This window comes from Homo sapiens, chromosome 16, assembly GCF_000001405.40.
Source record: "Homo sapiens chromosome 16, GRCh38.p14 Primary Assembly".
In the NCBI taxonomy this organism is placed as follows: domain Eukaryota; kingdom Metazoa; phylum Chordata; class Mammalia; order Primates; family Hominidae; genus Homo; species Homo sapiens.
In genome coordinates this window covers 51,594,404-51,665,959 of record NC_000016.10, presented here as the reverse complement: position 1 = coordinate 51,665,959, position 71,556 = coordinate 51,594,404, and the positions used below count along the sequence as shown (strand labels likewise).

At 41.3% G+C, this 71,556-nt stretch overlaps 1 protein-coding gene and 1 long non-coding RNA gene across 2 annotated transcripts, besides 8 other annotated features; one reads left to right on the top strand and one right to left on the bottom strand.

Annotated features, from left to right (window-relative positions):
- Window positions 14,036–14,640: an enhancer, noted in NCBI's record as "H3K4me1 hESC enhancer chr16:51685231-51685835 (GRCh37/hg19 assembly coordinates)". NCBI's record gives its function as "activates a minimal SCP1, AML or CMV promoter by ChIP-STARR-seq in naive H9 embryonic stem cells {active_cell/tissue: H9 hESC(naive)}" and the evidence as "EXISTENCE:reporter gene assay evidence [ECO:0000049][PMID:30033119]".
- HNRNPA1L3 (heterogeneous nuclear ribonucleoprotein A1 like 3) lies at window positions 18,881–20,203 on the bottom strand. The gene has a single exon (NM_001396241.1). The coding sequence runs from the start codon at window positions 20,140–20,142 to the stop codon at window positions 19,180–19,182; it is 963 nt and encodes a 320-aa protein (NP_001383170.1). The 5' UTR covers window positions 20,143–20,203; the 3' UTR covers window positions 18,881–19,179.
- Window positions 27,832–28,690: an enhancer, noted in NCBI's record as "VISTA enhancer hs71". NCBI's record gives its function as "enhancer in: forebrain[4/6]" and the evidence as "EXISTENCE:transgenic organism evidence [ECO:0001131][PMID:17130149]".
- Window positions 27,832–29,326: a biological region, named in NCBI's record as "VISTA enhancer hs71".
- Window positions 28,147–28,736: an enhancer, noted in NCBI's record as "OCT4-NANOG-H3K27ac hESC enhancer chr16:51671135-51671724 (GRCh37/hg19 assembly coordinates)". NCBI's record gives its function as "activates a minimal SCP1, AML or CMV promoter by ChIP-STARR-seq in primed H9 embryonic stem cells {active_cell/tissue: H9 hESC(primed)}" and the evidence as "EXISTENCE:reporter gene assay evidence [ECO:0000049][PMID:30033119]".
- Window positions 28,728–29,022: a silencer, noted in NCBI's record as "tiled region #637; HepG2 Repressive non-DNase unmatched - State 21:Repr, and K562 Repressive non-DNase unmatched - State 24:Quies". NCBI's record gives its function as "represses a minimal TATA promoter and a strong SV40 promoter by Sharpr-MPRA in HepG2 and K562 cells {active_cell/tissue: HepG2 | K562}" and the evidence as "EXISTENCE:reporter gene assay evidence [ECO:0000049][PMID:27701403]".
- Window positions 28,737–29,326: an enhancer, noted in NCBI's record as "OCT4-NANOG-H3K27ac-H3K4me1 hESC enhancer chr16:51670545-51671134 (GRCh37/hg19 assembly coordinates)". NCBI's record gives its function as "activates a minimal SCP1, AML or CMV promoter by ChIP-STARR-seq in primed H9 embryonic stem cells {active_cell/tissue: H9 hESC(primed)}" and the evidence as "EXISTENCE:reporter gene assay evidence [ECO:0000049][PMID:30033119]".
- Window positions 31,847–46,169, top strand: LOC107984892 (uncharacterized). Its single transcript, XR_001752181.1, has 3 exons — window positions 31,847–32,002; window positions 43,270–43,389; window positions 46,046–46,169. It is a non-coding gene; the product is annotated as an uncharacterized LOC107984892 (long non-coding RNA).
- Window positions 41,155–42,061: an enhancer, noted in NCBI's record as "VISTA enhancer hs72". NCBI's record gives its function as "enhancer in: limb[6/6]" and the evidence as "EXISTENCE:transgenic organism evidence [ECO:0001131][PMID:17130149]".
- Window positions 43,733–44,932: an enhancer, noted in NCBI's record as "P300/CBP strongly-dependent group 1 enhancer chr16:51654939-51656138 (GRCh37/hg19 assembly coordinates)". NCBI's record gives its function as "activates an origin of replication core promoter dependent on BRD2, BRD4, P300/CBP, MED14 and CDK7 cofactors, with strong dependence on P300/CBP, by STARR-seq in HCT116 cells {active_cell/tissue: HCT116}" and the evidence as "EXISTENCE:reporter gene assay evidence [ECO:0000049][PMID:35650434]".
- Window positions 46,170–71,556: the final 25,387 nt, after the last annotated feature.

Here is a 71,556-nt window from a genome sequence, read left to right as displayed (position 1 = left end):
GTGATATCTGATTGCATGCATGTACTTTTGAAAAACCATAATTGTCTTGTGCAAGCCACTGAATAGATTTAGGAATCTTCAATAACAAAATTACATTAATAGCATATGCTATTAAATATGATTGATGGCAAAATTGGACCCCTCTTGGTTCTCTACCACACAAAAGCACACACTGCTTTTGAAGACGGCGCCTCTAGTGTCAACAAGAGAGCCAGGAAAAATAGACTGGTGCCACCAAGGCCTGCCTTCCCCAAAGAGAGGGCAATATCTTAGTGAGAATAAAAGATGCCTCTGGCATTTCAGCCCTGTGCTAAATGGGTTGATGAACATTTACTTGACAGGCTTTGTGTAGCAACCCCGCTCCAGTGAGGCCGGGGGAACATACGATAGAAGGCCACTTACAGCTGGACAGCAGTGTTTGGGAAGGTCCCCTACAGGTGGCCACCGCCAGTGAGAGCCACAATCTCTAGAAGTAATCAGCACACACCAGCAGCAAGACAGTACTTTGGTGTACAACTACGGATGGTGAGTAGACCATGTGCATGCCCTAGATCCTCCATGGCTTGTATCTTCAAGTGTCTTTATCAAATTAGCAACTCTGATCACAGAGCCCGTCATGAACAACAGGAGAAAAAATAAAGAGAAATATTGGATTCCAAAATAAATAATGTGAACCAGAGCCAAAATGATAAATTATAATTGAGAAGAGTGGATGAATGGAATCACATGTTTGCAGCTGCCTTTTCCCCGATTTAAACCTTATCACAGTCCTTGGAGGGTGAGATAAGGAAATTGAGGCTCAGGGACAGCAAGTAACCTTGGTCTTTCAGACTCCAAATCTCACACTCTTTGAACAATAGCAGACTCTGCTTCTTAGAAGGTAAAAGCATGAATGCACGTCAAGAGAGCTATTGTACTAGTCTGTTCTCATGCTGCTAATAAAGACATACCCGAGACTGGGTAAATTATAAAGGAAAGAGGTTTAATGGACTCACAGTTCCACATGGCTCAGGAGGCAGCACAATCTTGGCAGAAGGCAAGGAGGAGCAATGTCACATCTTACATGGTGGCAGGCCAGAGAGCATGTACAGGGTAACTCCCCTTTATAAAACCATCAGATCTGTGAGACTTATTCACTATCACAAGAACAGCATGGGAAAGACCTTCCCCCATGATTCAATTATCGCACACCAGGTCCCTCCCATGACATGTGAGAATTATGGGAGCTACAGTTTAATATGAGATTTGGGTGGGGACACAGCCAAATCACATCACCTATTGTGCTTCAGATTTAATACGCTGTGTGGGACACAGTTCCGGGGACACTGAACTGACATAATACACTGTGTGTGCTCCAGTTTGTGGGTCTAAAGAAAGGACTTCTTGTTGGGAAGGGCAATGGTTGCAAAACCATGTTGGGATAACACCTTCACAGAGATATGCTGATGGCCATCTAAGATCAAGGTTTGGTGCTCATGGAGCATTGCTTGGTGTCTAGTGGAAGAAAGTGTATAGACATGAAATCATTCCAAAGACAGAACTGAACTTTCTAATTCTGATAAGAGCTTGTCCAGTTACTCTTACTCATCTCCCTTCTTGGCTCTGGTTGGAAAGAAAGAGAGCAAATGAAATTCTTGAGCCCTAGATCCACCTACAGGGTGGTCATTCTTACTTTAAGTCTGATAGCAATCACTACCATTCATAGGATATAATAGTCTTCAACATGTGCCAAGGACTGTACTAGATGTTTTACATACCTAATCTTACTGACTTCTTAAGGAAGTAAGAATTACAATTATTCTCTTCGATAGCTGAGAAACTGAAGTTCCAGAAGTTAAGCAAACTGTACCAGGTCTCTCCAGCTACTATCAGAAGCAGCATTTGAATCCAGGACCAGCTGATTTTGAAGACCTTGCCCTTAAGCACAAGGATGCACTGTCTCACAAGAAAGATGGCTGAAAATCCCAGAGGACTAACCCTTTTCTGTAGCTTGGCATGTGGATGGACTTTGCCTGGGGGACCTAGTTTGTTAGCCTGAAACTAGCCTCATAAATGTTTATTGATACAAGCTCATTACTTTTCATCGTATTGGTCCTGGGCTGACTAGAGAGAAACAGTTCTCACCGTGAGAACAAGGTGAAAGCCAGAGAATGCCTTAGAAGTGAGCATTCAGTTTTCCAGATCCCCCTCTCCTTACATCTTGGGTGGAAAGGACTGAAATCATCTTCTTCCTGCCTCCACCTACATGGTATTAAAGGTCCTGGCTTAACGGTCGTCTCCCAGAGAGTCATGTGTCAACGCTCTATCACACACAGATGCTGCCAGTATCAGCTAGGGTGGAGGCTAGATTTCTTGGTCAATTAAGCCTCCAAATATTAGACAGTAAAACCACATCACTGATAGGTGGTAAAGAGGAGAATGAAAAAACCTAACTTGCGATATATTTTAAAGGAAGACAGTGTGATTCACTCTAGAAAGAATTCTAATGGACAATAAACATACAAATAATTTCATTGCACTAGTAATCAATCAATGTACATTTTTAAAAGAATATCCTCTTTTTCTACCAATAGAAATAGCAAAGATTTAAAAGAAATACATCTTACACAGTAATAAAAAGGAACAAATTACTAACACACACAGCAACATAGATGAATCTCAAATGCATTATGCTAACTGAAAGAAGCCAGGCTCAAAACTGTGTGATTTTTATTTATGTGACATTCTGGAAGCAGCAGAACTACAGAGCTAGGGGTGGGGAGAGGAGGTGGCTACAGAGGAGATGGGGAATATGGGACTACTCTATATTTTGATTATGGTGGTGATTCCCCAACTATATATATTTGTGAAAACTTGGAGAACTTGACACCAAAAACAACAAACAAAAACAATCGTTTTCTTTTTTCTGTAGGTAAATTATACTTCACTATTAAAATGGAAAAATTAGTACAATCTCAATTTCATAAAAAAGAAAACATTGTAGCAAGTCATATGCCATATTTTTAATAGTTCTTATATCTAGTGATGGGTTATGGATGCTATTGACTTTCTCTACCCACCTCCCTAAACTGTATAAAATTCTTTATAGTAATCATATATTGTTTTGTTTACAGATGCTGAAAAAAAAGTATTTTCATGTTTTTTAAAAAGGAAGAAAGAAGGATAATTCCCTGTGCTAATGAGTAGATAACAAGAAACGCACCCTTATAGACCACCGGGAAAAGTTCGCCTTTATAATGTAGTGATATGCCTCAAAGGCACTGCAGTGTGTATGCTTTTTAGGTGTCCACAGCAGGAAAAGTAAAAGTGTTTGCACATGGGTATTCATTAAGTTGCTTATGATAGAAAAAACTTTGAAGAATCCTAAATATCTAATAATAGAAGACTGGTTAAATGCATTATGATATATCTATTCAGTAGTATACTTTGTAAACATTAATTATTAATATATGTAGATGACTTGATATGGAAAGATGTTGAATGACAACAAAGCATATATATATTACATAAATGTGCATACAAAAATTCCAGTTAGATATTTTCAAATGTTAACAGTTATCATATCCAGGTAATGACATTTTTTCAGGGCATTATTTTCTAAATTTTTCTGTCAATTTTATACAAGTGCATGACCATAATATCACATTATTGGTGATATTACGTATACGCATATATGATATATGCATGTTTTCTTCTTTATCCTTATTAAAACTTTTTTGTCTCCAATTCCGTATTGTCTGATAAGACTACTGTTTCATCAGCTGTGTTTTAGTTAGTATTTGCCTGACGTTCATTCAGTTACTTTCAATCTTTAACATTTCTATGCTGTTTTATTTTAAGTTGTGTTTTTTAATCCAATTTGATGGTTGCTGCCTTTAAGTAGATGACTTTAATCTATTATGATTAACAATACATTTAGCCAGACATGGTAGCTCATGCCTGTAATCCCTGCACTTGGGAGGCCGAGGAGGGAGGATCACCTGAGGTCAGGAGTTCGAGACCAGCCTAGCCGACATGGCAAAACCCTATCTCTACTATAAGTACAAAAATTAGCCATGTGGTGGTGCGTACCTGTAGTACCAGCTACTCGGGGGCTGAGGCAGGAGAATCGCTTGAACCCAGGAGGCAGAGGCTGCAGTGAACTGAGACAGTGCCACTGCACTCCAGCCTGGGCTTTTTAAAATGTCCTCAGCTCCTTTGGGATTTAGCAATTGCTTCTTACTTTCTCAGTGGCTCCCCTTCTATGTTTAACATCCATATGTTGCTCTAATATCTTCTAACAAAACCAGAGGTTATTCTGTGGCTTTATTTTCCTTTCATTGAAACCAAGGAACTTCATTAACTATCAGTGTGTTTCCCTCACAAGCTTCCTCTTCAGTGTTGTCTAGAATTTTAATTGCAGTTTAAAAAGTTTAATTACAGGTTTAAAAGAATAGAATATTAGAGTACAGGTAATATTTAATGACACTGATCAACATTTCTTAACCAATTTTTGAGATTACTTGTTTTTCTTTTTTTCTGTTATTTTCATTCCTTCCCTCTGGACTTATGCTCCCCTTGGTGAATGAAGTATGTCCTTTAGTAGTTCTTTCCATAAGGGCGTTGTTAAAACTATATGCCTTGAAATATTTAATTTTGTTCTCAGTCTTATTTTTTTTTAATTTGTATATTTTTGAGACAGGGTCTCGCTCTGTTGCCCAGGCTGGAGTGCAGTGGTGCGATCACGGCTCACTGCAGCCTCGACCTCCTAGGCTCAAGGGAACCTCCTGCCTCAGCTTCCTTGTAGCTCGGATTACAGGCCACTGCATTCGGCCTGTTCTCACTCTTTAAACATAATATAGCTAGACATAAGATCTGTGTACTCCATTATTTCTCTCAACATTTGAAGGTATCACTCTATGGTTTGCTCAGGACAAGTCTGGTTTTTACTAGTTCACTCAGCACTTTAGGGAGACTACCCTCTGAAAACTAAGAACTTTCATCAAATTAAGAAATTCTTAGTCATCATCATTTCAAATATTACACCTTCACTATAGGCACTCTATTTTTTTCTTTTGAAACTCTTTGTCTAAGTCTTCCGAAGCTTCTCAATATATCATGTTATTGAACTGATATTTTATATCTTTCATTTCTTTATTGCTTGTCATGTACTTGGTGGATTTCTTAATTCTCTGTCATGTTTTTAAATGACTGTTCCCAGGCAAAAAGTATCCTGTGAAATGTGATTTATTTTCAGAATTTCTAGCTGTTTCCTTCACATATCTTCCTTTCCTATTTTATTTCTGCCTATTTTATTTCACAATTATATTTTATTCCTTATGTAGATAGCATACTTTTTAAAAATCTCGTGAGTGACTCTAAGTATACTTATTTTAAAGGCATTTTCAGGCATGTCTGCTTTTGAAAATTTCACCTTGAATACATTCCTCTTCCAAATATTGATTTTGCTGGTTACTAATTTTCCCCTATGTGTTTGAGAGTTTAGCCTGCAGACTCATTTTGAGTGGCAATTTCTTATTTTAATTTTTTTCTTTACTTAAGTCTATGAGCCTCTCTCGCTGTCCAAATATTTTGTGTTTAGCTCTATCCAGGGCCCCAGCACCCTTAGGCCTTCAGCTCAGGTCTAACACTGGTAGCTTAGAGCAGTGCTTCTCCAATAATCTGTGTTAATACAGCAATTTTTTACCCTGTCCTTGAAGGACTGATGTTTCTGTAAAATTTGATAAAAAAAAATTACCAAGAAAAATGACTATCTGTTTTGTATACCTTGGCCATATATATTACTATGAAAGCTATAAATGGCAAATAGTCCACAGGTATGTCAGTTGGGACACCACACCACACTTTGAGTTGGGGCTCCTGGACAAAGGATATTGAGGATTTTATGGATTCAGTCATGGGTTCAGCTGGTCTTGGCCTGGGAGACTGCAGGTGTTTCTGTCTACCTTTCCAGGTAATCAGCTTTTGGAAACTACAGCCCCAGGAGCAGACATTAATTTTCCTTCTCACCCTTCTTTTATGAGAATGAGCATCCTACCCTAGTCCCTAATTTCAAAAAAATGAAACTGGTTTGGTTCTCAACTTTACATGAGAAACCTCAGGGAAATCAAAATCACATGACACATACTAGCCAATGAGATGGGAGGAGAAATCTGGTCACGGTTTCCTCTCGCTTAAAAAGAAGCATAAGAAGAAGACTTAGCCTTATTCTCTACATAAGAATGGTGACGTAAGGAGATGTGAGGTGTAGCAGCAGCTATTTTGTGACCATGAGGGAGTCAACCCGAAGACAAAGCCAACATACCAAGGAGGGCAGTGCTGAAAAACAAAGAGAATTCAGGCCCTTGATGCTGATCAGTCACTGAATTAGCCAATCCAGAAGTCACCCTCCTTCATTACTTCTCTTATCAGGTATAAAGAATTTGCTTATTATTCTAACCGATGCATCTATTATTGCTACGTGTTTAGACTATAAGCATGTAGTGTGAACCTGTATTACCTTCTTAACTTCAAATCACTCTCATTACTGTCATAATTTTTAGGATAATTCATGGTAATATTTTCAAGCACAGGAAGTAACTCAGAATTAGCTTTAAAATATTTGCAGATACTTTTGGAAAATTGCTTTATGAGTTGATAAGAATATTTTCTGGTTAGTATATTTAGTTTGATTGGTAAATGGGAATTCCTGAGGTGTCCAACATTTTAGTCAACATTTACTCAGTGTCTGTTAAATCTCATACCTTGTAATGGAAGTCATGAAGGTCATTGCAGAAAGATAGGATCTTTCCCGTTAAGGAATCTAACTAGGAAACAAGCCTTACAACAATAGTAGGCCATTTAGAGGGATCTGTCTAAATGAGGAAGATGTACAGTAAATTATGTAGGGGGTCAGAAAAAAACAACAGATTTGTGTAAACATTCTCAGTGGATGCTTATTTACATTGACAGTTCAGTTACTAACTTCTTTCTCTACTGATCAAGCATAAACCCAGCCCATGCCCATTCTTCAATAAATGTTGAACAAGGTAGAACAGCCTGTTGGAGATTTTCTAACTATAATTAGATGAACTGGAGAATTATTTCCAACTAGTTTCAAAATCTCTAGTTCTCATGTCTTTGAATGTCAGTGAGGCAGTTATCAAATTTGAAGAAATATTCCTCAGGGTAGTATGTTCATTAAATGTGTAACTTTGTCAGAGTGCCAACGCATTAAAGATTTTTTTTTACAGCCAAGTGGTGAGAAAAGTACCTTTAGAATAGTTGCTCGCTAACAACATATAAAGTGAAAATTGCGCATGTTCTTAAGTCTTTACACGTTTCTCCGACGGATCATTGGCTCCGTCGAAGGCTGAAGATTTGTGTGTAGCATGCCTGCAGGCTACATGTGTTAAAAGTTAACAGGAAAATGTGTACCAGAAATTGATGGAAGATTCTCTTAGATCAGTTCTTCAGTGTGCCTGCTTACTGAGCCAGATTGTTAGTGGCTTCTTTACAGCTGAAAATGCAGCAGCAACTGAGTGTTTGCATGAAGAGCTGACCCATGCGATGGTTAGTTGTCAAAATCAATACCTGTATTTCCATTTTATCCATGCTAATTGCAGTGTAGTTTGATTCTTTTTTAATTTTTTAGGAAATTTCTGTTTTATTCTTTTCAAGCTAGAATAGAATAGAAAAAATAAATACATGGGAAGCTACACATAAGATAAATGTCCACTAATATAGAAGCAGAATTGTACTTTAAGTCAAATATCTTTATAACAAAGATATTTCCAAGCCCTAGTAAATAGCTGCTTGATTTTGAGTAGTCTTTACTGCATCAGAAAACAGAAAACAAGCAAAGCATTCTCCCGAAGATCTGTGGGATGGAAGCCAAGCTGTCGGCTACTTGTCTGATCAATTACCTCTGTTTGCTCAGCAAAGCCAACGTGTACTTTCGGCTCTGTCAACAGGGATGCCAAGACTGGAAGCAACTGGGCAAGAGAACAAATAAGGAAAATAAAGTTTGAACACCCACACAGGCCAAGATACAAAGAAAAGGATTTTTTAAAGAATTGGTAAACTGGCAGGAATGGCAATTGGTACAACCATGTCAAAGGGTGATTAATTTGAACATATCTTCTAAAATGAAAATTGGGCTTACCTTATAGTCCAGGAATTCACTTCTCAATATCTATCCTAGAAAAAATGCATGTGCACAAAAAGCACATGTAAGATGTTCATTGTAACATAGCTTGTATGAGATAAAAAATAAATAGCAAGTTAAGTGTCCATTAACAGGTTAAATAAGCCATGATACGTAAGTGGTTGTTAAATATAATGAAGTGAATCTGAATTTGTCACCATGGGGTCTTCTTTAAGACACAAGGCTGGGTGGGGAAAAAACACATTTTTGAGTAATATATACAGCTGAACACTCTACATTAAATCAATTGATCATAAAACAATACTCCTTTTTTTCCAAAAGTACTTTATTTTCCAGAAGTTCTCTATATGCAAATCATAGAAGAAGATTTGGATGTTTACATCTCAAATTGGTAACAGTGACTACCTCTGTGGAGGTGAGAGGAGACCAGGGTTGAAAAGAAGGGATTTTAAAGAGGCACTATGCATTTATTTGTAAGGTTTTCCTTTATACAGATAAAAGCTTAATTTTATACATATTTCACATATTAGTAATAAAATTAAAATAGATAAACAAATGAAAAGCAATGTAACTCTGTGTGGTTTAAATTTAAACCTATGCTATGCACAGGAAAGATTTGCTTAAAGTCCTCTGGAGTTCTGATTCCTTGAGGTGATGTCATGATTCTGGGCACTGAGGATTCTTAGAAAAAGGAAACAGTGATATGGGGAAAGCCTCTTCCCTCTCCCCTCTTCATTCCTGTATAAGCACAAAATCAAACTACAGTGGCCTTCTGAGCTCTGCTTCATCAGTACCACTTGGCTTGGAACCAACTCTGTGTCATATCTCACAATCCTTCGACACTCTCCTCATGTCTCCTAAGTCAGCAATGGATTCTTGAAACATCCTTTGATGTATTGAGATGGAACAGAGATGATACACAGGCCACATCAACAAAAAATGTCAAGGAAAGTTGGATGGACCAAAAGTCCATGGGCTGCACTCGAAACTCTCTAGTTTCCTCATAGGAAATCTTGCCAACTGGTTACAAATATACTGGCAAGAGACCCAAGTGAAATATGGAATCATTAGGAGTTATTGGCCAGAAAGGAGCTCTTTTTCTCTTAGAGTTGGTGAAATTACTGGTGCCATGTTGCTTCTTCAAGAGAAAGGATGTCTGAAAATGGAGCCAAATACAGCAGAAAAAGGAGACAAGGTGAAGGGGAATCATTCTTGATAGAACTAATTTGCTCTTCTGGGTTCAACCATACCTTAGTATGGCCTTTTAAATTATGTGCACCAGGCCCGGTGCGGTGGTGGCTCACACCTGTAATCCCAGCACTTTGGGAGACCGAGGCAGGTGAATCATGAGGTCAGGAGTTCGAGACTGGCCTGACCAACAAAGTGAAACCTTGCCTCTACTAAAAATAGAAAAATTAGCTGGGTGTGGTGGCATGTGCCTGTAATCCAAGCTACTCAGGAGGCTAAGGCAGGAGAATCGTTTGAATCCGGGAGTTGGAGGTTGCAGTGAGCAGAGATCGTACCACTGCACTCCAGCCTGGGTGACAGAGCGAGACTCCATCTCAAAATAAATAAATAAATAATAAATAAGTAAATAAATAAGTAAATAAATAAATAAAATAATGTGCCCCAATAAAAATCACTGTTATTCCTTTGTCCCCAGATATGTTCTGTCTAATACTTTCCTCCCACTGAGGCCAGATTATAGCTCTTTGAAGGCTGATGACATGGAGAGTGGAAAGTGAGGGCCACTCTCACTTGTTTCATCTTGATTTGGTGGTGAATGTAAACCAAGTTGTTGATCTCCAAGGATTGGAAGCAGAAGAAACTCATTTAGGGGAGGGGCAGTCGTCAAAGTCAGAGGGCTGCTCAGAGAAGAGCTCTCAACAGAGCTGTGGAATACCCTTCTCAGTGTAGCTGGAAAAGCTAAAAGTGTGTGAACATCCACACCCAGACAGATCCCCAGGAAGACAAAGTAGATCATGCTTTGTAGTAGATTTGCATTTAATCCAAGAGGACCTGTGCTCCTCCTCCACAACTTCAATTCATCTCCCTTACTTAATAAAAGTCTTCTGTTAACTTGGGCAGGCACATTCTACTTCTGAAGACATTTTCACACACCGTATTTGCATGTGATCCTCAAAACCAGTCTGTAAATATGCCTGGTAGGGAATGAAAATCTCCCCTTTATAAATAAAGAAGCTGATGCCCAGTGGATTTCCTAAAGTCCCTGCTTAAAACTCTCCCATGACTGCATTAGAACGACATCTACATGCTTGTTCCCAGCCTCCTGGGCTTTTCCTGATCTGGCCTCTGTCTGCCCTTCTTCCCTCTCACTAACCCTCTTGCTCCAGCCTCACTAGAGAAGCAGCCCTTCCACTCACCCCTGCACTAGCTCTGGCTGATTCATTGTCTTGTACTTTTTCCTCGTGATCTTCACATGACTGATTCTTCCTCATCTTCCAGGTCTCAAATCAAATATTATTTTCTCAGAGATGCTTCAGTGCAACCCTCCCCAAAGTAGTCTTCACCACTACCTTATATCACATCACCCTTTTAATTTCCTTTATAGCTCTCACATGCTCTGATCACATCTTATTCTTGCTGTTGTTGCAATTGTTGACTGGTTTATTGGTTAGGGTTCTACTAGAGAAATAGAACCATAAAATATAGAATATATATGTAACAGTATGTGTATGTGTGTGTGTATATATATAGCGTGTGTGTATATATACTGTTATGAATATACATATAGAGATATATACATATATAGATTTATTTCAAGGAATTGACTTCTGTGATCATATATAAAGACATATATATACATATAGAGAGAGGTTTATTTCAAGGAATTGACTTCTGTGATTGTGGGGGCTGGCAAGTCCAAAGTCTGTAGGGCAGATCAGCCAGCTGGAAATCCTTGAGCAGGAGCTGACGCTGCAGTCCACAGGCAGATTTTCTTCTTCCTCAGGGAAACCTCAGTTTTGCTATTGAGGTCTTTCAACCAATTAGATGAGGCCCCCCACCGACTGTTAAGAATAATCTCCTTTATATAAAGTCAGTTGATTGCAGATGTTTACCACATCTACCAAATATCTTCATAGCAACACCTAGATTAGTGTTTAATTGAATAACTGGATCCTGTAGCCAAGTTGATGCATAAGGCTGACCATCACAACTGGTTTCTTCCTCATCTTTCTTCCCCCCATAAGAAAGGAGATTTCATGTGGAGAGATGTCTCTGTCCTGTTCACTGGTGTATCCCTAGGCCCTTGTATTACTGAGTGAGTGACCAGGCAGCCATTTTCCTTCAAGGGTTCAGATAAGCCAAGGTCACAGCTCAGGGGGGCCACAAGATGGCATCTGCTGGAGGGTGCCAGAGCAGCTGCCCACTTATCCCTAACTCACTGGAAGCTGAGACTTGGTGCCAGAGGTCTCCAAGCAGTGGTCAGTATCCCTGATCATTGCCATGTGGGTCTCTTCTACCTTCAGTGAGAGTGAGTAACCATGCCCCTCTGCCGTCCCAAATTTGCACCCCACAACCTCACTCAAGAAGTAATCCAAGACAAAGTCAGTGCTTCCCAGAAAGCCCGCCATGGTGGAGTCCTGAGAGCAGCCTTTGAAAACAACAAGCCATGGACTCAGGCTGATGCAGGGAGTTAACACATCTGAAGCTGCGCCTTAGATGGAGTGAGGCTGGCTGCCCTTTCAAACAAGGCATTAAGGAATAGTGTTCACCCAGTGCTCTTCTGCCCTTCATAGTGGAAAGTGGCACCACTGAGCCCCTTCAGGGGACCCTCTCTGCAGTATGAGGGGAGTCAAGAGAGAGATATGCCCAGCTGAGGCAGGCATGGGCACCTTCATCATTTTAAATACATTTTATACTATTATTATGATACTTGTTTATGTATGTTCATTTCTTATACATCTGCCCCATTAGAATGTGAGCACCTTTAAAACAGGAATCTCGTTGAACATCCTATCAGTTAGGACAGTGCTTGGTCTTAGAAAATGCTCAACTGATATTTGAGTAAGGAAGGAAGGAAGGGAGGGAGGAAGGAAGGAAGGAAGGAAGGAAGGAAGGAAGGAAGGAAGGAAGGAAGGAAGGAAAGGAAAGGAAGGAAGGGAGGGAAGGAGGCAAAGAAGGAAGGAAGGAGGGAGAGAGGGAAAGAAGGAAGGAAGGAAGGGAGGGAGGAAGGGAAGGAGGGAAGGAAGGAAGGGAGGAAGGAAGGAAAGGAAGGAAAGAAGGAAGGAAGGAAGGGAGGGAGGAAGGGAGGAAGGAAGGAAAAGAAAGGAAGGAAGGAAGAGAGGAAAGGAGGAAGGAAAGGAAAGAAAGAAAGAAGAAAGGAAGGAAGGAAGGAAAGAAAGAAGAAGGGAGGGAGGGAGGGAAGGAAGGAAGGAAGGAAGGGAGGGAGGAAGGAAGGGAGGGAGGAAAAAAAGCAAGGCTGGAGAAAAAATAAGGAGAGCAGAAAGTAATTCATTATCATTCCCTGAACCAGCCTTAGAGGCTTAGTTAGAGGCTCCTGAAATCTGGGTTCTAGAGGTTGGAGGGGTTAAGTAGCAAGTTAGCTTTGGATCCCACATCTAGGGTTTTCTACCCTCGGTTACTGTGTCAAAATATTTTCATGGGGCCACAACGTGGCCAGAATCACTGAATGCTAACTAAGCACTAGCTCAGGACTAAATGTTTGTTTGTTTGTTTGTTTGTTTTGGAAACAGGGTCTTGCTCTGTCACCCGGGCTGTAGTGACAGTAGTGTGGTCATTCATATCTCCTTGCAGCCTCAAACTCCTGGGCTCCAGTGATCCTCTCACCTCAGCCTCCTGAGTAGCTGGGACCACAGACATAGGCCACTGCACCCAGCTAGTCAATGGATTTCACAGTGCATTGTGGATGTTGTTGTGGTCATTTTGCTTTTCATCCTGGAGGTCAGAGATAAATTGGTGACACTGATTCTGAATGGGAAATGAAGGAGGGTTCCCAGAAAAAGGGAAGTAGAGGAGTAGTTTTACCAGCCACAGTTCTGCACCGGTGATTTTTGGGCGAACTGTTTCCTCTCTGTGCCTGGAATCCTATCTTCAAAATTAAGGGGATGAAGACAATCAGTAGTACTTGGGCTTTATTTTTAAGCTATGGAGTCATACAAGGAACCCCAATATGTTTTTTAAAAACTAGCACTTAGTTTTCTTGTATATTATAGTATTTTCAAACATATAGCATTTACTTATATTAATAAGAACAGTAATACCCCTGAGAGTAAACCAAACATTGAAATCTATGGTAATGGAAGAAAGAGCCAACTTTATATTTGCTATCATCACATAATTTATTTTCGAATTTTGTTTTCATGCAAAATCGGGAGATTTTCACAGACAAGCATTTTCAGACAGTAAATGCTTATTTTTCAATCTCATAATCTTCAGTTTAACCAAAACGGCAACTTAAGCCTTATTCCGAGTCTTTAGAGATGTAAGTTAACCTGGCAATACAATTTAACATGTTTGGGGCTACCAATAGGCTAAAGTATATTTTATTAACTTATGAGCAGCTGATTTTCTTTAATTTCCACAATATGGTTAATAAATATTCAAAAGAATATTTTTGGGTCCCCTGAAGCACTTCCAAGTAAACAATCTGAACATCATTAAGCTAGAGGATTTATAAAAGTTCCTCTAGTTCTAAATGGCTCTAAATCATTATGTATGTATAAATGCAGTGGCTTGATCATAGCTCACTGCAACCTCAAACTCCTGGGCTCAAGTGATCCTCCCTCTTCAGCCTCTCCTAGGACTACAGGTGTGTGCCATTATGCCTGGCTAATCTTTTTTTTGAGGCAGGGGTCTTGCTATGTTGCCCAGGCTGGTCTCAAACTCCTGGCCTCAGGCAATCCTCCCACCTCAGCCTCCCAAAGAGCTTGGGTTACAGGCCTCAGCCATCACACCTGACCTGATTATGTATTTATTGAGGAGAGACTGTGTGCTAGTGCCCAGAGACAAAGGCGACTACGACACAGGCAGCCCTTTTTATGTAGAGCTTAACTCTAAAGGTATTTTTCAGCACTTTCACTGTAAGGTAAGTGTTTTCACATATTATTTTCTTTCAGCTCCCAAAATAAATATGTAACGTACATACTCTCATTTCCTCATTTTATAAAGGGGGAAACAGAGGCTTAGAGAAGTTAAGAATTTTTCCCAGGGCAACAGCTAGTAAATGGCAATGCTGGGCCTCAAATTCGCACGAGTCCACTGTGGATTTCTTGCTCTTAACCATTTGGCAGCATTTTCTGAGTCTGCCAAAACCCTGCTTCAGAGTAGAAATGGCTCTGGCCCCTTCTGGGAGGAAGGTGGAGGGGCGCACCAGCCCCAGGAGGGCGGTGACTGACTCCTGCAGGCCCCGCTCCTCTGGTTTGCGCTGATAATGCTGCTCTCCTTCCAGCTCAGCAGCCAAACCCACCCCCACCCTACCCGAGCTGCTGGCAAGGCTGCCAGGTTTCCCGGGCAGGGAAGAAGAAAGCCTCCCATTAGCAGGAGGCTGCGGTTCGGAGCGTCCCTGGGACGAGAAGCATCTGTTGCTGCTCCCCATTGTTCCAGCTGAGAGCACGCTAATTGTCCCCTCCAAAGTTGGGCTGCCGTCTCTTGCCAGAGGGAAATTATGGACCCTTTTTCAGCAGGCGCTGTCCTTTCCGCAGCTGTCAGCTGAATGGCCCCAGGAGGAACAGACTGATTCGGAGGGTGGGGGGAAGTCCATCTTGCATCCTGATCCACGCAGCGAAGGAAAGTCCGCACAGCCCTGAAAGGAAGCAGCGCACCCAGCAGACGGACTCCACCTAGGAACACAAAGGCCGAGGGGCAATGACCTTTCTTGACCATCCATATGATTCCACGGCCTGTGGGATGGTTTGCGCTGCTGCTGTTGGATCATTCAGGAGCTTGAATGCGGGCCGCATTTTGGAGTAAAAAAAGTAGTAGAACATGCTTGGGAATCAGACTAGGCTGGGTTCAAATCCGAGCGCTGCCACTCATTAACCACGACCTTGAGCAAATCACTGTCACTTATCCACCTTGCAGGGCAACTGAGAGGAATCCAGAAGCCAAATAATAACTATGAAATAGCTAGCACAGGCTGGCATAGAGCAGGTGCTTGATACGGATGATATTTTGTTATCATTATTACTATTATTATTATAGCTCTGCGTTGAAACACACGTGTAAAGACAGCCCACATACAGGAGGGTCTCCTAAGAAGTAAGAACATCACTCATATATTGAAAAAATATTTTAAGTTACCTACTGGGTTGCGGGTACCGTGTAGGCAGCTAAATCACAAGAGAGACCTGGGTCTACTTGGAAGTCATGCAAGATGGATGTCCTGAAGGGGAGCTGGAGAAACAGCTGTTTTACAGTGAAAAGAGCCCTCAGTAGAAGGAAGAGCTTGGGCAAAAACCCAGAGATGACAGGAGCAAATGCTTCATTTGAGGATCTGAAAGTAGCCCGGTGCTGTCAGAACTCAGAAACTAAGGGCTGGGGAGGATCAATAATAGAATAGATAATTAATAATGGAAGGACAGCACCCTTAGCCCTGGTCTTCTGGCAAATAGAGTCTATGGCAATGACTGAGATGCCTCACTTCACGTAGGATGTACAAGCGCAGAATGGCGAGGATGAGACACAAGGAAGGTTTGAGGCAATGCAGTACGCACCTTAGCGCATTGACTACACTTTGTAATGCACCACAAAGTGACATGGCAGACTGTCCCCGGGCTGTAAGGAGGGATTGCACACTGGGGTAGTTCCTGGGCGACAAGAAGAAGGGAGATTTATCTGCCTAGCTCTTTTTCCCATTTCCCATTGGTAAAAATTCACTGCTTTCAGGTCACTTCATCTGTCCCTGCAGTGGCCACTCAGAGAGTCATCTCTCTCCCCAGGATGCAGTATCGTGTGCCAGTCTGAAAGAGGAGGCAGAGTCCAGCACACTAACATGAAGGCCAAGAGACAGCAAGCTGGAGGCAGGCGAGGGCGTCTGCAGGGATATTCAAAGCCTGTGTGCTGGCTCAGGGGGAGCATGAATTCCAGAGAGGAAAGGGAGGAGCACCATCTTTATTGATTGCTGTAGCACAGGTTGCTGGTGTTCACTCATGTGCCATTCTCCTTTTTTCTATTCGGCTAAACTATATTTCCCATATCCCCACCTCTACCCATTGCATTTAAGTGGGAGCCTGTGACTGATTCTGGCCAATGAACCATAAGCAAAAATGATGTATGCAACATGCTCAGGGCTGGCTGGAATGCCTCCTGCAGTCTCTTCCACTGTCTTTTTCTCTCTTGTCCTCCAAGGCTATAGAAGACAGCCTGGGGCCAGGCACAGTGGCTGACACCTGTAATCTCAACACTTTGGGAGGCTGAGGCAGGAGGATAACCTGAGGTCAGGAGTTCAAAGAACAGTCATGGTGAAACCCTGTCTCTACTAAAAATCCAAAATTAGCCAGGCATGGTGGCGCAAGCCTGTAATCTCAGCTACTCAGGAGGCTGAGGCAGGAGAATCACTTGAACCCGGGAGGTTGCAGTGAGCCAAGATCACACCACTGCACTCTAGCCTGGGCGACGGGAAAAATTCCATCTCAAAAAAAAGGAAGACAGCCTGGGAGAGTCACAGGGTAGAAGCCTGGCTCCTCAAGTCACCCCCTAGAAGGCAGTAATTCTGAAGAACTGCCCCACTAGAAACACCCTCACTAGACTTTGAGTAAGTGAGGAATAAACTTAGATGGTGTTGAGGTGCTGAGCTAAGGGGTTGCTTGTTACATGAAGTAGCATCACTGTGCCTTAATGGATACCTGAGCCCATGATGCTCCACAGGTACTGTGCTAGGTTAGCCCAAGTCAACCTCACGACAACCCCAAAAGAGGGAAATAGTATCCCCATTTCATAAGTGAGGAAATGAGATTCAGAGAAGTTGTCACTTGGTCAAGTTCACACAGCAAGTAAAGGAGGAGCTTGGATACAAACCCAATCCTGGTTTCTTCTTTCCACTGAGTCATTCTGCCTGCTCCCCTGGAGTGGGGAGTGATGTGGGAAGACAGTGGAGGAAGACGCACATTCCTGGCTTTGAGTGGGCCAGCCCAACCCCGCAGAGGAGTCCAGACACTGGTTTCATCCTTGTTCCTGCTCCAGAAAAACACTAGAGTCAACTGCCAGTGAGAGAAACTCTGGAGAAATCAGTAGGAATGACTCAGTCACTCAGAGTCCCCTCTTTTATGCTTCATGGGACAGAGTGATGGAGAAATTGGGAGGAGACTCATAATTAGCAATCACAGGGGTTAAATTAAAAAGAAAAAAAAAAACCACTTAACCAGTCAATGAAATTAGATAAAATTATCTGTTAGTATTTATACAAAGATCTAATGCTGCCCTCTACAATAAAGGCTCTATATGGCTTGCAAGATACAGTAAAATTAATTGTATATTGGGCTGCCAGGCACTGTTAGAATGGTGTGTTTATTTAAACAGTACCAGAGCTTCGAACATTGAGTTGTAAAGGCCCAGTCGCTGTGAGGGGCTTGAGGAAGAGAAGCTCAGGTCCTTGCATTCTCCCTGGGGCCAAGTAAGAGCTTTTATGGTTGTATATTCTGTTGGGTGTTTTTCCTTTAACAGCCCCTCCTGACAACACCTGGCAGAGCCCTGAACATGAATAGATGGGATCTGTCTCTGAGTTTTTGCTCCATAGCAAGTCAGAAAGGAATTAGAAATGACTGTCTTTACTTAAAAGCTGGATGAGGACAGTTTCTATATATACGGATTCAGACTGGATAAAGGATGTCAGGTTCAAGTTCATTGAAGAAAAGACAAAAATGAGCTCCAGCAAGCTTGACTGGGAGAAATCAGGACACTGTGAAGAGATGCCTCCCTGTTCACCAAAGGTAGTGTCAGGTTGTTGCTAGGAAGCTGCTTCCCAGACAGGGCTATGTTTCCCTGTCTCCCTGGCACGTAGGTGGGGCTGTGGAATGTCACCAATGGGATATGAGCAGAAGTCCCAGGTGACTTTTTCAGACCAAAGAACTTGAGAAGCAGAAGTGCCTGCAATCCCCCTCCTTTTTTCCTTCTGCTAGCTTCCTGTGGAAGAGCACAGTCACCTGGAAATTGCTTGTTAAAGGTCACAGTGCCACAAAATAAAAGGAGCCTGAATCCCCGAATCACCACCTGGAGACGAGCTAATGGCCAGTTAGGTAGATCTGTTTCAGACTTAAAGTGAGTGCAAAGTAAACTTCTATTATGTTTATGCCATTATATTTTGGGGATTTTTTAAGAGCAGCTAGTATTAAACCAATAAAGTAACATTAAGTCCTAAGATTGAGGAACATTACCTTCTTTTTACATGCATTAATGTGTAGCAAATATATTGCTGCTTTCACCTACTATGCCCACTGGAAATGTTATTAGGAGATTATAACATTTTTATCATTCTTTCTGTGGCCTCAGAATCCTTCTTACATTGTAATTATTACCAATTTATTATGAGTTTCATGAAGATGCAACTGAGAATAATACCTATTCCAACACAACTATAAGTTTATTGAGACAGGTGTTTACAAATCTATCATGTAGCACATCATGAAAACAGGGCAGCAGCTCAAAAATGTTGCTGAATGAGTGAATTAATTAATTAATTAATAGGTGTTCTGCAAAGATCTTTTTTTTTTTTTTAAAAAAAAAAGACATTTATCCAGCGTCACGATCAGACTATTACATTTAGCAATCAACAGCATGGGGTGCAAAAAAAAAAAATCTACATTAAAACCCTTTGTTGGAATGCTTTACACTTTCCACAGAACAGAAACTAAAATAACCTGTTATACAATTAGTCACAAATACAGTCCTCGAGTTTTTTGCCTATACACATGAGTATTTGTCTAAAACATGTCTTCTTTGTAGCAGCTAGGCCCTGCCACCACTGTGCTTGGCTGAGTTCACAAATCTGTTGTAACCTGTAGCTTCCCTGTCACTTCTCTGGCTCTCCTCTCCTGCTAAGCTTTGTTTCCTAATTAAAATCTTCTGCCACTGCCATAGCTACTGCTGCTGCTGGAACCGCCATAGCCACCTTGGTTTCGTGGTTTTGCAAAGTATTGGCCTCCACCGCCATGGGGGCCAGAGCTTCTGCCTTCAAAATTTCCTCCCTTCATGGGTCCAAAATTTGAAGACTGATTGTTGTAATTGCCAAAATCATTGTAGCTTCCACCACCTCCAAAATTGCTTCCATCATTACCAAATCCATTATAGCCATCCCCACTGCCACCATATCCACCACCACCACGGCTGCCACCAAAGCCACCACGACCACTGAAGTTTCCTCCACGACCGAAGTTGTCATTCCCACCGAAACCACCTCCACGACCACCACCAAAGTTTCCAGAACCACTTCGACCTCTTTGGCTGGATGAAGCACTAGCCATCTCTTGCTTTGACAGGGCTTTTCTAACTTCACAGTTGTGGCCATTCACAGTATGGTATTTCTGAATGACAATCTTATCCACGGAGTCATGGTCGTCAAAGGTTACAAAGGCAAAGCCCCTTTTCTTGCCACTGCCTCTGTCAGTCATGATTTCAATCACTTCAATTTTTCCATACTGTTCAAAATAATCTCTTAGGTGATGTTCTTCAGTGTCTTCTTTAATGCCACCAACAAATATCTTTTTCACAGTTAAGTGGGCATCTGGTCTTTGAGAATCTTCTCTGGAGACAGCTCTCTTTGGTTCCACAACTCTTCCATCCACCTTGTGTGGCCTTGCATTCATAGCTGCATCCACCTCCTCCACAGTGGCATATGTGACAAACCCAAAGCCCCTGGAGCGCTTCGTGTTTGGATCTCTCATTACCACACAGTCCGTGAGCGTTCCCCATTGCTCAAAATGGCTCCTCAGGCTCTCATCAGTTGTTTCAAAGCTCAACCCTCCAATGAAGAGCTTCCTCAGCTGTTCGGGCTCTTTAGGAGACTCTGACTTAGACATGACGGCAGGGTGAAGAGAGACTTTAACGATGCTTCTTCGGCGGCGTCCAAGGGCAGAAAGGAAAAGATCTTATTCTGATATATTTGCAACTTCCTTGGGTCAGAAAACTGCTAAAAACATGGGAACTGATAATTATCATAATAATTAAACTCAGATATTGAGACTCTTAATGGATTTGAGGGAGACTTCCTAGAATGGTAGGTCTGTAGTCATTGATGACCTCTCACACTTTACTTTACCTTGCCTATACAGAAAAAGCAATCCAAATTGTTCAGATCTGCTTGAGATCCAGTGTCAGAAGACATGAGGGGGAATACCCCTCTGTTGTTTGAGTGGTGTCTTGAATGTCATAGGTAGTTAAACTGTTTAACTGGAGTCCTCCAAGAATATATGTATACAGCGGTGCTGATGGTTATCCCTTTCCTTTGTAAAGCACGAACTGCAGTAGCTGGACTCTTGCATCCATAATCTCATTTGATTATTTTATCTATTTAAGTAAAGAAAACAAAAGGAAATACACCCATTTAACAGATGAAGAGAGAATCCCAGAGGGGATGTGACTTAATAACATCACAGAATATTAAAGATAAACTCAGGTTCAGAACCCCAGACTTTTTCATTTATTCATTCAGCTAATATTCAATGCGCACTTATTGGTCAGGCATCTACTGGCCCCTGGGTCTCACTTAATGCATCAAAATGTCATGCTTCCACAGTGCAGATGGATATTTCATCACACACTCTCACGTTTGGCATTTTATGAAGTACAGTCCTTTCCCTTCCCTTTCTTCCTTTTCCTGGTGGAAGGAAAACAAGCAAATTTGATCTGAGCCTTGATATGCCCCTACTTTTTCTTATCCCAAAGAACATCATATGCTGAAAGGGTCTATCTAAGCACAATCCTGTTACTATTTCAGGAAGCATTAAATAATTACATTAATTTATCAGACTATTACGAACAAAGTTGTAGGAAGGACGTCACATGGGAAGAAAGCATTGAAGCCCACTTCTAGAAATATGCACAGTTTTGAATGTGGCTGGAAATAATGAAGAAGTGATCTAAATTCAAGAATTGGATGGTCTTTGGTGGGCCCCCAAGAGTCTGGAAGTGTTCTCTCAGTGTCTTAGCCTAGGTTTCAGATTTACAATTTGAAAAATGCAGCTGTCAGTTCAGAGCCTATATCCATACACACCACAATCCAGCTTTTCTGGCTACAAGCTGTTGTGGCATCTGAGATAAACATGGGACAATCTCATGTGGAACTGGCCACTTGGTCACTTCTCCTCACTTTAGGACACTCTGATCCAGATGCTGACTTCCAGCCTAGGCTATTCTCATCAACACAAGAAGGTAGGGAGCTGAGGATGTCCACTAGGGGCCATTCCTTCAACCACTGTGAGATGCACAGAAGCGCCAATTCCTTGACTGATCCCCAGAGGAGTAGAAATTCTCCTGGAAGAAACCAGATGGCATTGTGACTTGAAAGTTAACTGTCACAGAAAAATAAGAGTTTAGAGATTTTGGAGCATATAATACCTTTTTATTTAAAAAAAAAAAAAAAAAAATCCTTAGAGAATTTGCTTTTACGGCTCTCCAAGATTACTTATCCAATCTCGTTTTTCCCCCCTACCCTGAAGGTACTCTTTATTCCCCTCCTCATAAACCCCTAACCACACCATTTTTATTCCTGCTTCCCCAACTTTGCATAAACTATCTGAAAAGCATTCTTCCCTTCTATCTGTTGGAGCAAGTCCTACCCAGTCTTCTAAGGCAGTTTCAACTTTGTCATGGAATCACTTCTTTCTCCTAAACTTTCTACAACCTGGAGACAGGGGTCCACACTACCCCATTCATTATCTCCCTGTGTTTATCATTGTTTTATGAGAAAAAAATGCTCCTTCCCCAATAACGCTACAGGCTCCTTTGGGAAGCATGGTCTTTGAATTTGCAGCCCACCTGTGTGAGCCTCTTTCTTAGGACTTTGAAAAGTTCCTGGGAGGGAGAGGAGAGGCTGAGTTTCTCTGCTTTCTCTTAGGCCACCCCACTTGCAAGGAAGTCACCATTTTTAGTTCCCTGACCTATGTGCAGGGATGCCTAGGAGAATTGTATTGTGTGTTATCTCATCAACTTTCTGAGATTATAAGCATTGTGCAAAACAGGCAATGTATCTTATACCTTTTGAGTACATAAACTAAATACTCAGTTGAAAAAAAAATTAAATGTTGCTGTTTTTGCTGTTGTCTTTTGGACAATGCATGTGGCCTGTGTCCTCACGGGCCTCTATTATTAGAGGCTATATTCTAAAGAGTTAATCCAAATTTTGGATTTAAGTGGGTTTGCCATCTGCTATGTATGGTTTTCAATACAAAACTTTTTGAGTATGGGACAATCTGTACAATTCTCCTAGGCATCCCTGCACACAGGTCACTAAAAATGGTGGCATCCTTGCAAACGGGGTGGCCTAAGAGAAAGCAAAGAAAATCAGCCTCCTCCTTGTTCAGTAACTTTTGGAAGTCCTAAGGAAGAGGCTACACACAGGTGGGTTCCAAATTCAAAGGCCAGGCTTTCCAAAGGAGCGTGCAGGGTTACTGAGGAAGGAGCATAAATTATGGCAGTAGGTGGCATTTGTGCCTGCTGTACCCACCAACCTATAAAGGACCTTAATCAATTGCCCCAGTCCTCTCACGCCTCAGGCTGGCTGAGGGCCAGGCAGACCTCCAACATGAAACCCAGCAAATGTGATCTGGGCCTTGCTCTGCCCCCACCTTTTTCCTCCCTCAAAGGGGATTCTGGTGCCAGCACCATATGTTGAAAGGGCCCAAGCACAATCCTATTACCATTGCAGGAGGCATTAAATAATTACATTAATTTACCTAAATATGGAAAAAAATCTTTACAAATCGGGGACACTTGGCAGATTTTCCAGCTGCACATTTTTTGCTTGGCACAGCACACTGTCCTGTTGGGTTCCCATTGCTACTTGGAGTGTTTCCTTTAATTGTGGGGCACATGCCTTCTCTTGTTCTGTTTAATTTTCTCAGAGCTGGTTCCACATTCCAGCTACAAACATATTATAGGAAAAAAAAAATACCCACAAAAGTATGGATTGTGCTTGAGTGTACCCTAAGGGAGCGTACATAAAAATAGTAATTTCTTGTATATGAAACCTTCCATGGGGCGGTCTTTCACTAGATTGCTTTGCAGAAAATAAAAGGTTGAAGGGGTGGAAAGAGGGAAAAGGGCAAAGGAAGGAAAGAAATAAAACTGGGAGATTAGAAAGGGGTTATGTAATGGAGTGGGAGTGAACACACATTGGAATTCCATGTGTATGAAGATGGTGAACTAGACTTGTGTTTGGTGGACTTGTAATGGAAAGCTCCACCAAAGAAAAGTCTGCATTTTCAGGGTCAACACTTGCTGTTAACTATCTCTGGTCAGTGTTTTCACTGCCAATGCTTGTGTCTAAATCACAGACCTCCTGCCATGGAATTCGAGGGCTGAAGTGCAGATAATATTCACAGCGACCCCACTTCCCTGACTCAGCATGTCCTCACAGGAATGCCACAGAGAGTGACTGCCACCCACACAGCCCAACTTCAGAGGCTGAGGAAAGGGAGGCCCTCGCCTCTTACAAGTTCCCCTGACCAGAGACTGACTGAAATTCCCTTCCTTGGGATAAGGACTTCTAGAAGGTGCTTCTCAAATCCTCAGTGTCTTTTGTTTTTAGTCTACTGAAGACCAATATTATTATTATTGGTAGTAGTAGTATTTTGTATCACAGCACGTGGATGTCTCAGTAAGGTCAGGTTGCTGGATTACATTTCTAAGTACTTCCTCTGTATTTCTAGCCTTGCCTCATCATGGATAGGTAGCAAGCAGTGAATGAGCATCATTTTGTGGCCTACACCTTGAGTCACTCAGTTCTAGACACAGGGACATGAGATTCAGCTAAACTGGCCCCTTCCAAGAGAGGGTGCCCAGGGACTTGCACTGACAGTGGTGGTAGATGACAACTGTCACATCACAGAGAAGAAGCAGCTGGAGCCCCGGAGATGAACCTTCCCAGCTCCCAAAGTTTCCAAAGCATCCATTGAGCCTGCAAACAGCATTGGTAACTGGCCTTCTGCCATTGTCTCTGAGGTCTGTGGGCCAGGGTAGCTGGAAAGGGCTGAGCATTCTTTTCTAAGGTAATGTGTCTTGCCTTGTTAAAATGTAATAATAGACAGATAAGACTTTAGTGAAAATATATTAGAGAAGCAAAGAAGTGTGATTTTTTTAAGTTCTTACTTCCCTTCCCAGAAATGGTACAGGCCCCATTCGGCAAAACCCTGTGCTAGTCTGAAGTCACAATCCAGTGAGGCTTCTGGCTGTAGACATGATAAAAGGCTTCATTTTCTGACTTAACCACACTCCTGCTTATCTCCTCATCTCCAGCCCATGGTGGACACTGTGACTTCTCCCTTTTCCTGTTGCTCATTCCTGCTGTGGCTAGATGACACTTTCTGATCTATCCTGCAGCATCAGCATTGCCGTCTATAAGTTTGTGATACTGGTTTGGCTCTGTCTGCACCCAAATCTCATCTTGAATCCTACTCCCATAATTCCCACGTGTTGTGAGAGGGACCCGGTGGGAGATAATTTGAATCATGGGGGTGGTTTCCCCCGTACTGTTCTTGTGGTAGCAAATAAGTCTCACAAGATCTGATGGTTTTATCAGGTGTTTCCGCTTTTGCATTCTCCTCATTTTCTCTTGCAGCCTCCATGTAAGAAGAGCTTTTTGCCTCCCGCCATGATTCTGAGGCCTCCCCAGCCATGCGGAACTGTAAGTCCAATTAAACCTCTTTTTCTTCCCAGTCTCGGGTATGTCTTTATCAACACCATGAAAACGGACTAATATAGCTTGTTAGAAATGCAGAACCTCAGGCCCTGCTCTTTTCCTGGAACTGTTTCCTCAGATTCCACAAGTTAACAATATCCTCAAGAGATTTTTATATACATTAGAGTTCCAGACAGGCTGCTCTAGGAAGCTCTCACAGTCCCCTATCACCTGCATTTGGCGCTCCCTTCTGCCATGTGGGAGAGGGTATATTCAAGCAGGACAACTGAAGAAAGTTGAATGATGGGAAATCAACAAATTGAAGTAATAAGGCTAGCAAATCAGGGAGGTGCCATCACCCCTAACTCTGAGAGGGCAAAGACAAGAAGTCAACAGAATCCTAGAAGCTGTGCGAGGGAGCCCTTTGACGGCAAGTGTGGCCCTCAGTGGAGGAAGAGGGGAATGTACACTTCTCCAGCCAAGGGGAAATAGATACCCCATCTCTCCCTCATTTCCCCCTCTATCTGCTGTGAATGTCTTTGTTAGGCGTTGGAATGTGGCCCTTAAACTGAAGTTCTAAGCCCCAGGACCTCAGAATGCGCCCTCATGTGGAAATAGGGTTGCTGCAGATGTAATTAGTTAAGAAAAGTCATGCTGGAGTAAAGCAGGCCCTTCATCCAATATGAATGTGCTTATGAAAAGAGGAGAGATGCAGAGACAGAAGCATAGGGAGAGGACAGCCATGTGACCACAGAGGCAGAGACTGAAGTGAGGCATCTACAAGCCAAGGATTGCTAGAAACACCAAAAGCTGGAAGAGGAGAGGAGGGACTTCTCTGCAGGTTTCAAAGGGAGCATGATCTTGCTGATACCTTGATCTTGGACATCTGGCCTCCAGAACTATAAGACAGTAAGTTTCTGTTGTTTTAAGCCACTTGGTTTGTGGTACTTTGTCAAGGTAGCACGAGCAAAAGAAGATAGCTTTCCATTGGCCAAGTCCAATCAAAAGCCAGAGGTGAAAGGATCCTGCTGAAGCCATTCATAAAAGGATGGGAAAGGTGGAGACTGAATCTTCAGGGGAAAATAAAAAGTATCCAGCAGGTGGGGACTATGAGATTAGATTGATGGAAAGGTATTAGGTTAAAAACTAAACAAAATTATCTTTTTGTAAGAGTTACCAAACCTGGCTGTTGGTAACTCCCCTCCCTGGATGTATGAAAGAATCCTGGCTGCTCCCTCCAGTATGTGAGCAGGAGGCACATGAGCAAACCTGTTGATATCATTTAACCCCTTGATCCAGCAATACCTGAAGCTTTCATCCTTGGAATCCACCACTGTAGATACAATAAAGTCCCTCTTTGACTTGAGCTACTGTCTCCAAACACCTAAATGCCAGAGAATGGTAATATATTTTACTTAATTTCATGGCTCTGAGAAACACAGGGATCCACACTAAGGTCCTTCTGGCCAATCTCAATATCCTCCCTGAGAGAAAGAAAGTGACGCCTTTCAGACAGGAAATCTGTCTAGGATCCTGCCCCCGTGAAAGGGAGTTTTTCATAAATGGAGTATCCAGTTTCTTGCAGCTCCTTTTATGAAAAATCAAAAACAACCTAGGTGCCCGACAAAAAGAGATTAGTCAAATGGATTTTCTACATCCATACAATGCAATTCTCCACAGGCAAAAATTATGACATGGAATGATTGTTTTCCAAATGTCCTCTACAAGATCCAAAGTTTCCTCAGAAACCTGCAGAGACAGAGTGGTGTAAGTATGTACACTGAGCTACCAATATCATAATCCTGATTTCATCAGAGCATTTTTATTTTGACCTATTTTTATCTATTTGGCTTCCAAATAATATTTCCCTTAAAAGAAGAGTTCCAGGCAATGCCTATAGGCATGTCCATTGGCTTGTAGGTGGCTATTATCTACCTTTCACCCCACATGGGTAGCACTGGAAGAGTAATAGGGTAGAAAATTTCTAGGTTTGATGAAGAGCAGAAAAAGGTCTGAGAATGATTTGGCAGACTGGTGACTCAGAGTTCACGTAAACTGATTCACATGGATTAAGAGGCCAAGTACAGTGAGGAAAAGTCCCTGGACCAGGAGAAGGGAGAACTGGGTTCCTAGCCCCACTGTCCCAGCAGCAGGTAGTATGCATGAGAAGGTCCCCTCCCTCTGTGCTTAAGGACAAAGCTGTCATCCGCATGACCTCTCAAGCCTGCAAGGACACAACCATGTTCTTTAGTACTATGGAAGCCCTTATGTGATGTCAGAAAGAAATTTCCAAGGATATCTACAATCATGCAGTCTGCATATCCATTCCTCACTTCAACTTCCCTTATATATTTCCAACTCCTTTTGTGAACATGAGCCAGACAGACACATAGAAATGGACTATGACTAATACAATTTTAGCTCATCATCTCAACAATCCTAGGAAATAGATTTCATCATAACTGTCATTTTATAGAGGAGGAAACTGAAGCTCAGAGGGGGTAAGCAATTTGTCTAAGGTCACACAGCTAGTAAATGTCAAAACCAGGCTTTGAAGACCTGATGAGCTTTTGGTCTTAATGAATATGTACTATAGACCAAAAGATAGAGACATCTTTTCAGGCTTCGAATTTAACAAATTTGAGGATTTAAATAGCTATAGGTATAGATTATATTGAGGGAGGAGAGGGAATAGACAGCTTGTAACAATTTCCAGGGGGTGGTAGAGCTGGGAGAGGTAGTAGACTATGGAATCAAGCCTGCTCATTCCTCATAGATCCAAAGCTCAGAGAGAGGATGTGACTTAACCAAGGTCATGCAATTCTTTGGCATTCATTTCCCAACTAAAACCCAAGATTTTAAAGTCAAGATTAACTGCCCTTAACTCTATAGTTGATAACTTTACCATATTCCCTGAGATGTACTTGTTGTACTTCTTGAGGTCTTGAAGAAGGTTTTTTTTTATTTTTTAAAAAAATGCCTCTGGTGTTCTGCTCAGCCTAATGAACTCATCCAATTTACCAGACATACAAAAGTGAAACGAATCTGACGCACAATCAGTTAATCCTTTATCTTCCTTGGCGGCAGCCTCGGAAACAGCGGGAGGACAGTCCCCCAGCCTGCAGTGGTGTTACGGATCACAACGGAAGCATATTGTCATCAGATTAATTTTCCAACCCTCCTACCCTAACCACAAAATCCTGAGAGAACGAGTGTCAAATACACTTAATAATTGCATAATTATGACATCTGTTACTCTCCAGCACCTCTTAGTGGAAAATTAACTGAAGAAATAGCAGGTTCAAAGATGTGTTAACACTCTGATAGCAGATTTAATTGAAATATGACGGGGGAGGATAATGGAGATTAAATTAAGCTCTCAGATAATCATCTGACACAAAGATAATTGAGCCAGCCTCTGCCACGTTGATGAACGCTTCAGAGAGGCTGTGCGGGTGGCATTTCGAGTATCTTATCCTTCAGGCAAAATGGAATTCTCCTCCCCCCTCCTTCTTCTCCCTCTCTTGTCATTCAACATTTGTATCCTCCAAATCGATAATGTGAACAGCAGCATAATTGGAAATAAAAGATGATCTGAAATCCACAGGAAATTAGGTTGAGGCGCGTGGAGGAAATACAGTCTCATCCTGGACACAAGGTAGATTTTTATGAGATGTGCCCCTACTCTGCAGTTTCTCCAGGAGTGTTTTCCCAGTGTCTCTGTCCTCAATGGAAAGAAATGGCCGTATGTGAGACCGGAAGGTGGTCCATAAACATGAGAATGGAGGAGTCAATAGGAGGCTTCCTCTGCATTCCCTTACAACAATCACTTTGAGCTCTTTCTCCTCTCCGCAGGAGCATTATCTTGCTTTATAGGGCAAGTCCAGGAAGCAGTGTGTGACAAAGAATGAGTACCCAGTGCTGGAGGGCATGGAGCAATCCATCGGCAGCTCCCGGTGGTGATGAGTGAGTGTCCTGCGGCAGAGGGTGGGGTGGCATAGCAAGAACAGTTGAAGGCAGGAAGTGGGAAAGCATTCTGGTTACTGTCATGCCAAGGGTCAGCGGCCAACAGTCCGGGAGAGTCTCCTTGCATCTGTCTTCCTCTAACAAGGTAATGCCTCCCTGTCAAAGGGTCGTGAGTGGCAAACCAGTGTAGAGAATAAGGTGGTGTCCTGAAAGGCAGTCTTCAGTCTGCTCCCACTCCACCAGCACTCCAACTACTCAGAGTTTCAGGTTCAGGATTTTATATGAATGGGGTTGATCTGCTTCGCTTAGGTGGAGTCAAAGGAATGTGGTCGCATCTCCTTGAAGCAACTCCATCCCATTTCCCACTTACTCTTCTCTTCCCTGGCATCACCCCGCCCATGAACACCATAAGAATTTCCTAGTCCTGGCTGGGCGCGGTGGCTCACGCCTGTAATCCCAGCACTTTGGGAGGCCGAGGCGGGCGGATCACGAGGTCAGGAGATCGAGACCATGCTGGCTAACACGGTGAAACGCCGTCTCTACTAAAAATACAAAAAATTAGCCGGGCGAGATGGCGGGCGCCTGTAGTCCCAGCTACTACTCGGGAGGCTGAGGCAGGAGAATGGCGTGAACCCCAGGGGGCGGAGCCTGCAGTGAGCTGAGATCGCGCCACTGCACTCCAACCTGGGCAACAGCGAGACTCTGCCTTAAAAAAAAAAAAAAAAAAAAAAAAAAAAAAAAAAAATCCTAGTCCTGACCTCTCTCTATGCTATGACATAGTTAAGGGGAATCCCCTTGGGGATGGAGGAGGCAATGATGCGAGTGCCCCTCACTGGGGCCCTAGACATGACACGGGATGGAAAACATTTCCCCTCTCTGGTGCAGCCATGGCTGAAGCCCAGGGTGCCTGCTGGGCCTGAGATGAGGGGCTCTGGGCAAGCTGTGCATTCCAATGGCCACCACATCCTCCAGTTCAGATCCTGACCCTGGTGGTAAGTCCTTCAATGGACAGTGGAGCCCAACAATCAGGGCATTCCTTCCAAATTCTGCCAGAGAACCAACACTCAAAGTAGGTATCTTTGTTCCTACAAAGTCTCCAAGTACAATGCCCAGGATGGCAGGGTAGGGTCTGGCACCCAGAGCCTCATGTATGGCAAAGCTCTCCTTTCACCACCAGCCTTCTGTTTCAACCTCTTCAAAAGTTAATTTAGGACACTTCTACTTCCTCCCTATTTTTGGGTTTGGAATAGAGCCCAATATTCTGAAAGATTACAATAATGTTTAATTTGGGTGGAGAACAATGAGGCTCTCCATTCCATCTCTTCCTTCCTGGAAGAATTCCATAAATTCTATAAGTATGTTTCCCCAACTGCTGGATATCCGCAATAAATTCCATGTCGTTAGACCCCTAGTTAACTTATGATGGCAAAGTTTGAAAGATGGTCTTGTCCCATCTCTCCTATTACTTTTGTCCCAAATTGTTAATTTATTGAAGCATAAAAAAGCAAGGCATCTCATGAGAAAGAGACTTAAGGGTTTGTTTTAATCATCCTCCTGTAGTCAAGTAATATGGCACCAGAAATTGTCTTCAAAGAGAAGATTCCCGACTCTCTTCTGACCTCCCTTTTTATCTACAGGATGGGTGTGTGTGGCCCATAAATCAACTGGACGCACTTCCCTTTGTTTGCACACTGCCACCGACACAGGCTTGCTATGAAGAAGAAGAAATTTTGCTCAGAGGAAACTAGAAAACCTGAACGTGTACACAATGCTGACATATTTTGTTGCTTTCACCCCTCTTAAGAATTTCTACCATTCCTTTGAGAAGTTGATTATTTTTAAAACTGTGTATCATTTTGTCTTCTTGGGCAAATTGCACAGTCAATGATATGTTTCACCGAGTATGTAAATCCCTTTTACATATTTCAAAATAATATCTAATTAAAATGTCAAGGTTATAGCTCATGAGGCTAGAGTGGACAGGGCTCCACCCCCTCCCTCAGCCTCTCAAAGTAACATTTAAAGTATGTCCTATAATTAGGAGCAATTATAAATTCCAATTAAAAAGAAACCTGCATAACTCTGACAGTATTTTTCTTTGATGTTACTGGCTTTAATTTATGTGCTTGTTCCACCAAATTGTCTTCACTTCCTCAGATATGTTCTCAGACAGAAAAGGCTTCCAAAACTGCAAAGAGAAAAACAGGTCAAATCTGAGAAAAGTAGTGAAGTTCATTAAAAAGGGTTATTGCATCTATAACTTCTGGACTTGGTGCTCATTGATTAGAGATTAAACATCATCCTTTGTACTACTCAGATTGGGATTTTTAATTAGGATGTCATTATTACACAGATATACTGAATGCCATATTGATTTTTGAGACCTTTTGAAATAATAGCACTGCTTATGCAAAATGAAAATCATAATAGATTATTGACTTCTTCAGGAGTTTTGATCCAAGGGTACCTCCCCAAAGTCAACATTTTCAATATTTTCAGTTTTATGCAAAGAGATGCTCATAATTAGGCTTATATTAAAAGTTTGTGCATATTGACTCTGTGTCATTAATGTCGATGGCATCACATTGATTACCCTTGAATTATAACAGCAGTGACATTGCTGGTTGCTGCATTGTTTACATACCATATAGCCTTTGTCTTTGCTTTTGTTTAATTTAAAAAGTGTTCATATTCAACATGAGTAGCATGCTTGATTCACAAGATCAGAGGTTCAACAACTTTCTCAATTCATAGTGCCCTAAGTGGCTCAGTAATTTCTTCATAGTGCTCCTAGTTCAAAAGAATTACCCATCAGTTCCCTTTAGTAAGTAGTCAGGGCCAAACAACTCAACAAGTATGAACGTCCAAAAAACTTAATGGGCATTTTTTAAAATTACACATTTGTAAGAAAAAAATCTGTTTATTTTATTCTCCAATATTCAGAATTACTAATGAGATGTCTGCAATGTGTCAAGTCTTAACATCAGATTGGACACCACCACCATTTCCTGTTCCACACTGATCTTCACATGGTTCTTGCTTTTTAACACAACCTCTGAAAACCGAGCCTCACAAAGGTAAACTATCTTATTTTATTTATTTATTTATTTATTTATTTGAGATGGAGTCTCGCTCTGTCTCCCAGGCTGGAGTGCAGTGGCGTGATCTCAGCTCACGGCAACCTCTACCTCCCAGGTTCAAGCAATTCTCTGCCTCAGCCTTCTGAGTAGCTGAGATTACAGGCTACTACCACCATATCTGGCTAATTTTTGTATTTTTAGTAGAGACGGGGTTTCACCATGTTGGCCAGGCTAGTCTTGAACTCCTGACGTCGTGATCCACCCACCTCAGCCTCCCAAAGTGCTGGGATTACAGGCTTAAGCCACCGCACCTGGCCTAAAGATAGGCTATCATCCAGAAAAATATACTGTGATCTAATGTTAAAAATAAGTTAAAACTACCTCAAGCTAGTAGTTTGCACAGTGTCTGACAAATGTTACTGTGTTTTCCTCAAAAATTTAAAACATCAGACAGTCCTCGTGTGAATTCACTGCAGCATACTGGGTGCCTTGGTGCACAGTTTGGAAATTGAGGCACAAGAATTAACGTTTCTTGATGTCATGAAATATACCATGTCCAGGCCAGGCGCAGTGGCTCATACCTGTAATCCCAGCACTCTGGGAGGCCGAGGCGGGTGGATCACGAGGTCAGGAGATCGAGACCATCCTGGCTAACACGATGAAACCCCGTCTCTACTAAAAATACAAAAAGTTAGCTGGGCGTGGTGGTGGGCACTTGTAGTCCCAGCTGCTCCAGAGGCTGAGGCAGGAGAATGGGGCGAACCTGGGAGGCGGAGCTTGCAGTGAGCCGAGATCATGCCACTGCACTCCAGCCTGGGTGACAGAGCAAGGCTCTGTCTCAAAAAAAAAAAAAAAGAAAAGAAAAAAAGAAATATACCATGTCCATATCCATATTTTCTGTACATTAGCCTAGCATGGGACTAATGTACTCAATAAACATTGTTTAAAGAACGTTGCTTTTGGTTAACACTTTTCTAGTTTAGATTACTTTAATCACAGTACCACAATTTGATAACATATATCCAATGTATATATAGTCACTACCAATGCAGAGGAATATATTTTCTTACATACACTCAAAGAGCTTAGGTGGAGGAAATTGATGGAGTCATCTCTATTTGAAATGTCTTATAGATATTTCTCTGTGAAGAAAGCTTTTATCTCTAGGATTCCTAGATTTTCTCTAAACTTAGGAAAATGCTTAAAAAGTTCCATTACTTGCTTGCTCCCTGATATGGTTTAGCTCTGTGCCCCCACTCAAATCTCATGTCAAGTTGTAATTCTTGCCTGTCAGAGGAGGGGCTTGGTGGGAGGTGATTGGATCATGGGGGCGGATTTCCCCCTTGCTGTTCTTGTGATAGTAAGTGATTCTCATGAGATCCTATGGTTTAAAAGTGTGTCACTTCCCCCTTTGCTCTCTCTCTCTCTCTCTCTCTTGCTCTTCCATGGAAAGACGTGCCTTGCTTCCTCTTTGCCTTCTGCCATGATTATACATATCCTGAGGCCTCCCCAGCCTTGCAGAACTGTGGGTCAATTAAACCTCTTTTCTTCATAAATTTCCTGGTCTCAGGTAGTTCTTTATAGCAGTGTGATAATGGACTAATACACTCCCTAAGACATTACAAACATACACAGAAGTAAGTGTATGATCCAAAAATTGCTTGGACCACTTGATTTTATCCAAAGGTGGATGAAGGTGCATATGTCCAGAACCAGAGGACTTCTTCCTTGCCTTTAACTTCCCTCTAAGCACAAAGGCCTTGGCCTGTGGCTCCCACATGGATACCGTGTAGTTGAGTGAACCTGAAGAATCATATCCCACACAATGCAGCCTTGGCTAAAAATGAATACCCAGTGGTGTACATATACCCAATGATACAGAAACATAATGGAACAGTATTCAGTCTTAAAAAAGGATACAGTCCTCATCCAGCTACAACATGAATGAATCTTGAAAACATGATGCTAAGTGAAAGAAGCCAGCACAAAAGGCCACATGTATGATCCTACTGGTCTGATGCATCTAGAACAGGCAAATTCATAGAGATGGAAAGCAGAATGGAAGTTATCAGGGGCCGAGGGCAAGTGCATAGAGAGTTATTGTTTAATGGGTGCAGAATTTCTGTTAGGGATGATAATAAAGTTCTGGAAATGGATAATGGTGATGACTGCACAACTTTGTAAATGTACTTACTGCCACTGAATTTTACACTTAAAAATGCTTAAAATAGTAAACTTTATATTACGTGTATTGTACCATTTTACCATGCACAGACACAAAATTGCCCAGCCTGACGAATGAGATTTGCTTAAAAAGATGTCACCAATAAATAAAGTTTAGAAAATAAGACTGCCACAGCTGCCACATTGTCTAAGTCATGAAATGCCCAATAAGAACAGGGATTGGCAAACTTTCTGTCAAAGGATCAGATAGTGAATATTCTAGGCTTTACAGACTGCAGGGTCTGTCTTACATCCCTTCAAGTCTGTCCTTGAGTCTGCAAAGTCACTGTAGGAAACATGTAAATGAATGAGCATGGCTGATTTCTCAGCCAATTTTTATTCATGGACACTGAATTTGAATCGCTTATAATTCTCACATATCGCAAAATATTGTTCTGTTTTTGACCTTTTTTCTAATCACTTAAAAATGTCAAAACTATTCTTAGCTCATGGATCTTATAAAGTGAGACAGATTTGGCCTCTAGGCCGTAGTTTGCTGATCCCTGAGCTAGACTCCCAAATCAAGGCTGAGACAATACCGTACTGGTAACATGTGGAATCTCTTCCAATATTGGAGATGGTTTTCCATGACAAGTGGGAAACGTCCTCCTTGGAAAACCTGTTCTCCAGTGGCTCAGGCAGCATGAGGCGTTCTACAATTGAGACAAACCTGAAGTTGGTGCTCATTTTCCCTCTTGAAACTTGGCCCCACTATTGGATCAGGCCCCTAGGGCTAGCAGGATGCTCCATTGATCCAACCAGGGAGAAAATCCATTTGATTCACTACAGGATGCTAAGAATGCTTTTTAACATCTCTTACAGGATTATTTTTTTTTTTTACTGCAACAGACACTTCAAATAAAGCAAAAAGCATATGCAAGAAAAAAAGAATGAAAGAAAAAACAACGATTGTGGTAAAATTTATAGAAAGCATATTCTCAGGAAGGGAAATTTCCCTTGCTACTAAAATAAAATGCCAGGCATAATTTTTTAAAAATAGTAATGGCATACTTTCTGGAAGGAAATTTGCAAGGAAAGAGGGTAGGGGCTTCCCAACACTACTAAAATAAAATGATTCAGGCGTCTACCTCATTGTATACATGACCAGATTCGTTGGATGAGTAGAATTTAATTCAGCAAATTTTACTGAGCATCTACTTTGAGTTAAACACTTGAGACACAAGGTTCCCTCATGTTCATACTTTGAATATTCAATTCATATTCTGAGTTTGTTTGTTGGTTTGGAGGGGTGGCTGCTGAAAGAGGGTGGGTCGCAAGGTATAAATTATTCCAGATTTTCTAATTATAAAAACTTAGTTTATATCATAGCTGTTCCTGCCTCCCAGAGCCCTTAAACAAGAGGCATTTCTTCTCATATCAACTGCTGCTGTTTGAAAGTAGAGCCCCTGGTCAGTGACTCTAATATCCCCTGCTGGGCAACGGACAGAGGGATGCAGTAGGGGGCCCTCTCTGTGTCCACGTGCCTGGAGTGCTCCTTCAAATGGCTCAGAGATCCCTTTGAGATTCAAGGGCTGCTGATGGGGGAGCGTCACTGCTTCTTTGAACTTGGCCTTCTTCTAATTTTTAATATCTCTCCCTCTTTAGTTCTCAGATTCCTCCTCTCATTTTTGTGTCTGAAGTCTCTGTATTAGCTTGTGGTGCCATTTCATCAACACATTAGATTACGATTGGCTCTAAATAATTTAAATATTTGGTTACAACAAAGACAGCCACAGCCTGTATGTCCAGCTGAGCTCAGAAAGACCTTCCTTCATTAGTTCTAACTTTATTTCTCATAAAATAGGAGGCCATTTGAGTAAAATGATAGTGGAAAAATTTTTAAACAGAACCAGCAAATAAACATGGTCTTTATGAGTTGTAACTTAATCCCCAGCTGATGTCATGTTTCATGTTTCAACTGCCAGAAAATGCCTGACATCTATATATCAGGCAGATTTATGGAGACTTCAGGGTAAGAGTTAAGAGGATCCCTTAAATAAGGATAGTGTGTTGGTCTGGGGGTAATTTGGAGCCGCTGTTATCCATAGATTGAAATGCGCACATTTGGGTAAATTATAGGAATATGCCTTTCCACTTAATCTCTTTTTTATGTTCCAAAAGTCTTTAGATCTGGGAGGCGGATGCATGAGGTAAGGGAGGTGGGGGTGGGGAGAGACAGAGAGAGAATGAGAGAGCACTCAAAATATGATTCTCTTTTGCCCCTATTTGGTCATTGATGTTTCTTTGGCAATACTAGAGAGAAAAGCAAAGATCCTGCCTTGCAAACCTCAGAATCATAAACCGTACACGGGCTCTCACCCCACACAAGCATCTCTTGGTGGCGATATGGTTGTGTTGGCTACAGGAGGTGACCAAGGACATGGCACCCTGGTAGTTTCCTATCAAGAAATCCTTGCTAAATCTGCCTATGACAGCAGTTACCCCACAAGGACAGAGTTTTCCCAACATAAACCTCTCTTTATATTGTACAAGTTGGGAGCCAATTATCCTAGAAAAATGGTTTTGAAATAGCCCCAGAAAAAAAATGATTCACTTAGTTTTAACATGCATTGACTGTAGATTTGCACTCAAGTTTCTCATAGGTCTACTCTGGTGAATTAGCAAGAATAAATTATACTAGCTGATGTAACAAACAGCCCCAAATTTCAGTGGCTTAACACAGTAAGGGTCTATCTGTTTCTTATATCATAGACCTACTGGATGTTCAGAAGGTGCATTTCTACATGGTGATTCAAATACCCAGTGTTGGTACAACTGGTGACTTTGTAATCTGCAAAGACTTGGAGTACTCTACCACATACTCGGCATCCTCCTAGGAAATGAAAAAGAGAGAGACAAGCCAGGAGAACTTCATGTGAGGTTTAATGGATAATTGGCCAGACTCGGTCACATGGCTCCATTTTACCTGCAGAAGGTGCTGGAAAATGTGGAGTAGCTCTGATCCCAGGAAGGACAACTGGCTTCCAGCTTCCATTTTAATATAGAAACCACCGTGCTGCACTGCTGAGTGGCTTCTGGGATTTCCTCAGAGACTAAAGTAATTGAAATAACAAAAACAATTTTTTTTTTACATTTATATCTCATTGACAATGGGTTTAATTTTCCTCAGCACTCACACCTATCCTATGAGGGAGGCAAGGCAAGTATTGTTGTCTCTACTTTTACATGGGGCTCTGAGTGGGAGCAGGGACTTGCCTGTGCCCCAGGACACAAAACAAATGGGACAGAACTTGAATCAGAACCCAGGTATCCCTGTATTGGATTTGCAGTTTTTACTACTGTACTAACAGAATAGGAGTAGATGAAGTGGGGAACCGGGTGAGGAAGGAAAGGTGAGCTCCTCAACTGAGTTGGGAACTAGATGGAGTTGGAAGATTAGTTCTGGTTTTATCCAGGTGTTGGTAAGGATTTATAGGATGCTTGAGGGGTGAGACATGAAATTATTTCAGTTCTCTGCTTTGAAGCTAAATGCCAGCTTAATTCAGAGATCCAATCCCTGTATGTTTCCATACACCTTTGTTTTTAATTTCTCATCTTTCTTTCACTTCTTTTCTTTCATTTCTCTCTTTTGGAAGTGAAAGCATCACTTTTTGTTGCGGTATGTGAATATAACAATATTAAATGGTTACAACAGCAGCCAAAGTACAAGAGGGAGAGCTCTTGTGACCTCCCATAAATGAAAGGTGGCTCTGAAAGAATGAAAAACAGTTACAACAGAACGGACATAATGGGAGGGTTAAGGTTAGAATCCTTGTGTGTGTTGATTTCCATAGCTGGCACAATCGTAATAGAATGTTTTCATCCTTCATGCCACAGAAAGAGCAGAGCTCAAGCCTCTTTGCTCTGGGTATGCAGCTTCAAAGAAGCGTTGTAAGCCTTCATAATCATGATTTCAAAGAGGTTTGTGGAAATGTTTTATTAATTCTTATAAAGAAATCCTTTTTTCTTAATTTTTTTCATTAACTTTAGACATTTACTTGCAATTACATTTGTTCAGTGAATACAATGACAGAAATTAATAATTCATAGCTTTTGTCAGGGAAAATTTAAAAAAAAGGACCGTTGTTCAATCAAATACAACTTTAAATGCACAATCTTTATTTAAATAAGATTTAAAAAAATAAATAATGGGGAATGTTATTGTACTTCCTAGAAACCTCTTCTTTTCCAAATTACATCTATGCTATACCCAGTGACATGAAATCTTGGGTTGTTCAGAGTACATCATGAAAATAACAGGTTCAGGTCTAATAATCTAAACTGGGGGAAACTTGACTCCAGCTCAGTATTTGTGGGACTGCCTGGATCTTCTGGGCCCTTGTGGTTGGTGGCAGAGAGTGAGAACATGATAAAGTTGGAAGAAATCAAAAAGATTATGCCTTCTTGAAAACCCTTCCTGTAACTACTGGGGAAATTAAGGTCCACAGAGAGATAGTGTATTAGCCCATGGTCGCACTACTATAAGGAACTACCTGAGACTGGGTAATTCATGAAGAAAGGAGGTTTAATTGACTCACAGTTCTGCAAGCTGCACAGGAAGCATGGCTGGTGCAGCCTCAGGAAACTTAACAATCATCATGGAGGGGAGGAGGAAGCAGGCACATCCTACATGGCGGAGCAGGAGACAGCAAGTGAAGGGGTAGGTGCTACACACTGTTAAACAACCAAATCTCGTGGGAACTCACTCACTATCACGAGAACAGCAAGGGGGAAGTCCACCCCCATGTTCCAATCACCTCCCACAAAGAGCTTCCTCCAACATTGAAGATTACAATTCAACAGGAGATTTGGGTAGGGACACAGAGCCAGACTGTATCAGACAGGGAGACTTTTGAGTTCACACAGGGAGTTAGTGGCAAAAATGGGCCTGGTGTGTAGGTGTCCTGACCTCTCAGCCCAAGCTTTGTCAATCTGTGATGCTATCTTTATCATTCCACCAGGACCTGCCTAACAAACAGTACCTGTGGATTGAGATTTTAGGTGTGTTAGGCAGACCAAACATTTCATCCCAACTGCCTAGCAACTTATCTGAAATTCTATCACGCTTCCCTTGTTGAAATGCAAATATCTATCACTAGAAATTAACTTAGGTGGAAAAGAAGGGTAGGAAATAAGGCCAAGGCCTGGCAGAAATAAGATGACATGTGGAGTGGTGACAAGCTCTGCAGTTAGGTCAAAAGACAGTGGATGAGATAAGGTCTCTAGGGCTCTGTTCCTCATCCTGCCTGTTCCAACTGATAAGGAGTAAGAATCCGGCTGAAAAATCAATTCTGCCCTTTACTTGTCCCAGTCAAAAGGATGACAATGGACTCTATCTGAAAAAGAAAGAAAGAAAGAAAAGTCAAATTCTTAAAAACTTCCAGGGAATTTCTAGCTCATCAGTAAGACTTGCAAGGGCAGTTTAACGTAATGGTTAAGAATGTCTCTAGGTTTTAATTTAAAAAATAAAAAAAAAGAGGCCGGGCATGGTGGCTCACGCCTGTAACCCCAGCACTTTGGGAGGCCGAGGCAGGTGAATCATGAGGTCAGGAGATCGAGACTATCCTGGCTAACATGGTGAAACCCTGTCTCTACTAAAAAGAAAAAGAAAAAAAAAATTAGCCGGGCATGGTGGCAGGTGTCTGTAGTCCCAGCTACTTGGGAGGCTGAGGCAGAAGAACTGTGTGAACCTGGGAGGCGGAGCTTGCAGTGAGCCACAGCGGTGCCACTGCAGTCCAGCCTGGGTGACAGAGCGAGACTCCGTCTCAAAAAAAAGAGAAAAGAAAAAAGAAGATGAGATTTTATTCTGTTGCCCAGGCTGGAGTGGCATGATTATACATCACTGCAGCCTTGAACTCCTGGGTTCAAGCAATTCTGCCACCTCAGCCTCCTGAGTAGCTAGAACCACAGGCATAAGACCCCATACCTAGGTAATTTTTAAATTTTTTTTGTAGAGATGGGGGTCTCACTATGTTGCACAGGCTGGTCTTGAACTCCTGGCCTCAATTGATCTGTCTGCCTTGGCCTCCCAAAGTGCTGGGATTACAGGTACTCAGCTTAGGTTTGAATCTTGATTCAGTCAGCTAACAGTTCTGTGCTTTGGGAAAACCATTACTAAGATCTCCAAGTCTTTATTTGTAAAATGAGGATGTATCAGTTAGCTATTGTACTATAACAAACCACCCCAAAACTCAGAGCCTTAAAACAGCAGTTATTTATTCTCACGCATCTGAGGGTTGGCTGTGGAGGCTTTGCTTCTCACTGCAGTCTGTGGGTTAGTAGAGGTGACTCTGCTATATGTGTTTCTCATCATCCTCCTGGAACCAGCAGACTAGCTGGTTCTTCTCAAGGTGAGAGCAGAGCTGCAAAAAGGCAGGAAGAAATGTGGCCTTTGAAGGCCACGGCTCAGAACTGGCACTGTGTACTTTTAATTATGTGTTGCTGGCCAAAAGCTAAAGTAAAGTCAAGAGATATGAAAGGAAGTTCTGCCCAAAATGAGGCTATGGCAAAAATGTGGATGAAGTGAGCAGTGAAGAATTGGGCCCTCAAATGTAATTTACCATCAAGAATAATAAAAGTACTTTCTCATTGCATTGCCCTCACAATTAGTTTTGAAAGTGTCTGTAAAGTGCTTATGAGGGCTGTGCCCTCTCAGATAATAGTAGGATGCCTGGAGGTGGGCCCTTTACTGACCTCTCAGTAAGGTCAGTAATAAGGCTGCAATCAAAAATTTGGGGCTAAGGATTTTCCTCTTTGATTTGGGCAGCTCTTAGAGGGGGTGTCTTCCGAAGGTGAGGAAATGTGCAGTCTTCCTGGAACCATCAATTTCCTGCTTCCAAGTACAGTATTGGTCCTTACCTCACACACCAAAGAAAACAAATGGATTTGATTAGCAAATACTTTCATCTACATCCTAATTGAAGTCTCTGGGACTTCCTTGTTTTGGAAAATCCCATTTTAATGCACAGCACATCAGGTAGCCAAAAGAATTTCCTCTCCCATCAGCTACCCTGTCCCTCCCAAACCAGGGAGTTTATCCACCATTTTCTCACCAGTCCCCTCAGTCTGTTTCTAGATAGATGTATCTAGGCTGATGACTGGAAGATTCTCCTGTAGGTTTTGACTCATCCCATGAATCACTCAATCCCAATGCATTTACAACAGAGGCAAAGGACAGCTTTCAGTGGTGCCCCGTCCAGATGTCCTCGCTCTGTGGAGCTATCTACTCCCTGCCAGGACCCCTGAGATGCAAAGCCCACTCTCCCTGGTAGAGGCTGCTGCAGCGAAACTAAATTGTAGCTGAGAAGGTGACCACTTGGCCATCTGAAAAGTCTGACCGGTTGGCACACTGTTGTCTCCAAATGAGCCGGCAGGAAACGGGGTTTCCTAAAACTTGGTTTTAAAGCACTTAGAACAGGAAACCATTTCCCATGCATGTTAGATCTCTCTAATGACCAGCTAACTAGAAACAGGCTATCTTAATACTCTGCCCCGAGCCATTACAAATGGCTTTCTTTCCAGACTTCATTAGAATATTTACTGCAATTTAGATAGAAGACTTTTGACACTGCAGTCATAAAATTTACAGGGAACCATTTTTTTGTTTTTTGTTTGTTTTCCTTTTTTTTTTTTTTCAGTCTAAGAAGAACTTGGAAGAAGTGAGGAAAGCCCTGGACTCCCCCAGCCACCAATTTCACTCATTAGTGGCCTTTGTGTCTCATGACCTCTAGTTAAGAAAATAAACATCCCTGTGGTAGTCCAATAAATTGCCTTCAGAAAAAAACAGCTCGATCTCTTTTTTGTCAACTCCTGCCTCTTTCAGAATTACAGCAAGAAAGAAAAAATTTGCAATGTGTGCACCTTCCACATGTTAAGTTACTGAATCTTCAAAACCATCTTCTAAATGGGCACGATCATTATCCCCATTTCATCTCTGAGAAAATTGAGACCAGAAGTCACCAAAAGCCACAGAGGTAGTGAGTGACAGAGCTAAGATTGGCATCCAAGTGACACTGAAACACAGCTCTCTCTGACCGCCTTCACTGCTTGTACTTATCCTCATAGCAGATCCCATCTGCACAGGCAGTAGCTACTCTATGAAAAAGAACTTTGGACCCACTTTCACATTGTCTTAAATTTTATGTATCTAATACCTTCATAAAAATGATTGATCATAGCTCCAACAAAATTGACGTTAAGTCCCCAATCAGAGAAAGGTCACTGTGGAACATTGATGTTGCATTGTTTGCAATAGTGCAATATTCAGTTGATCTTGTAATTGCTGAGTGGTGACATCAGCTATTAAGAAAATATAGCAGGGTAAATGAATATTTATATAAATATGGATGGGGGACATTGGGAAAGTCACTAATTTGATTGTGTGGTCAGGGAGGGATTCTGATGAGGGGGCACTTGAGTGGCATTCTGATGAGGGGTCATTCTGTGGTGGTTGGGAGTGTATGATGTGTTTGAAGAGCAAGTGGCCCCAAGCTGGGTGTGGTGGCTTATGCCTGTAATCCCAGCTCTTTGGGAGACCAAGGAGGGTGGATCACTTGAGGTCAGGAGTTAGAGACCAGCCTGGCCAACATGGTGAAACCCCATCTCTACTGAAAATACAAAAATTAGCTGGGCATAGTGGCAGGCACCTGTAATCCCAGCTACTTGGGAGGCTGAGGCAGGAGAATTGCTTAAACCCAGGAGGCAGAGGTTGCAATGAGCTGAGATCACGCCACAGCACTCCAGCTTGGGTGACAGAATGAGGGTCTGTCTCAAAAAAACAAAACAAAACAAAAACAAGTGGCCCCAAGTATCTCTGACGGTGTTCATGTGATCTAGTGTTGCACTCATAACTTTAGGTAGTCAAAGGTTAGTCCTTGTGGTCTAAGGTTGCATTGATAATCTTTGGTATTTAAAGTTCAAAGTTCTCTATCTGTAGTATTAATGACAAGAAATCTGCATTCCTTCATCACATAGTTTATCTGGTGTCAAAAACATCTCCCCTGAGTCTCATTTTGATGTTATACCTTTTGTTTTTACTACAGGATGTATGAAAAATGCTTCTCTACTCTCAGTGAGGCTTTATAGAATACACAGCCCTCTATGCCACTCTATGAAGAAAGCAAAGAAAAAGATCACTCCTAAAAGCAGTGTGCTTTCCCTCAGTAAGTAATAAAGAGCACACAACCTATCATGTTTCTCCCTTTTTGCCTTGATTCCTAGGAAGCTCAAGGTTAAATTGAATATTCAATTAAAACAAGAAAATTAGCTTTAGCCTTCAAGGCTTTTGAGCATTTCTAATACTTAACCGTGAATCTGCTTTTCATTGCAAGGAGCCTCTAGTTCTCCTTGAGTGGTGTATAAATAACACATGTACATAAAATCATGTGTGCCAAGAATATAAGAAGTGATGATCTGCCTAAAAATACACTTTTGTTTCTATCATTAGATGCTCTAGATAAGCCATTGTTTATTATTCCATTTACGTGGAGGCCAACTGTGTGACCAGATTGGATCAAAAAAAGAGAAAGAAACATTGCTATAGACGAATATGTTAATGTTTCCCTCCCCCAATGAATCACATCCTTCCCTCCCCCAATGAATCACATCCTTCCCTCCCCCAGTGAATCACATCCCTCCCCCTCCAATGAATCACATCCCTCCCTCCCCCAATGAAACACATCCTTCCCTCTCCCAATGAATCACATCCCTCCCTCCCCAATGAATCACATCCCTCCCTCCCCCAGAGAATCACACCTCTCCCTCCCCCAAGGAATCACATCCCTCCCTCCCCAATGAATCACATCCCTCCCTCCCCCAGTGAATCACACCTCTCCCTCCCCCAATGAATCACATCCCTCCCACCCCCAATGAATCATATCCCTCCCTCCCACAATGAATCACATCCCTCCCTCCCACAATGAATCACATCCCTCCCTCCCAAAATGAATCACATCCCCCATATTCTACCACCTTGTGTTATCTCCTCTCACAAGAACACTGGGCTTGGCCATGTGACGTGTCTTAGCCAATGAGACATCAACAAATATGCTGCAAGCAGAGGCTTGACAAGCAATCTCTATGGTATTGCCTTCTTGAAATGTTTCTGTCACCACCTAAGACAGCCAGGTCTATCCTCCTCGAGGATGAAAGATAGTATGGAGAGAGAAGCCCAACCATTATAGCTGATCCTCCAGCTCCATGCAGACTCAGGAGTGAGCCCAGCTGAAACAAGCAGAGGAACCCTCCAAGCAAGTGAAAAGAGTAATGGGAATCGAGAAATCGAGAAATCTTAGTTATTCCAAACCTCAGTTTTAGGGTGGCTTGTTGCACAGCACTAGATAATGAATACAGATATCCAAATATTACTTTTAGGGCCCAAATTCTAGAGAATTGTTACTAAATATTTGGGTTCAATGAGTACTTGGTACATCCCTTAAAACATCAAGGTCCCCTGAAGGACTAATGTTTCCAAGAAGTAAAATATACCAAGAACACACATTTTCTCAGAATCTACCATATAGAAAGCATGTCTCTTGGCCCAGGCGAGTGCTTTGATAAAAATACATAACCACTATCTTCAACAAGCTTAAGTAGATGATAATGCCAAAATAATTTAGATAGTCTGGGATTGGCAGGAGAACAGAGAGAGATATGAAAAAGTAGAATATTCTAAAAACAGATTCTAATAAATACTAGCATGCAATATATAGTAAAAGCAGCAACCATATCAAAAGCAAACCAAGAAAAAAAAAAGAAAAAGAAAGGAAAAAATGTTCCATACATAGTACTAGAATAATATTAGCTAATAGAAAAAAAAATGAAGTTAAGACCTCATCTCTTATATACAGAGCACTCATGTATAGAGAATATAGAGAGTACTCACAGTCAGTAATATTATACTTATATTGATTTTCATAATTATTCAGAAATTTTAATACCTGTTTATGGAACTGAAACTGAAGAACAAGTGGCCCCAAGCTGGGCGTGGTGGCTCATGCCTGTAATCCCAGCTCTTTGGGAGACGGAGGTGGGTGGACTACTTGAGGTCAGGAGTTAGAGACCAGCCTGGCCAACATGGTGAAACCCTGTCTCTACTAAAAATACAACCAGAAATCAGTCATAAAAGGAGTATTTATACCACATTAATTGGTAAATGTTGGAAATCAGGGCTTTTTTGAGAATGTTTTTTGAGAATTATAGACACCATTGACAATGGAAAAGATTTATATATTTGACCACAAATGTATTGAAAGTTAGTTTATAGAAAATTTAGGAAATGCAGTTGACTAGATAGTATATCTCGTTTATGTGGGAAAATATAGGTATGTATAGAAAAATGTCAAAAGAAAATATTTCACCGTAATTTTTTCAGTCTGTGACTTCCAAATTTTCCACAATGAGACATATGTTGCTTCTGTCATCAGTCAAAAAATAAAAATAGAACAAAAAATTCTTTAAAAATCTCATTTTCCAAAAAGAAAATAAAAAGTCTTTCTCCTCTAAAACAGTAAAAATTGTAAATACTATTAATATCATGGCCGGCATTGGGTTTGAAATTGAAGTATATTTTAGCATTGAACCCTCACCACATTCTCGGTGGGCAGATGATAATATCAAGGCTTGAAAAAGTGGAGTGACTTGGCTGAGGTCATGGAGCCTGTAAATGGCAGCATATACGTTTGAGTTCTTTTCACCACATAACACTGTTTCAATAGTAAGTTGTGACAGATACTAAAAATCATTTAAAATCACTGATTCTCATAAAATCCCCATAGGTCTCTCAAGCCTGGAAACAGAGGCTATTTATTCTCATTTTAGGTGGAAGTCTGTGGAGCATGGTGAAATCAGCCAATCAGAACGTGCGGAGGCCCACTCTAGAGGCACACAGGAAACTAGAATGAGTGACGCCTGAGAGTTCAAGACAGCAAGCTGCTTTGAGCCCACCAAGGAACGCTGTGACTGTTTTTGTCTTGGCCAGGTGCAGTGGCTCATGTCTGTATTCCCAGCACTTTGGGAGACTGAGACGGGTGGATCACAAGGCCAGGAGTTCGAGATCAGCCTATCCAACATGGTGAAACCCCATCTCTAATAAAAATACAAAAATTAGCTGGGCGTGGTGGTGGGCACCTGTAATCCCAGCTACTTGGGAGGCTGAGGCAGGCGAATTGCTTGAACCTGGGAGGCGGAGGTGGCAGTGAGCCAAGATCACGCCACTGCATGCCAGCCTGGGCAACAGAGCAAGACCCTGTCTCGGAAAATAATAATAAAAATAAAAGACAGAAAACTCTTCAAAAACACAGAACACATCTTGTTCCCTGACGCATTCCCACTGCTTAGCTCTTTGCTGGTCATTGTGGCTCTTAATACATACATTTTGGAGAAGTGAAGAATGGAAGCAGGGAGAAAAGGAAGGCAAGTGGAAAAGGCAGGAGAACAATAGGAAGGTGAGAGATTGGGGCAAGGAAGAAAGGAAAACAGAAGAAAATTAACAAAAAGCAAACATAAGAAGTAAAACCATAGCAATGGCCGGGCGCGGTGGCTCACGCCTGTAATCCCAGCACTTTGGGAGGCCGAGGCGGGCGGATCACGAGGTCAGGAGATCGAGACCATCCCGGCTAAAATGGTGAAACCCCGTCTCTACTAAAAATACAAAAAAATTAGCCGGGCGTAGTGGCGGGCGCCTGTAGTCCCAGCTACTTGGGAGGCTGAGGCAGGAGAATGGCGTGAACCCGGGAGGCGGAGCTTGCAGTGAGCCGAGATCCCGCCACTGCACTCCAGCCTGGGCGACAGAGCGAGACTCCGTCTCAAAAAAAAAAAAAAACCATAGCAATACAGGGCCATTGAGTGTATAAGTCTTGGGCTGCCACCCCCAGTTGCCTGTGAGTGGCCATCAGTAATATTACAGCCAGGACAAGAGTGGATAACAAATCATCAGACAAAGTAAATACTCAGTATAATCTCTTTTGGAAGGCATGAATAATATGAAGTACACTTTAGAAATATTTCTATCAGAAGTGATTAGGTTTGGCATTTAGATGGACTGATAAGAACCATCTAGAAAATTCATTTTCCTAGAACAGGTCATTCCCAAACCACAGAGGAATCATTATTATTGATTATGGACACATTTTCATTCAGACAAATTCTGCAATGGTACTGATAAAAATGGACCATTTCAATGGTCTGTTTATATAACCATGTCACAGGGGGTATCAGCATTTCACTAGCATTTGGAAAAAAGTTAGACTTTCCTGGAGAGTTACGTTTTGTGGTTTTTTTGGTTGTTTGTGTGTGTGTGTGTGTCTGTGTGTGTTTTGTTTTATTTTACCACAAATTATGTTTATCTCTGTGTGTATCCTCTAGAATTTTAATCAATCTTCCTTGCTGCTTGACCTTAGAATGATTATTTTTTCAACCCTAAGCCAGAATCAAGAAACTGGCAGATATTGCAATGACCATCAAATCCAGAGTTGGAGAAATCCAGGTTGTCCTTCTTCCCTGTGGTTATTTACTAAGACCTGGTCACTTCACTTTACCTCAGCATTTCAGCATTTTCATCTTTAGGATGAGGATAATAACAGCTGCTCCCTCAAAGTATTTCTGTGAGTAAGAAATGACATAATGCTCAAGTCCAGTTCATTCAACAGTACCTGGCACTCAGGAAATGGAAACTATAATTATAGACTTTAGCACAAAATATGACTTTCAAAGTTTTATTGGGATTGTATTTTTTTTAATGTTGATTCTTGGGCTTTTTTTAAAGTTAGAAATAAAACACAGACTCCAAATTTCCTGATAAGTTGCTGGTTTCTAAACTGATCTTAAACTCTAGGTCATCTCTGGAGTGCTGATTAGCTAAAACTCAACAAGATTTTATAGGTATACATGAAGTCGGATAAGTGATATTTAAATTGCAATCTTTATTTTTGACTGGAAATAATTTGTTGGAGTTATTACACAGTTGTTCAGCCTCTGAATCGTACAACAGAATGAGCATTCTTCTCTCAGGTAGGGGATTCCAAATCATAATTGAATTTGTTATAGGTTATTTTGATCCAAAGTTTAGTGAGAGCATTGGTTTGACAATTCCAATTCTAGTTTGCCATTTCCTTCAGAAATATTTGATTCCTCTTATTCTTGTCCTCCGGATACCAGATTCGATATACACGCCAAGACCAAGTAAACAAACGTAACTCCAAAATCCAATAAATCGCTCCCATTCAGATCCATGTTTAGAAAACCCACAATCTATGCCTTCTGACCCAATGATTGATGACACAGTCCTCCTGCTGCCCTTTTCAAAAGCAAGCCAAACAGGAACTCAAGAAAGGAGGAACTGTCGGGAAGCCCAAAGCTGGGATGTCCCTCCATCGCAGAACGGAAGCTCTCATCCTCAAACCCTGTATTTACAGATGGGCATTTAATTTGTAAAGGAAAGGTCCTCATAAAATGTGTTGTACTCTTTCCCCCAGGTTTCAGGCTTGCTCCTTCAATCCAGCTAGCTCTGTGGTTTCTTTTTAAAAGCCAGAAAGGTTCACAATATTCTACTTATTGACAGTCTTTTGTCTCCCGTTGGCCTTTCTTTCAGATGAATAACATGATCTCATGGACAGGGAAAGTGGGAAAGGTGCATTAGTTACAGATACCCCAGTTCTTGTGCAACTCCCATCTGTGTCCACCGGTATGTCTTTAGCTGGGTCCCATTTATTTCAGTGGGCCCACTCGTTCTTATTTTGGCTTCCAGTTTGGGCATAAGGGGCAAATAAGACATCTTCTAGGGAATCCTACCCCACCACTGGGTTTCAATGAGCTTCTCTTTTCTATCCTTTCAGGAGTTATTCTGTAGGAAACGCATAGGTCTCTGAATCATACATTTCCCTACCCTAAAATTTTACCAAGATTTGTAACACAAGGCAGATCTGCCAATGAGAGAAATGAACCAACTGCTTTTTTTCCATGAAGAAAAAGCTATAGTGCCTAATTTGTTCTCAAGCTTGTCTTTGAAAGAACACCTGCTCCCTTTGCTGACAAAAAGGAAATTGCAGGGGCTTCCAATTTTCAAGTTATTGAACTTACAGGAATCCTTATTTTTGTTTATCTCATGCTTTCCACCCAAAAACCATCCTTTGAGTCCCTCTTCCCCTAAAAACTTTGCCAGAATCATCTAGTCTGCACACCTCTCTCACTTCTCAGAGCATTTGACATCTATTTTATTCATTTTGGGAATTGATAACATACTGTTTTGTACTTATTGCTAATTACCTTTTCCATGAGAGTCACCTTAATCTTGTATAGATGCCTCAAGAACAGAGACCATGTCTTAAACTCCTCCTGTTCTTCATATGATAACTCTTACTTCCTAAACAATCTAAATATATATTAGATGGCCAACAAATACCTGTTAAATTGGATTTCTATAATGAATGCTTTGACAAAGTCTGTATACTTTCATAGATGCATTAAAGGTAAAGAGAAGTAGAAAGTAAAACTAGGTTGGGCGCGGTGGCTCACACCTGTAATCCCAGCAATTTGGGAGGCCGAGGTGGGCAGATCACTTGAGGCCAGGGGTTCAAGACCAGCCTGGCCAATGTGGTGAAACCTCGTCTCAACTAAAAATACAAAAATTAGCCAGGTGTGGTGGCAGGCACCTGTAATCCCAGCTACTTGGGAAGCTGAGGTGGGAAAATTGCTTGAACTGGGAGGTTGAGGGTGCAGTGAACCAAGATCGTGCCACTGCACTGTAGCCTGGGTGACAGAGTGAGACAAAAAAAAGGAAGGAAAGAAAGAAAGAAGGAAAGAAAGAAAGAAAGAAAGAAAGAAAGAAAGAAAGAAAGAAAGAAAGAAAGAGAAAGAAAGAGAAAGGAAGAAAGACTAGATCTTTTTCAGCAATTAATTCACAAAATAAAAACACATTAACTTTTTATTTAAAAACTCATTGAATTATTAGGATTGAAAACATCTTATCTGGTACAAATTTCCATCCAAGTTTGAATTCTTACTAACCTTTCTTAAGAAGTTATTGAAAGAAGACTTTTTAGGACGTTAGGTATAGTCATCACAAACATTTCAAATAAATCAAAAAAAAAAGGAGGAAAAAGAAAACAGAAATAAACTACTCTTCATAAGCAACTGTAGTATATGTTACACATATGTATTTAAAACACACACGTGGGCTCAGTAGGAACCTCATTTTCTGTCACTTGCTCCAAGTTATATTCCAGGTAATTGGTCAGAGGGATTAAAAGTGCTGGGAGACAGTGAGTGTTTAATCGCCTCACACCTGCCTTTCTGTAAAACTGCAACCTATTCCTGTTCTGTAACCTCTAAAACTCTCCACCAGCAATTTACTGATGCAGCCAATTAGACAAAGGAGGCAAGATTTCGGAAGCCCTTTCAGAGGGATCAGTCATTCTTGGGCCTACAACACAATGAGCCCGACTGCTGAGCTTCTCAGTGAAAACATTGGCGGCTGTCTTCTAGGATGGAGCTTAGGGGAATTCCTTTCACATTTTGAAATTACTAGCTCCAGGATACATTGTCATCCAGAAATATGTGGCCAGATCATCATGCAATCTTGCCTCTTTCCCCCAATTCTCATCTCTATCTGGTTACTTCTAAAGGACAGGTTTCATCCCATTGGGATTTCCACTGGCAAAACTCCCATTGTTAAAACGGATCCTTTGACAATGTCTAGAGTTCAAAAGTAGCATAGTAGTTAGTGTGATGGATGAAAATTGCACCTATTTAAATTGAGATATATTTAGAGAGAATCGCAAATGATCATTAGTAAACATGCAGGATTAACAACTACTCAATAATGATGTTTCTTTACTTACATTTTCATTTTTAATAATATCTTGATCCTCCTGGTCTTCTTGCTATGTTTTGGCCTGTTTATTAAAACGTTACCTATAAAATGCTTAAGTCCCAAAGAATTTCAGCAGGTATTATATCAAGACCCTTAATTAATTTTTTTTTTCCAGATCTGAACACTGAGGTTCCTAGGTGACAGATAATGCTCCTGGCCAACATAGGATCTCATTTGAAGATGACAGAGGAACTATTCGTGGATAGGCCATTCCTTTCTGCTGTAAGAATCAGTGAGCAAAGGAAAGAGATTCATGTGCCATTTCATTGGCTTAAGGTACTTTTCTGATATAACAGAATTTTGGGGCCAAATGCCTGCTCAGCATTCATTTTCATGGCTGTGTTTCCTAACAACTATCTACTACCTTTTACTGATTCCAGTCAAATAAGGGACATAAATAATTTTTTAAAAATAAAAAGAAAGGAACAAAAATCTTGACATTTTGACCAAGATTCTGGTTGAATCTTGTAAGAAAAATGGCCATGGATGATTTTTAAGTAAACATATTTTCAAGGCTTTGTTTGCTTCTAAATCAAGTTTTGTAAGAATGCAATAGCAATGCGTGATTACAAAGCGGCTAGTTAGTTTTCTCTTTGTCAGTCACTAGAAGACAAAAATTAAAGCTCACGAAATTTTGCATCTTATCAAATTTGCTCGTTTAAATTAATAAGAAATACCTATGTAATATTTATACTAGAGGTTGCTTAAGCTTTCAAGACACCTTTAAAATGTGATAATTTGGAAGTTGGTTGATTAATGTGCTCATTTGACAGCTTCAGTTTTTTTTAAAGAAATTTAAGAAATTAGATTTGCTCTTATATTCAGATATATTAATACTTTCAAGCAGGGCTCTGGGGGGTGCCTTATTTAAGCACACTCCCAAAAAATGCAACAAACTTAAAATGACACTACAGGTTAGTGCAAATTAGGCGGTATTATCAAACCCCGTTCTCTATAATCTTCTTATGGTGTGTAAAAAGATCCACATCCCTTCAAAACTTAGATCTCCAAACTTCATATGACTAAAGCAAAACATCCAAAAATATGTTTATATAAAAAAGAGATCAACAGAAAGGAATTTACACTGGTAAATTATCTTTTTGGTGGTTGTTTTTGTTTGCTTGTGAAAAAATGAAAACTCAGTATTGGTTGCAGTTAAGCTCACTTCAGGATTATATGTCCCAGAAGAATTTTGAAGATTAACTTTTTTTTTAAAAAAAAAGATCTTTTACAGTCCTTTCAAAATTGCCTGGGAAAAGAAAATAAATGCAGGTGATGTGCCGATCCAATTTCCCCACTCCATTGAGAACTTTTGAAAATTATACTATTCGAAAACAGTTTTCCATAAAAAGAATTTTGAACAAATTTGAACATTCAATCACATATGAAAACAAGAGGCCACGTGGTGCTAGATTGGAATCCCTCTTCATCGGAATTTGTTTGAAGTACTTGGGGGAAAAATAAGGGAAAGAAACTACATTTGGTTTAGAACTGCCAGCACTAGCAGGCACTTCTCACTCCATGTGGGTGATTCTTCCACCCTCACAGTGCGCCCCCAGCAGAGTATCAAAACCATGAGAAGGAGCAGCTTTGAAGATGGAAGGCCTGGATTACAAGATCAGCTGATGACTGACAAGCTGGTCTCCTTGGGCAGGATAATGAAGCTTCAGTTTTTCCACCTATAAAGTGGAGATGATGATCATGGTGATTACCCCCACAGAGTGGTTTTAAGGCTACATTCAGATAATTCATGGAGAACATTTAGCAGAATGTCTGGCGCATGGGAAGAACTCAATAAATGCTATTAACTATTACAGAGGGAACACTGCGAACAAATTGAATCATGTTACAGGCTGAGGAGAGAAGCCCGAGCTAGCAAAAATGATTGGCAATGTATCTTGAGAAGCACAGGAACACTTTGCCTTCAGAGAGTTTTCAGCTGAAAAGTTATAGGTAGCTATTTCACACCAGGCAGGGGAAAAGGGAGCTGAACAAAAAAGTCAGGGTGTTAAGAGAAGAGGTGGTCTGCAGAAAATAGAAATAAGAGTAGAAGCTAAGAGGCAGCATAGAAGAGTAGAAATTCTTTGGAATTAGAAAGTTCGAGGCCCATTTACCTCTTCTGTCCATTATTAGTTGCATGGCCCTGGTCATGTGATCTGTTGTTTCCTATGCTTAGTTCCTCATTCATACAACTTGTTATTAAAGGTTACTTTGAAGGCTTGCCCTGATGTCCTAATGAAAAGGCACATAATGTGTCTAAACGTAGCACCTGAAAGTACTCTACAGACAGTAGCTCTTACTGTGAGGTGTGATACTCAGGTACAAGAGTGTCCACAATGATGGAACAGGATGGAAAAAATGGTTCAATGGCTCAGGGAATGTATTGACAAAATAAATAAATGTGAACACATGACACAGCACCATTGCCAAATTAGGAAGTAGGAGAGATGGAAACTGTTTAAAACTTTGTGAGAATGGCCAGGTGTGGTGACTCATGTCTGTAACCCTAGCACTTTAGGAGGCTGAGGCAGGAGGATTGCTTGAGCCAAGGAGTTTGAGGCTGCAGTCAGCTATGATCATGCCACTGTACTCTGGCCTATGGGACAGAGTGAGGCACAGAAAAAGCCAACTTTCTGAGAAAACACCTGGAATTCCCTGGTGAAAAGGAAAAGTAATTTACTACACTGAATGTCACGAATGTCTTAAAAATAATAGATTAATGGAACATAATAGATAGTAGAGATTGTGTCAGAGAGTGGCTGGCTGTTCAGCACATTCAGTGCCTTGGTAAAGATGGTGGAGCCTCAAGCAGCCTGGGCCCCTGAATGACTATAAGGAGCAGCCTCCCCTACTCTTACTCCCACACCTAAGTGAAAAATAAACTTACATTATGTTAAGCCACTAAAATGGTGAGATTATAATAATCGGATAGGTCTCTAAGTGGCACCCAAACTTTTCCTCTAAGCCTTTTTTTTCTAATTTTTGGTAGAATTTAATATGTAATCCAGTTTCTTCCCCATAGAAATGTTTTAAATTTTGACTCTATTTTTTTTGTAAAATATGAATAAGGCAAATTGTTCTTGGCATTTAATTAATTCTATTTAGGGAAGTAGTTTCATCCTCAAGGAAATTATAAGGAAATCAGTAACAAAGCAACTGTATGGGGTGTCTATGATTTTGGGATATTAAAGGGCCATTGTCAGTGAGAAATGAGATAATATGATGAATCTATGTTCATTCAAACATCTCTGTCCCAGCTGAAAACTCAACACAGGGGGTACTAAAGAAAACCAACAAACCAAAGTATGAATCAGTGTTCTATTTTACATAATATTTTCAAATATATTTTTAGTGTACTATTTCAAAACAAAAAAAACCTTATTTTTTCCCTCATCATAAAAGAAATGCGTCTTTTAAAAATACTCAGATAATACACAAAGTTTTTTTAAGTCAAAATTATCTATAATCTCACCTCCCAGAGGGAACTCCATTGTTAATAGGAGATACTTATTTTCCTCAAACCTCATTGACCCCAGTCAATCTCAATCAGTTTATTCTGCCAAGGCAATAAGAGGAAAATACCACAACCTTGTTTGGTTTTTTGGTTTGTTTCTTTGATTATCTAGGAGTATGAGTTATGTGTGTTTCCTTTGGCTTATTGTATATACATTTCTTTTGTACACTTTTTTTTCAATGTTTATCTCATATTGGTTTTTAAAAGTTCTAAATAGAATATGCATGTTAATCCTTTGAAATAAGTTAATCTTTTTATTATTTTTTTTAGAGACAATAAATAATAAAAATTATTTTTTTAAGGTCTGTCTCCCAGGCTGGAGTGCAGTGGCAATTTCATAGCTCACTGTAGCCTCGACAGCCCAGCCTCAAGCAATCATCCCACTTCAGCCTCCTGAGTAGCTGAGACTACTACAAGCATGAGCCACCACACCCAGCTAATTTTTTAATTTTTTTTGTAGAGATAGGGCCTCCCTATGTTGCACAGGCTGGTCTCTAACTTCTTCTCAAGCAATACTCCTGCTTCAGCCTCCCAAAGTGCTGAGATGACAGGCATGAGCCACCACACCCAGCTGAAATAAATTCAGACAATCTTCCTTGATAGAGCATTTTTTACCTTGGGAAAATATTAATAAAATGTGCATAAGTATTAGAAATACCACATATGTAGGTATTCTCTCACAGCAGGTACCTGGGAATTTTTTTTTCTTTTTGAGACAGAGTCTCGCTGTGTTGTCCAGGCTGGAGTGCAGCGGAACATGATATTGGCTCACCGCAACCGCTGCCTCCCCGGTTCAAGCAATCCTCCTGTCTCAGCCTCCCAACAAGCTAGGATTACAGGCACCTGCCACCACACCCAACTAATTTTTGTACTTTTAGTAGAGATGGCATTTTGCCATGTTGTCTAGGCTGGTCTTGAACTCCTGACCTCAAGTGATCCACCCACCTGGGCCTCCCAAAGTGCTGGGATTACAGGCATGAGCCACCGCGCCTGGCCCAATACTTAACAGAGAAACCCTCACTAAAATTTTGACATGATGGATATGTTAACTAATTTGATTATCATAATCATTAAACAATTATGTGTATGGAATCACGTTGTATACCTTGAATACATACAATCTCAATTTGTCAATTAAATGTTTCTAAATTTTTGAAAATCGTTCACAGTTGTCAAGGGAAGGACCATAGGTTCAAGCTTTTGCTAATTGACCCATGCTGTGCATATGAGATGCATTTTTTTATTCTTAATACTTTTAAATAACGTTTAAAATTTTTGTAATCAATCTGGAGATAAAATCTTTCAGTCTGTCTCACTTGAAGACTTTGTGGTCTGAAACACAAGAAAGGATAAAAATCAAAATAATAATCATTTCTTTGCCTTTATCTATACTTCATAGATCTCAAATAACTTTGTCCTATTATTAAAGTTGGTTTAACATATGAATGTTATAATAATGGTAGTACATATATATATATATATATATATATATAGTTACTTTTTTAATAGATGGGAAAGATGAAATTTGAGATGTTACATGACTTTTCTGGAATCATGGTGAATAACAATGATATTTAAGATTAATTATGCCCTTATGATGCAATAAATCTGGTCCATCATGCTTTATCTCATTGAGTCATAACAACCACATTAAACAGATGAGAAAAGTGAAGCTCAGGGGTGGAATGACTTTTCCAAGGTCACACTGCGAGGGTGGAGTCATGACTTCAACCCTGGCAGATTCTAGAATCTGCTCATTTAAGCCGCACTGATTAACCCCACTGGAAGAGGGGCAAATCAGTATTACCTATAGAACCAGAACGAAAGCCTAGGAACAACACCAAACACAAACTTGGAACTTTGTTCTTTGCCTGGTCTTATAACAGGGGCATCTTAAAAGAGCCTCTCCAAGCAGCTCTAAGGCTAGGGTGGGGCTTCTAAGCCTAGGGAGTGGAGGAAAGAATGGCATGGTTCACTGGTCAGCCTTTTCTCAATTACAAGCAATTTTAACTTTCCCTCAAATCTGTAATTATAGGATTATTGCAAACTCAATATATAGGTTGCTGATTTTGAAGCATGCATGTACACAATTCTGACAATAACTGACCAAAAATATAAAAGGTATGCCTTAAAAATGTTTAAAAACACACTTCTTAATTTTTGTGTGAAGATGTCTTCAAACATGATTCTGAGCACAGAAAGTTTCAGGAAAAAGAGACTCTGCACATACGTGTGTAGGTGAAAGCTGTCTTTCCTTTTAAACTCTGTTGCCTAAAACATCCATTTGTGTTGCAAAAATAAATGTAGACATGACAGAGAAACATTGGCAGAGAACTCTCCCATATTTAGTGAATCCTGAAAACACTGTCCCCACTCCAAACTAGTGATTGACTTCTTGTTTTCCCACCCCCAAGTTTAGATGCTGGAGGTGGTGTTGTTTTTTTCTTTTTCTTTTCCTTTATTCTGACTGGAAGAAAAACACATTGCCTGATTGCTCTTCATTGAGACTCTCCTCTGACTGAGATATATTCTGGATAATATAGGCTAGTCTTTCCCAGAGGCAATAGAATGCCCTAGATAGCCACTCATAGTCCTTTAATTTTATTTGAATTTTGAGCTTGAAGGCAACTTAGAAGGAATTGAAATCTAACACCCCTTACCCCCTTTTTATTCAAACAGATAAGGAAACTATGGTCCACAGAGATTTGAAAACTTGCCCAAAACACACATTTCATTGCAGTGAATCTGAGATTCCAACTGATATGGTTTGGCTCTGTGTCTCCACTCAAATCTCATCTCGAATTGTAATCCTCAGAATCCTCATGTGTCCAGGGAGAGACATGGTGGGAGGTGATTGGATCATGGGGGCAGCTCTCTTCACACTGTCCTTGTGATGGCAAATGAGCTCCATGAGATCTGATGGTTTTATAAGTGTTTGACACCTCCTCCTTCACACACTTTCTCTCTCCTGCTGCCATGTTAGACGTGCCTGCTTCCTCTTCCACCATGATTGCAAGTTTCCTGAGGCCTCCCCAGACAAGCAGAACTGTGAGTCAATTAAACCTCTTTCCTTTATAAATTACCCAGTCTCAGGGAAGTTCTTTATAGCAGTGTGAAAATGAACTGATACACAAACTCAGCTCTTAACTTGCCTTTTTGTTCTTCCACAATAAAACTCAAGCTGCCCAGTGCCCAGGCAGAGTCTCCATAATGCTAACATCTAGAAAAGAAAGGATGAAGGTGGGTGAAAGCCCAAGTCTTCCGAGATTTAGCTAGACAGAGAGGCAGCACCTAGCTACCTGATGTTGTCTTATACATCCCCACACTGGTCTGCAGCTGCAGGTGTAAAGATTCTATTAATTTACCAGTTCAAGAACAAACAAGCCTTCGCTGGTGTAGAAAAGAGGCTGATGGTAACCCAAGCACATCTTCCAGAAAACAACAAAAGCCACCTCTGGTGGAGCACCTCCATAGGGCACCCTGGTGCATCTGAGATCTTATGCCCAAAATGAATGTAAACTAGGGCTAAGGTTGGGGGTAACTTCTGGGCATCTTACCCAACAGAAAAATCAGGAGCAATCGAAAGCAGGGTGGAGGAAGGGTGTGTGCTTTTGTTTTGTTCTGTTTTGTTTTGTTTTTTTCTCTTTTCAAAGGGTCAAAAGCCAACAATCTGACACTTGTAAAAGTGTCAGCCCAAAGGGGGAAGGCTCCTTGGACGACATGATAGCTCACCCAGAAGCTCAGCATGTATCAGAAACCGAGATTCAACACCACGCTTTCTTTCTCTTCCTTCCAACAGCCTCTGTTGCTCGTGGCAGATTTAATGGTGTGATTTACAGCACTGAGAGACCTTTGTCAGGGCCAGTAAAATGACAAACAATAAATATATGGAGCAGTATGTTAACAGCCTCCACACAATACCTTGTCAGTTACAGCTTGATAGCGATACATTTTAATTTTGTCTTTCATAAAAATCTTGGCATGTATGCCTCATTTGAACACAGGCTTCCAAGTCAAGTGTGTCATCCAAGCAAGCAGTTTATCACCCTCTATATTTTCTGTCCTTTTCATTTAATGTCATTCCTATGGCAACAGACATCGCCCTGGAAATCATTTTCAAAACAGCTTATTTGTTGAAAGGGATTGGGTGAAGCTAAAATATGTGTTTGGCTGGGAAGAATGTCAGAGTGTGAATATGGCTTAGTTACATTAATCATATTCTTTGAGGACTTTGTGTAATCAGATACTTGAAGGAGGCGTATTGTGGGGTAGAATTTGACATCCCCACCCCACCCCCAGCTTTTTATGGTTTTGCATTTCATAAGGATAAAAATAAGAGAGGCAAAGTTGCAGTTCACTCCATGGAAAAAGATCTATGCTTGTTTCTAACATGGCATGGTATGTCCATTTAGAGAATAGGATAGAATGGTGGATTGTAGCCCTAATAATACTGAACTGCTGTTACTATGAAGCTGATTATATGAACCTGAATTTATTCATTCAACATGTATTCAACACTTCTTTAATGAGCATCTACTATGAAATGAATATTGCCTGAGAAAGTAGTGGTGAAAAAAATATACAAAACCTCTGCTCCCATGGAGCTTTAACTCTAGTAAGGATGACAGATTTTATTATTTATCTATTTATTTATTTATTTATTTATTCATTCATTATTATTATCATTTTTAGAGATGAAGTCTTATTCTGTCAGCCAGGTTGGAATGCCAGAGGGGAAGCATAGCTCACTGCAGCCTCAAACTCCTGAGCTCAGGGCAAGTCTCCCGCCTAAGCCTCCTGAGTAGCTGGAACTACAGGCGTGTGCCACCACGTAGTTAAGGAGGGCAGATTTTAAATAAGTAAACTAATACATTGTTGAAGCTGGGTTCTCCAGTAACAGGATCTGAGATGGGTGTTCTTGTGAAGGTGATTTATTGAAGACCCAAGAAACAAGTTGTACGAGGGGCTTATAAGTTGGTGTAGAGAGCAGAACCATACAGAGGAAGAAGCCAAGCAAAGCTGAGTTTAGCCTCTGTCTGATCTCAGCAGGAGCTCTGGAGTGCAAATGGCCCCACCAAGCTGACCCACCTAGGGACATTGAACTAGTGAGTCACTGGTTGCACACTGCCTTGTGGAGGAGGTGTGTGCCATCACAGCCTCCTAGGCATCCCTCGGTGAGGCAGTTCCTATTGACCAAGAGTAATGCTTGGAAGAAAGGTGCAGATGTTGGCCATTGGCTATCAAAACTCACATCAGCTGGGGAGTGGGCATGCCAGTTGGACAAGGGAGTCAGGGCACATAGTTCCTACTACATGCATACATACATGCAGTATTTTAAGTCAGAAATAATGTTATGAATAAAATAAAAGACAGTGATCAACAGTAGGTTGACATGTCATGAAATGCTTTTCTAAAGAGATAGCATCGGAACTGAAGCCAGTCATATGAAGATCTGGGGCAACTGTTAAAGCAGATAAAACAAAAGGCCAAATAACCTATGAGTGGGCTCTTTCAAAGGGTGGCAAGATCAGGATATTTGAGGAACAGAAAGTAGGCTCAGGTGGCTAAAGTGCCATGAGCAATGGTTGGGGTGATAGAGGAGAAAGTCAAAGAAACAAGCTAGGATCAGATTACATAGCATATAGAAGGCCATGAGAAGGGCATTGTATTTTATTGTAAGGTCAATAGAGAGCTCACTATACTCTTAAGCCAGCCAGCATCACATACTGGAATCTAGAAATTAAACCACCTGCCCACATTCAGCTCCTCCCACTCTGCTAGGTGCCCTGAGAAGCAAAAGTAGTGAGTATGTGTTGCAGGCACAAGATGCTACCTGTTTCAGTGAGGAGATAGGTCTTGCTAGATGCAGTACTTCCATGAATATGAATATCAGCTACACATCTGACTGTCTGTGGCTTAAGACAATACCCGATTATTGGTTCACACAGCAGCCCACTAAAGCTTTCTTTCTTTTCTTTTTTGAGACAGAGTCTCGCTCTGTCTCCCAGGCTGGAGTGCAGTGGCATGATCTTGGCTCACTGCAAACTCCGCCTCCCGGGTTCACGCCATTCTCCTGCCTCAGCCTCCCAAGTAGCTGGGACTACAGGCGTCCACCACCACAACCGGCTAATATTTTGTATTTTTAGTAGAGATGGGGTTTCACCGTGTTAGCCAGGATGGTCTCTAAAGCTTTCTTAATCTATATTATGAATGACTGGATGACATGCAGTTTTGATGGAAATCTGAAGCCTTTTCATCATGCATTATTCCTATATTTGGTATTTCAGGATCACATTTTCACCAAATTAGAACCTAATGCAGTCTTTCATAAAGGCTACATTCTGCATAATAGATAACCTTATAGAGCCTCACTACCCAAAGTGTGGTCTGCAGACCTTGACCATATGACCATGACATGGGAGGTTAGGGAAGCAGAACAACAGACTCTGCCCCAGACCTATCCAACTGGAATCTTCATTTTAACAAGGTCCCCCCAGGTGATTTGTATGCCCGTTAAAGTTTGATAAGCTCTGATGCAGAACATTGTTTCTACAGGAAAATGTGTCCTGAAGTACAATAACTCACTGATTAACAAAACAAACACTTGAGACATACAACCAGGGTGTAAACTGGCCTCTACCAAAAATTTTAAAAAGTTGAACATTATAATATAATTTAAAAAGAACAAAACATGGAAATACTTTTCACAGTGCTGTCAAATGCATGGACACCAGGAAGGTGCTTGGGAGTCCAAGATAATTCAGGAGAGACCCTCAATATAAAGAGATTTGAAGGGCCAAATGCAGTGGCTCATGCCTGTAATCCCAGCACTTTGGGAGTCCAAGGCAGTTGAATCACATGAGGCCAGGAGTTCAAGACCAACCTGACCAACATAGCAAAACCTTGTCTCTACTACTACTGCTAATAATAATAATAATAACAAAATTAGCCAGGCGTGGTGTTGCACACCTGTAATCTCAGCTACTTGGGAGTCTGAGGCAGGAGAATTGCTTGAACCCGGGAGGAGGCGGTTGCAGTGAGGTGAGATCACACCACTGCATTTCAGCCTGGGGAACAGAGAGAGTCTCTGTCTCAAAAATAAATAAATAAATAAAGAGATTTGAAGAAGAAAAGAGTAAGGAATACAGCTTTGATGCATGGTTTCACAGAAAAGGAGAAATCAACATTAGTCAAAGTGTGTCTTAAAATATTATTCCTAGAAAGGACAAGAACAGTCACTTCTCAAAAGAAGACATATATGTGACCAACGTGCCTATGCAAAAAGCTCAATATCACTGATCATTAGAGAAATGCAAATCAAAACCACAATGAGATACCATCTCACACAAGTCAGAATGGCTTATTAAAAAGTTAAAAAAAATGAAAAAACAGATACTGACGAGGTTGCCAAGCAAAGGGAATGCTTATACACCATTGATGGGAGTTCAACCTTTGTGGAAAGCAGTGTGGTGATTCCTTAAAGAGCTAAAAACACAATTACCAATGGACCCAGCAATCCCATTACTGGGTATATACCCAAAGAAATATAAATCATTCTACCCTAAGGACACATGCCTGCATATGTTCATTGTGGCACTGTTTACAATAGCAAAGACATAGAATCAACCTAAATGTCCCTCAGTGACAGATTGGATAAAGAAAATGTGGCACATATACATTATGGAATACTACGCAGCCATAAAAAAGAATGAGATCACATCCTTTGCAGGAACATGGATGGAGTAGAACCTATTGTCTTTAGTAAACTAACGCAGGAACAGAAAACCAAATACCTTGTGTTCTCACTTATAAGTGGGAGCTAAATGATGAGAACAAATGAGCAAAAGGAGGGAACAACAGACACTGGGGCCTACTTGAGGGTGGAGGGTGGGAGGAGGGAGAGGAGCAGAAAAAATAACTGCTGAGTGCTAGGCTCAGTACCTGGTGACAAAACAATCTGTACGACAAACACCTGTGACTTCAGTTTACCTATATAACAAACCTGTACAAGTACCCCTGAACCTAAAGGAAAAGTTTTAAAAAATAATAATAAAAATATATATTATTGCTATGAGGCAAGACTTCCAGAATGGTGGGAATCCAAAAATCTCCTTCTTTATAAAAGCAATGAGAATACTGTCAAAATTGTTAAAATCAGTAGTTTTAAGATCTCTGGAACGTAATCAAAGTCTTGCAACAATCCAAGGAGTATTTACCCAAGAAAAAAATTAGTTCTACAAAATGCTAATAGATATTACCCCAAAGATGATACCATGGTGAGATTAGAAACATTGGATTGAACAAAGTTACAGGTTTCTCTTCTGTAGGATCTTTTGGAGCCTTTAGTACACTAAATATTCATTGTATAGTCTGCAATTTTTTCCAAACTTAATTGACCATAATAAAAGATCCCTTTTATTATGAAATATTCTATGGATCTATGTCCTGAGACATAGACAATACACTTTGGTACATACTAGGTGCAACTTTGAGGTTAGATCTATGAAAAGATGAAGAGTTCTAGACACTGGAAGGAGTAAACATAATGAAAGGCATGCGTGAGAGTCCCCTGGAAGCCCAGATATTTTTCTGGAATGTGGTTAGGAGAGAAGCTGGTTAAGAAGAAAAGTGGTCAAATGTTGGAGTCTTTGCAGGTTAAATGGAATGATTCAGAAGAACAATTTCTTAAAACAAGTTACAGTCAGCTAGGCATGGTGGCTCACATCTGTAATTCCAGCACTTTGGGAGGCCGAAGCAAGAGGATTGTTCTAGGCCAGGAGTTTGAAACCAGCCTGAACAACATAGTGAGACCTTATCTCTACAAGAAAATTAAAAAAAAAAAAATTAGCCAACTGTGGTGGCATGTGCCTGTAGTCCCAGCTACTAGGGAGGTTGAGGCAGGGGTGGGGAGTGGGGGAGGGATCATTTGAGCCCAGAAATTCAAGGCTGCAGTGAGCCATGATTATGCCACTGCACTCCAGCCTGAGCAGCAGAGCGACACCCTGTCTCAAAAAAACAAAAACGAACAAACAAAAAAGTTACACAAAGTGCACACCATAAAATAAAAGACTGATTAATTTGATGTTGTTAAGATTTAAGTTTCCATAGAACAAAAAAATGCTTTTAAACTGAGTGAAAAGACAACCCATAGCCTATGAGAAGATATTTGCAATACACACAACCAGCAAGGAGACTATGCAGAATGTACAAAGAGCAAAGGGTATTAGCTGGTAATAAACAGAGAAAGAAACTTAAATAATCAATAGATACGCAAACCAATGCTCAACTTCCAGAATTATCAGGAAGTACAAATCAAATTAAAAGCATAATAAATTTAACAAAAATTCTAATCTCTACCACTACCAAGTGCTCATAAAGAAATTAAGCACGCAACTCTCATATGTTCTGAGAGGGCTTCACGAACTTTTTACTCACATTTCTGACACCAAAAATGTGAATGGATCTTCCTCACACCAACCAGTGTGCCAACTCTCTGGACATCAACTGGATATCCTACAATTCAGGTCAATTCTGACACTACCTGGAGCTAGCATCAGTTTCCCCCAATTTAAGGGCTCAGTTCCACAAGACCACCCTCACTTCAGATGCCAGTCTCAAGTATTGAGTACCCAGGGTACCTACACTTCTGTTCAACCTTGCTACAAAGCTAGGGGTGGCCATAACCTCCTCCCTTCAGGTTTCGTAACTTGCAAGAGTGGCTCACAGAACTCAAGCAAGCACTTGACTTATCATTACCAGTTGGTTACAACTGTTACTGGTAACATAATTATTACCAGTGTGTTCCTGTTACAACACAGGAACAGCCAAATGACAGAGATGCACAGGGAATGTATGGGTGGGAAAGGGTGTGTGGAGCCTCCATGTCATCTCTGGAGTTACCACACGCCAACACCTGAATGTGTTCACCATCCCTGAAGCTCTCTGATCCCCTTTGTCTAGGGGTCTCTTATGGAGATTCCATTACAGAATCAAGATTTATTAAATCATTGGCCATTGGTGATTATCTGTATCTCTAGCCCCTGTCCCCTCCCTGGAGGTCAGGAGGTGAGGCTGAAAGTGCCACGCCTCTAATCATGCTTAGGTCTTCTGGAGATCAACCCTCAACCTAAAGCTATCTAAGGTCCACCAGCCACCCCAGTCATTTAACTGGCACACAAAGACACTCATCACTCCAGAGATTTCCAAGTCTTTTTAGAACTGTGTGTCAGGAACAAGGTACTAAGACCAATATTTTTTTGTTATATCACAGGATAAACTGATACAGTTGAATATCCCTTATTTGAAATCACTGGGACCAGAACTGTTTGCGATTTTGGATTTTTTTTTTTTTGGATTTTGAAATGTTTGCATTATATTTTCCAGTTGAGCATCCAAAATGCAAAAGTCCAAAATGCTAAATGTATCAATGAGCATTTCTTTTGAGCATCAAAACTTTAAAGATGTTTTGAATTTTGGAGCACTTCTGATTTCAGATTTTTGGATTTGGAATGCTCAATCTGTATAAACATTTTGGAGGGCAATTTGAAAAAGTTTAGAAAATTTGGAGATGTGTGTACACCCTAGAGAAACTCCTGCTTATGTGCACAGTGACATAAGTTAAAAAGTGTTCCAGTATTATTTGTGGAAACAACCTAAATGGCAATTAATAGAACAGATGAATATATTATTGTTTATTCATATAATGAAATATTACATAGTACTTAAATAAATTGGGGCTATATGAATCAACATTGATAAATCTATAAAACACATAAAGTATGATACCATTTACAATAAAATTTTCTAAAATGCAAAATTATATTGAATATTGCTTATGGGAGGCTTTACAGATGCTAACAGTATGAAAACATGCATGGAAATTATACATACAAATTCAACATGACTGTAACTTCTAGAGAGGAAGAGAAGGGAATGGGAATGAACAGGGATACACAGAAGCTTCAATTGTTTGCAAATAGAAGAAATATCTGAAGCAAGTATATCTTTAAATGATTAAATTCAACCTAGATATGTATGTATAAATAGATGTTTACAATATTATTATCTCTTTTTTCTGTACATAATATTTTCTTTTTTTTTTTTTTTTTTGTGACAGGGTCTCACATTGTCACCCAGACTGGAGTGCAGTGGCCAGTGGCACAATCTCAGCTCACTGCTACTTGGCTTCTCACGGGCTCAAGCGATCTCCTGCCTCAGACCCCTGATTAGCTGTTACTACAGGCACACCACCACGCCTGGCTAATTTTTTTTTTTTTTTCAGTAGAGACAGGGTTTCACCATGTTGCCCAGGCTGGTCTCAAACTCCTGAGCTCAAGTGATCCACCCATATCAGTCTCCCAAAGTGCTAGGATTACAGGCATGAGCCACTGTGCCCAGCCTGTACATCATATTTTCTATTATAAGACAACTCTGAACAAAGATGCACCCTTTTTTATTTTGATTTTTTTGTAGAGACAGGGTCTCACTATGTTGCACAGGCTGATCTCAAACTCCTAGGCTTACATGATTCACCCACCTCAGCCTTCCAAAGTTCTGGGATTATAGGTGTGAGCCACTGCACCCAGCCAAGATGTACTCTTGAATAAGGAATCATTTTTAGTTCTTGAACAGAGAAGAGAAATGTCTGGAAGACTGGGAGAAATGCTTCTTACGTGTGTGGTGAGGAAAGACTCACCACTGTGAGATTAGATCCAACTTCGCTGAGAAGCTGAGACAGGGCACTTGCTGAGTCTGGCAGAGGTGATGCTGCAGGGAACAGGAGGAAGAACAGGGCCATAGAACAGGCCATGGATGCCGCACACCTGAACTGTTGACTTCAGAGCCTGCTTGGGGAAGGCAGAACAGAGCCGTGCTCAAGAGCCTGGGTCATGCAGTCAGCTAGCCCTGGGTTTGATTTCCCCATTTATCTCTAGACAGCCTTCTTGGGTTATACTTTTTCTCATTTTCTCCATCTGTTCAGTGCAAGCAAGCACGATGCTTCTGTCATAGGATGGATATGAGGATTAAATGAAATAATCCAGGTAAAATACTTATCTCAATGCCTGGCATGTAATAAGCATATTATAAATGGTATATATTATGTGATAGTATCACTCAGGGCCTGTCAAGGAAACTGAAACCAAGGCCAGGCATGGTGCCTCACACCTTTAATCCCAGCACTTTGGGAGGCCGAGGTAAGAAGATTGCTTGAGTACAGGAGGTGGAGACCACCCTGGCAACACAGTCAGACCCTGTCTCTAAAAAAACAAAAAAGGAAGAAAAAAAAAGAGAAGAAAGGATTTAAAACAAAATAAGAAAACTGAAAGCACTCCAGTGATTTCAAACAGTAGTAACTGAATACAGGAGACTGGTTTTGTGGGTGGAAAAGAGCCTAATTGGCCTAGGTTGTGTCATGTGACTTCCCAGGGCCATGTGATGGGCTTTCCTTCTAGAATCACACAGTGAGACAGGTCAGACCCCAACAACATATGTCCATTGTCCCTGCTTAACACTCAGTTTGAATGTCAGTTTAAATCTCAGTTTAAAGGTCTAAGGGAAAGCACAGAAGATGAGTGAAGCAGCTTAGAGATCAGCAACTGGCAAGATGCTACAAGGGCAATGTGGAAAGGAGGCTGTGTTCATTTCCTTGGGATGCCTAAACAAAGGACCACCCACTGGGTGATTTAAAACAACAGAAATGTGTTCTTCCATGTTTCTGGAGGCTGGAAGTTCAAAATCAGGGAATCATCAGGGTTGGTTTCCTTTGAGGGCTTTGAGGGACAATTTGTCCCATGCTCCACTGTTGGTTTCTGGATATGGCTGGCAGTTTTTGGTGTTCCTTGGCACGTGGAGCAGGGAACCCAAAACCCTGGGACCGGTACCAGTCTGTGGCCTCTTAGGAACCAGGCCACACAACAGGAGGTGAGCAGTGGGCAAGTGGGCAGTACTACCTGAGCTCCGCCTCTCATCAGATCAGCAGCAGCATTGCATTCCCATAGGAGCTCAAACCCTACTGTGAACTGTGCATGCAAGGGATCTAGGCTGTGCTCTCCTTATGAGAATCTAATGCCTGATGATCTGAGGTGGAACAGTTTCACCTTGAAACCATTCCCCTATCCCAAACCTGACTGTGGAAAAATTGTCTTCCACGAAACCAGTCCCAGTGCCAAAAATGTTGGGGACCACTGAGGTAGAGGTATCACTCCAGACTCTGCCACCGTGTTCACACAGCCTTCTCCTGCATCTCTGTCTTCTCCTCTTAGAAGGCCACCAGTCACAATGGACTAGGGCCCACCCTACTCCAATATGACATCTTAGCTAATTACATCTACAAAGACTCTATGTCCAAATAAGGTGACATTCACAGGTACTGAGGGTTAGGACTTGAACATTTCTAGGACTTGAACTAGAACTTTCGGGGGCACAAAATTCAACTGCAGCAAATATAGTCTCAATGAGAAGCCATGGTCATCCAGGATGGGCTAGAACGCTGGCTGATCCTGTGTTCTAGTAGAAGTCAGGACCAGGGAAAGAGGGACCCTAGGAGAAAGCTGCAGAGAAAAAGGGACCCTAGGGGAAAGCTTCCAGCCACTGCCATAGTTGCCACTAGAGGCGGACAGGGAAATACCCTTTCTCCCTTCCTGTTGTTCTTCAGTCTCTCACCAGTGTCTCATACGGGCCAGAATAGCCAGAAAGCAACTGACATGAGAGCCTGGGAAACTCCTTCTCAAAAGTTAGCTGTCCCTTTCCCCCCATGTTCAAAGCACAAACCACAAGGATAGAGAATATTCAGTTGCAGTTGCTCTAAGCCTGTCAAGGCCACCTGGAACTAGTTACCCTAACTGGAATAAGAGGCGGGACTGGGGGGATTTTGAAGTGGTAACCAAGAAATATCCAGTAAAAGATAACAAAAGAGACATGGTCTCTGCCCATGGAGATGTTAGACTAGTGGAGGAGTGTGTTAGTCTGTTCTCCTGTTCTCACACTGCTGTAAAGAAATACTTGTGGCTGGCTAATTTATAAAGAAAAGAGGTTTAATTGGATCATGGTTCTGCAGCCTGTACAAGAAGCATGGTGACATCTGCTTCTGGGAGGCCTCAGAGAGCTTACACTAATGGCAGAAGGCAAAGTGGGGGCAGGCCATCTTACGCAGCAGGAGCAAGAGAAAGGGGGAAGGTGCCACATACTTTTAAATGACCAGATATCACAAGAACTTACTATCTTGAGGACAGTACCAAGGAGGATAGTGTTACAGCATTCATGAGAAACCAACTCCATCATCCAATCACCTCCCACCAGGCCCCACCTCCAACATTGTCCCCAGTGGGGAATTACAATTCAACATGAAATTTGGTGGGGACACAGATCCAAACAATATCAAAGAGTGAGAGATTAAATAAAAATAATTTTAATTTTGAATTTAAATGTGCTGTGAATTTAAAAAGTAGAATGAGTAATCCCAGCACTTTGGGAGACAGGCGGATCACGAGGTCAGGAGATCGAGACCATCCTGGCTAACACGGTGAAACCCCGTCTCTACTAAAAATACAAAAAAATTAGCCGGGCATGGTGGCGGGCACCTGTAGTCCCAGCTACTCGGGAGGCTGAGGCAGGAGAATGGCATGAACCTGGGAGGCGGAGCTTGCAGTGAGCCGAGATTGTGCCACTGCACTCCAGCCTGGGCCACAGAGTGAGACTCCGTCTCAAAAAAAAAAATAAATAAAAAAATTGAATGAGTAAAGGAAAATAGCCATGGCTCCAGAGTTAAATACGGGGAGTCAAGAAAGCCTTCCTTGAATGGGTGAAATTTAAACTGAGCGTTAAGCAGGGGCAGTGGACATATGTTGCTGGGGTCTGACCTGCCTCACTGTGTGATCCTAGAAGGGATGCCCATCACATGACCCTGGGAAGTCACATGACACAACCTAGGCCAATCAGACTCTTTTTCCCTGGAAGTGAAGTTCAAATCAAACACATAGGAAAAGAAAGCAGGAGTTTCTGAGTTCTTGGATGGCGATGCAGTAGTCCTGTCCTAGGAACCAATTCAGAGGAGCTGTGGTAGTTTATACTTCCCAAAAACTGCTCCAACGATATCTTCCTTCTTACCTGCTCTCCTTACAATGTGACTTTTGACTTGCTGCCAATGAGATGTGCCTCCTGCACCTGAATCTGAGTGGCCTCATGATTATGGTACAAATGATGCTCTCTGACTTCTGAGGCTAGATCATGAAAGGTCGTACAATATCTGGCCAGGTGCGATGGCTCACATGTGTAATCCCAGCACTTTGGGAGTCTGTGGAAGGCGAATCACCAGAGGTTAGGAGTTAGAGACTAGCCTGGCCAACATAGTGAAACCTCACCTCTACTAAAAATACAAAAATTAGTCCGGCATGGTGGCATGAGCCTGAAGTTCCAACTACTCAGGAGGCTGAGGCAGGAGAATCACTTAAACCTGGGAAGCGGAAGTTGCAGTGAGCCGAGATTGCACCATTGCACTCCAGCCCAGGTGACAGAGCAAGACTCTGTCTCAAAAAAAAAAAAAAAAAAAAGGCTGTACAATATCCGTCCAATTGTCCAGGAATACTTATTCTTGGAGCCCAGCCACCATGGAATCCAGTGACTCTTGTTCCATGACCTTCCAGATTCCAGGCTCATAGCAATGAGGCCACAGTGTGAAGAAGCCTAAGAGCCAAGATCTCAGTTCCAGCTGCATTCAAGCTCCCAGCAAGCCAGCACCAAGTTACCAGCCATGTGAGGGAGCCATATTGAAAGTGGATCCTCCAGCCCCAGCCAGGCCATGCCAGCCAACGCTACATGGAATTGAGACTTTATTCCCTCTGATCCCTGCCCACATTGAAGAGTCATAAATGAAATAAATGATTGTTGTTCTTTTACACCATCAAGTTTGGGGGCAGTTGGTTACCCAGCAATAGACACTAGAACAGCAGTCCTGATTCTCCTTTTTTCTATGACCCAGCTCTTCAGCTCTTTTCATTTTTGTAAACTGTCATCCTGTTGGTCAATTTATTCTTAGTAAAATTAACTGAAGTTTGTTTCCTTTTCTTATGATCAAAGAACCTTGATATGTAGCCCTTGCAAAGGACAGGAAGAGAAACTTCAGACTGAGAAGAAACCATGGACCTGAAGACTCGTTCAGGAAACAGCCTAGAACCTTAAGAGGAATTGGGACAGTTAGTGAGGCTGAAGAGCATGGAATGAAGGGAACAGTGGCTCGAAGTGAGGTTGGAGAAGGAGTGACATTAGTATTAACTAATTAGTATGTCCCAAGCCAGCAAAAGTACTTAATACATACTGTCTCATTCATCTGCACCTCAGTAAGAAGAGACAAGTCCTATTTTTAAATGCAACCTCTGCTTCCATTTAAGGGAAAATAAAATTGAGGCTCAGGGATTACATTAGATTCAGCTGTTCCTCTGATGCCTGTATTTCTACCACATCTCCCGCATGGCCCAGTAGACAATTTATGATATAGAGAGAAGAGTATGAGGAAAGCAATAGTGAGAAATTCATGAATGGGTAAGTAGACCAGTTGGAAAAGCCCAATAATACTAGGAAGCCATAAACCTTAACTTACCTCCCCACCAAAAAATTAGAGCCAAACATAGAACATGACAGTCATTAAGGCAAAGGAGAAAGAACACTGGCTTTGAAATCATGTGGATGTACCTCCCTGAGAATCCATTTTCTCATGTCTAAAATGCAGGTGATAATACCCAAATCCCTGTCACAAGATTTTAAGATGATACTTGTAAATCGGATAGCACTTAGTAGTTATCAAAATGTCACAAGTAATCCTAAGTATTAAAAATAATTATAGTAACACATAAGGTTGCATAGACAGAGGCCAAAAAACATAGAGGACAAGAAAAAAGGGGAAAAAAAGTAAGGACACATGGTAAGATGGGAGAAAAAGACAAAAGAAAGAAA

Excerpts from the sequence above, each read along its gene's own strand:
- HNRNPA1L3 (NM_001396241.1), bottom strand. The coding sequence starts at position 20,142 with ATGTCTAAGTCAGAGTCTCCTAAAGAGCCCGAACAGCTGAGGAAGCTC.